Here is a 72,089-nt window from a genome sequence, read left to right as displayed (position 1 = left end):
ATCCCAATGCCATTCGAAACATGGTTGGGACTATATCCTTATGCTGTGAATATTGTCTTCCTTTGAACCTTGACATCTTTTCTGCTATCCTCTGTATAAAAAATGCCACTCCCAGGGCTCCACCGGAGAGGCGTCTCTACAACTTCTCTCCCCGCCATCGCTACAAGCTCTAATATGAGCTTCCGAATAAAATTCCTACCTGGAAGCGGGATTATTTTTTGGTCCGCAACCCTAAGGCGTGGCCCTTCCCTACTCTTGGAGGGGCGCCATCCAGGACTCCGGGGTCGAGCTAGATCCTGATACTCAAAAACGATGTTGTTCTGGGCATCAGTTGGCTTCCTCTGTTTGGATTACTTGACCGAGGAGAAGCTCGTGCAGGCCGGTTTGAGCCCGGGTAGGTTGCCTCTTTAGGTCGCGTAGTACCTTGTCACAATGTTGGGTATATACATATACTTTGTTCTTACCGAACTAATACCTTATGGTTTCTTTTTGGCAGCCATAATGTCTGGTGTTGATTCGTGCCGTCTTCTGTCAAACAAACAGAGGCGCAAAGTAAAGAGGTCAGGCCCCGACCAGACTCCCCCCTTTGGGGGTACTGAGTTTGGGTCTGCTGAGCCGGGCTTCACCTCTCCGCCGCCCGAAGTTCTGCTGCCCCCATCCGAAGGAGGTGCTGGCGGGTCCAACCTCGAGGAGGGCAAGCTCCCGCAGCAAGAGATAGTCCCCCCGCATCCTTCTCAGTTGTTTCCCTATTTGTGGCTTCCAGCGGGGAACTGGGAGGGCATAAACGACTTCATCGTGGCTCGTTGGAGGATCCGAAGAGTGATCCGCAACAAGGAGGTTGCTAAGTGGGGAGCGATGGAGCCTAGGAATCTTGCCGCGCTTGTCGCCTCTCACTGTATGGTTGTAAGTGGTCCTTCTATCCTCCTTAGTCCTTCCTTCCTTTCTTGTTGTCCTTTTGACTCTAGTATCTTGTTGGCAGGTAAACACCGCCATACATGCCATGGCCCTCCAGACGCATGTCCACTCCTGCAACGCTCATAACCAGAAGGTCAACATTCATAAGCTTTAGAGCGAGCTCGATCGGACTCGGGGCAAGCTCCTTCACACTCGCAAGGGGAATGAGTCCTAGGAGCTGCTCGTTCGAGACCAGGAGGCATAGATTTCCAGGCTTTCTGGAGAGAGAGCGCACTACAGGGAGGAGTCGTCAAGGGTGGCAGTGGAGAGGGAGCTCCTTCGCCAATAGGTTCGGGACTTGGAGTCCACTCTTCTAGACCAAACTCAAAACTTCGACAACATGGTGGAGGGCGAGCAAGAGAAGGTGGTTTGGGACTTCAAAGATTTCCAGGAATATCATGACCTCCAAGTAGAGTATGGCTCAAGTTTGTACCGCTCTGGGTTCAAGCTCTACCGGTGGTGGGTCCAAAAGAAATTCTCTGGGCTCAACCCTGATGGCATCATTATGAAGGGTCTGTCTCCCGAGATGGCGGACCAAGCGGAAGAAGAAGAGACTGACTCTCCGGAGGATGAGGACGAGGAGGCGGATTCCTGAGGCTTCGGCGGTGTTTGTTCATCTGCTTTTACTTCTGGTGGCTCCGGGGTGCCATAAACCCAATCTTGACAGGATCTTTTGCTGGGCAGTTGTGCCTTTTTACTCTCTACCAGACTTTTTGAGTTTTTTAGCTCGGTTGCTGCTTTGTTCTTTCTTTTTCTCTTTTTTTTTTACAGTAATGAAATTTCCCTTTGCTTCCAAGTAAGGTGTGCTCTTTTTATTTTGCTAAAGCGATCTCATCACTTCGAGCTGTTAGGGCTATATGCCTAAAATTAGACCTTACGGCAGTTATGCCTAAGGCATCTCTATAGTACACCGTGGGGAGATCTCATTGTTTGCCCAAACTACACGTTTGTTGTCTATACTTTGGTTTAACCAATGTTTGCCCATAACTTTCCAAAGGACCAGGTTGCCAGCACAAAGGTTCCGCTTTTTTACCCTGGCGTTGTAGTACCGGTTTACTCTTTGTTGGTAAGCTACAGTTCTGATATATGCGAGGTCCCTTACTTCGTCAAGTAGGTCGAGGTTGGTACGTAGCTCGTCTCCATTTTCCTTAACGTCGTAGGCTTCTAGTCGATGAGGGAATCTCAATTTCAACTGGGATGACTACTTTGATGCCATAGGTGAGGTTGAAGGGAGTTTCTCTTGTGGCAGTCTTCTCTGTGGTTTGGTAGGCCCATAAAATGCTGGGTAGCTCATCTGCCCATAGTCCTTTAGCTCAATCTAGGTGCGCTTTCAGTCCGCGGAGAATAGCTCTGTTCGTAACCTCTGCTTGACCATTTGCTTGAGAGTGTGCTACCGAAGTGAAGTTCTGTCATATCCCCGTCTCGGCACCAATTTTGGAATTTTATGTCCTCAAACTGCTTGCCGTTGTCAGAGATTAGTGCCCGAGGTAAACCAAAGCGGCACACTATGTTCTTCCAAAAGAAGTTCTGGACATTTCGAGTCGTGATTGTTACGAGAGGTTCAGCTTCTACCCACTTGGTGAAATAATCCACTGCTACCACTAGGAACTTCATTTGGCTTGTCGCTGGCAGCAAAGGCCCAAGTATATCGATACCCCATCATGCTAAAGGCCATGAACTGGTGAGGTATTTGAGGTCGGTAGCAGGCTGATGATGGATGTTGGCGTGCTTCTGGCACTTGTCGCATTTCTTGATGAGTTCGGTGGCATCTGCTTTCATTGTTGGCTAGTAGTACCCTTGTCGTAGTGCTTTTTGGGCGAGGGCCCTGCCCCCCAAGTGTCCTCCACACAGGCCTTCATGAGTATCACGGAGTACAAGCTTGGCTTTGGAAAGTCACAGGCAGCGCAGGTAGGGGAGCGTGTAGGATCTTCGATACAGCCATTCATCTATTATGACGTATTTGGCCGCCTGACGCTCTACCCTTCTGGCAGCATTGCAATCCGCAGGGAGGGTCCCATGTAGCAGGAAGCTCACGAGCAGATCGATCCAGCTCGGCTCTGCTTGAACAACGGGAGCAACCTCCTCTGCCCCCTGAGAATGCTAGGCCGAGGCAGGTCTTCTATCTACACGATCCTCATGGTGTTATCACTAGTGCTGGCCAATCGGGATACAATGTCGACCTCAGCGTTCTCCAGCCTTGAGATTTGCCTAATGAAGTATGACTAGAAGTTGAGCAGGGCCTCCTGTACTTTAGCTAAGTAAGCAATCATGGTCAGTTCGCGAGCTTCGTATTCCCCTATGACCTGATTGACCATGAGTTGGGAGTCGCTGCAAATGATAATATGCTTGGCTTTCAATTCTTTGGCTAGAGCTAGCCTGGCTATCAACACTTCGTACTCTACTTCATTGTTGGATGCCGCAAACTCGAAGCATAGTGTGTACTCCAAATTCGTGCCGCTTGGGCCATGCAGGACTATTCTAGCCCCACTACCCTACTGGTTCGAGGAGCCATCTACATAAAGGATCCAAGGCTCCTCATCCTAGTTCGTGCTCGGCCTAACTAGGAGAGGTGCCACATTAGCTGCAACCTCACGGTGCTCAGACTCGACCGGCCTAGGAACTCGGGACTCACCCGAGCTAGGGGCCTCGAGCTCAACCAGCCTGGGGACTTCGGAGCTGAAAGTGCATTCTACAACAAAATCCGCTAAGGCTTGGGCTTTGATAGCAGTTCGTGGCTTATATTGGAGATCATACTCGCTGAGCTCAATGGACCACTTTGTCAGTCGACCAGAGACCTCAGGCTTGAGTAAGACTTGCCTCAGAGGTTTGTTGGTGAGGACAACAACAATATAAGCTTGGAAGTACGGGCGTAACTTTCGAGCTGCAATAACCAGTGCGTAGGCCAATTTTTTCTATCTTTGGATATCTTGTCTTTGCCCCCTGCAACACTTTACTAACGTAGTAGATAGGCTGTTGGACCCGGTCTACTTCCTTTATTAGTACCGAATTGACCACTTCGTCACTGGCTGAGAGGTACAGCTCTAAAACATTGCCCTCTTTGGGCTGGGTTAAAACCAGAATACTGGCGATGTACCTTTTGAGCTCATCGAATGCGAGCTGACAATCTTGGTTCCATTCGAACCCTTTGCTTTTTATTACCTTAAAGAAAGGCAGACAGCGGTCTGTCGATTTGGACATGAAGTGGCTCAGAGCGGTTATCCTACCATTTAACATCTAAACCTCCTTCACTTTCCGAGGTGGTCTCATATCTAAGATGGCCTTTATCTTGTCTAGGTTGGTCTAGATGTCGTGCCGGTTCACAATATACCCTAGGAATTTACCTGAAGTGACTCTAAAGACACACTTGTTCGTGTTCAACTTCATATTGAATTTACGCAAAATTTCAAAAACTAAGTTAAAGTCTTGTACTAAATCACAAGAAAGTTGGGTTTTGATGACCATGTCGTCTACATAACATTCCACTTTTTGGCCAATTAATGGCTCGAACAGTTTATTTACAAGTCCTTTGAAGGTCGCCCCGGCATTTTTTAACCCGAAGGGCATGACCTTGTAACAGTACAGGCCAAACTCGGTTATGAAAGTAGTTTTCTCCTCATCTGATGGGTCCATCCTGATCTGATTGTAGCCCGAGTAGGCATCTAGAAAGCTCAGCAACTCATGCCTTGAGTGTTAGACAATTTTGTATGCCCTTAGCTTCAATCAAGATGATGTACTTTATAAGTTTATTGTAAATGAATAAAAGTGTATATTTGATCCATGTTCCCTTGGTATGTTTCTGTGTAATACCCTTAAACTGGACACTTAATGAGACTCGTGTTAGTTTAGAATGTTCACAGCCAGTGGGTCGGTCTAGGGAGCCCTATCCTGACAAGGCTGACACTGTGGTGCCACCAAGTCAGTTGGGGTGGCCTGTCTCAACTGTCAGGGTGAGACCCTAGGCACATACAGTGTAGGATTAATTGAATCTATGAACTAGACCAGATTTCCAGTATTGCCCTGGACCTTGGAGATTGATGGGCAAAACTGGAAAGTTACACCCATCCCCTAGACTCGATTATGATAATGCACTAGGTGTCAGATTGGGCTGTCTTTGATATACCAATCAGTGAGATCCTTAGTGGGGGTCAAAACCTGGGTATGTTGGGACAGTATGAGAATTCATCTGAGTGGGTGATCATAGTGACAGGATCAGCCCCTTTGTCGAACAAAGGTAATGATCGGGGATGCACTCTCACTAATGGAAACCAAGACTGTTGTCAGCCAATTTCAATCGTTGAGATTTGTTTTGCAAAATATATTTTATATGAGATATAAAAGTATATATATTATGGTTTCGAAATGATTTGCAAAAGGTTTTAATTCCCAGGATCCATATAAGCAGAGAGTGCAACAGTGTTCCTTGCAGTCGAGGGAGAGGTCCTCTCTTGTCGGGCAGTGTATGATCATTATGGGCTGAGAGGTTAAGTGTAAGACATTAAGGATAATACCTGATGGGATAATCTTGCATCTGCCCACAGTCCCTGGGTGTTACAAGGTGGCTTGGCCTAGGGACAACTTAGGGTAAGTGTTGGTCCCATAGAGCCCATGAGATGGGTTTTCAGGGGGTGCACTATCCATAATAGTGTATTCGGCCAGGCCTTGTAACAAAGGCTGGGCCGAACCCATGTGGTTGATGTAGATCAATGTTTGGGTCTCACGCCATACAAGGAAGCCCAACTGGGCAGCAGTTTGGAAGGCTAAGTGAATACATAATTTTAAATGGGCCTTAAGCCCATTTCGAACTGGGCTAATCTGATTAGTCACTTAAAAAGGCGAATTCTGAAATGGATCAGCTGATAGGATTGGGCCCAGACCCTATCCGCTTAGAGAGTCCAAGATCTAAATAAGATTTAGATCTAGAAACCTCCTAATTAGATTAGGAGATGGCTAATCTGATCTACAGATAAGATAAGGATTATCCCTTAGCATTTAAAGGGACTTCTAATCGAAATATGATTTGGAGCACCAACTCCTAATGGGATTAGGAGATGATCCCTTTAAGATTATAAAAGGAGGAGGGGGTGGCATCCTTTAGACATGCAATACACAACTTCTGTCTTCAGAGCTGAAATCACAAGAAGAGAGAATTCTGCTCCCTGCGAATACTCTCTTTCCGCCTCCTTCCTGCAGCCACCGCCTCCAGCAGTTCGATCTCCTCCTCTCTACAGGAGTAATCATGATTCGATCTTGATACCAATCTTTTGGAGAAAAGATTGGTTGGAGCTATATTCACAAGCCATCCAGTTGATTCATGCGAAGGGTCAAGTTCTTTTGGAAGAACACTATTGATTCTGCTCCACCCTACACTACGCCATTTTCAGTGGGAGCAGATTTTGGATCCTTCCTTGGGCGTGAACACCTCCATTGGGAGATATTGTTTCTTTGTATTAGGTATAATCCCTCCCTACTCCTTTTGGTTCAGATCTGGTTCAATTTATGGTTCAAGAATGATCCTTGAAAATATGATTTTCTAAATAGGGAATTCGATTCCTAGTTGAAGGGAGAGAAAAATTTTTGAAATTCGCCCCCTTATTCTGCAATCATTGGGCGTTTGGATATCCTATCCCTTCACCGAGGTCACATCCACTAGGTAGTCAATCCTGGGGAGTGGGAAGCGGTCCTTTGGGCAAGCTCGGTTCAGGTCGGTGTAGTCGATGCACATGCGCCATTTACCAATAGCCTTTTTCACCAGAACGGGGTTGGCCACCCAGCTCGAGTAATGGACTTCGCTGACAAAATCGGCTGCAAGGAGCTTCCCAACCTCCTCATCGACTACCCTCCACCACTCTGGGGCTAGGCATTTCTTTTGCTTAACGGGCCTAACTACAGGATCAGTATTGAGCTTATGAGTTATAATGTCGGGGTCTATACGGGGCATTTCTGCCACGAACCAAGCAAAAACATCCAAATTCTTACGTAAAAAATGCACCAGTTCGGATGGCAGGAGCTCCCCAACGGAAGCGCCGATCTGAAGCGTTCGGGTAGGGTCCTCTACCGAGGTCGAAATGGAGATAGTCTCCCATGTGGGCGCATCTCATTCCTCGCTTTGCTCCACAGGTCACTCCAGTTCAAGGCTATCGGCCACCTTAGCTTTTCCCTTGAGGGCGGAAACATAGCACTTACGGGACTCAAACTGGTCACCCCTTGCTACCCCGATACCGAAGTCCGTAGGGAACTTCATGGCCAAGTAGTAGGTGGACACCACAGCTCGTAAGGCATGGGTAATTGGCCGACCTACTATGGCATTACATGGGGAGGGGGTCACGACCACCAAGAAGTCGTGGTTGAGCCTTACAACACTAGGCCAGGTGCTAACTTCCACAGGTACTGTCACTCTTCCTAGGGGTCGAACTTCCTCTCCGCTGAAGCCAACCAGGGGAGTGTTTGTGGGTTTTAGGTCGCTCTCCTGAACTCGCTTGACTTCGAAGTCGTTGACCCTCATCTTTATGACAAGAGCATCGTCATGGGGGTAGTGGACCCCACGTGCATCGTCCTTTGTGAAGAAGATGGGTCTTCTGTCCTTGACCATTTTGGAGAGTTCTGCTCTTCCCTGTTGGATTCACGAGCTGACGCGGGAGCTGCTGCTGAAGTGCAACCTGTGACAATCAATCCTCCGACTATGACGTGGATGATCCCCCAAACTGGTCTCTCTTCGGGGGGCTGCTTCTGCGGTTGCTCCGCTTGTTGGCTGGATTCGGGGGCATCTCTATCTTGCTCCCCCTGTCGACCAGCTTTATTATTATTATTTTGTACAAAATTTCATAAATATCCGCGATGGATGAGCTCTTCTATCTCATCGCGGAGGTTTCTACAACTCTCGGTAATATGACCGTGATCATTGTGAAGACTACAATACAAATTTTTATTCCGAGTGCTAGGGTTGGCCTTCAGCCAAGGTGGCCACTTCACATACGGGGCATCCTTGATCACCATGAGGATCTCAGCCTGTTTGGTATTGAGGGGCTTGTAGTCCCTTTCTGCTACTGGGGCTCAGGAGGGCTTAACCGGCCTTGCCCCCCAAGCCATGTCCTTCTTCTTCCTGTTGTCACCCTAAGGCGGGGGCCCTGGTTCCCTCTTTCTTTTTTCTGGGGCCTATTCGCCCTTCTGGTTGATCTCCTCCTCAGTCCCAATAAACCTATCCGTGAGCTTAAGAAACTCGGTTACGGTTTTGGGTTGGTTGACAACTACGTGCCACTTGAACTCCTTATGGGTGATACCTCGCTTGGCTGTCGTGAGGCGAACTGCAGGGTCCAGGTCGGGTATCTGCAAACAAGCGTCATTGAACCACTTGATGTAGCTTCGGATGGACTCCCCTTCTTTCTGCACTATGCTGAGGAGGCTCTCTTGGGTTCACGGGCACCTCTTACTGGTGACGAAGTGAGAGACGAAGACCTACACGAACTGCGCCCAGCTTCTTATCGACCCTGACGAGAGGTTCCGGTACCAGGTGCGGGCCACTCCTTTGAAAGTAGTGCAAAGGCCATGCACATGCAAGACTCGCTAGCCCGTGCCAGGTGCATCTGGGACTGGAAGGCGTCCACATGGTCATTTAGATCAAAAGACCCATCATACTTGTCCAGAGGAGGGAATTTGAAATCCTTTGGCATGGGGACAGGAAGGAGTTCTGGAGATAATGGGGTAGGAACCAAGAGGATGGGGTAGTTTTCACTTCAGCCGAGAACACCTCCTCCTTATCTTTGAGCTCAGGAAAGGCTCTGGAAGCAGTTCGGCGAGCTCATCGGCGCCTTCGTTGTTGCTTTGCTAGTTCAGCATTGGTGCTCAATGCCTTGGTGTTGCCGAGATCTATAGGCTCGGACTATTGGTGACGGCTCTAGACTGAAGGGCCCTATCTGTAGCCCGCTGCTAGGACCTCGAATGGGTTGTCTGCTAATGGGAGCTCGAACCATGAAGGTTGTGGTGACACAGGCTTTGTTGGGTGAGAGGCCCCTGACCCGCCCACCGGCTGCAAGGCGGGTGCCGAGGTGGCGGCTGGCCTCTCTTTCTTGCCACGGGAAGAGGCACGGCTCTTGGCTGGATCTTGGACCTGGGAGGCTTCTTCACGACAACGCCACTCACTCTGACGAGTTGGTTTGGCCTGCTTCGTGGGTGGGTGCCAAGGTGGAAGTGACACCTGGGCCTAAGGAAAAGAGGGAAACTGTTGCTGGTACTGGTACTGGGAGACCTAGTGCAGCACTTGTTGTTGGTAGAGTTGAAACTATTGGAACTATTGCATTTGAGCCTGCATGGCCCACATGCATTGTACCAAGTCCTCCAGTTGGTTCGGGTTGGCCGCTGGGGGCACAACCGAGGGTTCAGTAGGGGTTTATCCTATAGTAAAAGGGAGCAGAGCATTGGCGGGTGCCACTGTAAGAGGCACATTCAGGCTAGGGACTCCGTCCACGATGAGTGACATGTCTTAAAAGGGCAGGGACGCTTCCGTCGGCTATGAGACGTGGGTGTAGATAGTCGAAAGGATAGGGACTGCGTCGTCAGTTAAGAGACGTGGCACAAACTTATCAGTACGGTTTGTTAGGCAGAAGCTTCCTGAGAAACGTCTACGCTGCTCACTCGCAGGCTACTTTGTGTTACCCTTACTAAGGTTGTTCTCTGGGGTGACTTATCCGCTCGGGGGCTGGAGCGAGCTGGTTTCCCTAGTATGCGAGCTAAAGCAGTCTTTGAGTATCCCCTTCTGGGTAGCTCGGGGAACCCAGAGCTCGTTTTGTAGCGAACTCCTCCTACAATGAACTATGATATAGCGAGCTGCTTTATGGGCCCGTTACTTAGCTGTGGTTAGGCTATGATGTTGAGTTGTTGCCCATGCTGAGTCAAGTTCACGTGTCATCATTTCATAGGTCGGGTCAAATCATCCTCCATCCAAGATCAAAGGCAATAACCAGAAATTCTAATGTTTTTATCATAAACTCTTGGTAGTCAGTCTCCGAAGGTCCGAAGATGATGACGGGAATGAAAGAGGAGGTGGAGAAAAAAAAAAGAAAAGAGGGGAGAGAGAGGATCCTCCTTAGAAACCTTAGGTCGGGCTTATATTGTGTTGTCTCCCTCTGGAAGAATTGCTCTCTCCCTTTAATAAGGAGGAAATTAAGGCTATTAAGGAAGAAGTTCTTTCTTCTTAGAAAATATGATTTTTTTGGTTAGGAAATGAAATCTTTTCTTTTGTTTGAATATTAAGAATGAGATAATCATATTCCTTCCAGGTTCTCTCTATATGTGGGCGTACTTTCATTAAACTCGCATTAAACGGGTGACATCATTGTTTGGCGGGCGTATTTTCATTAAACTCGCATATGTAACTTGAAGATGTACGTGTAACCAGTATTTATTCTCATTCTATCATGATTCTACGGTTCTGTAATGGTGCCGGATTCATCGCAATTTTACGTGTGTTTGGGTTCACCGCAAATCCATGTGTGTCCGAGGTTCATCGCAAACTCATGTGTGTCTTAACTTTATCGCAGATTCGCGCTAGCCGAAGTTCATTGCAACCTTTCTTGGGTATGAGTTCATCGCAATCACGGATCTATGATGAACTCATCACAATTGTGCGATGGGTTCTAGATTTATCGCAGGCATCCGTATAGTGTTGGTTTGACACCTTTGGTACTCTGATGGTCTTAATGACCACCATGCACCTACACTCACATTTTTGCATGATTTTGAAAATCAAACTGAATCAGAAGGTTGGATCAATTGATTCAGGAATCAATCTTGAGTCCGGGTCCGATTTTAAATCTAAAACCATTCGAACCAGATTTGAATCAGACGGTTGAACCATTTGATTCAGGAACTAATGGCCAAAGCGATTCTATTTCTGGTCCAATTTTCAAAGCCATGATTAATACAAATCTTTCAAGGTTCTATAAACTAGACGAAATCATATTTACTACTTAGCCACTAAAAGAAGATTAACCCCAAAAGCCTTGTCTTTGGCTTTTCAGAATTTTCACTAAACATATATAGCCTATTTGGGTAGGGCCCACTTTATAAAGCTAGATGGACTTAAAAATTGGCATCCGATTAAATTTGAACTATGGAGCATATTAAATTAAAATTTGTTATTAATGGCATCTATTCGATTGTATTGCTTTTTAGGCTGAATTTGGAAAGAGTATAAATACAAATATATACAATGCAAATATAAAGAAAATAATACAAAATACAAGGTTTTGTATTCCACAAATTTGTATGGGTAAAATACAAAAACCTCATTTGAAGTTTTTAACTATCATAAAAACCTTCCCTATAGTTTTACTTTAGCAAAAACCTCACCTATAATTTTAAAAAAATCAACAAATACCTCCCTTCCATCAATGATCAAGACGGAAAACGCTAAAGAGATTATCATTTTTCAAAATACCAATTTCACCCTCTTAGGAATTAATGTGCATATGTTTTTATTAAAATAGCCTTGTCTCAACAACTCTATAATCCACTCAAACATTGTTCATATTCTTCCTCAAGACGTACAGTGGTAGAATGGCGGTGCACTCCCCTTCCAAACACATCACATCTAGACCTGTTCATGGGCCGGGCTGGGCCAGGCTTTCACTCTGTATTAACAAATTTTTCTAAGGCCCAAGCCCAAGCCTGGCCCGACCATCAGGCCTACAACTTGGGCCTGAGCCTAGCCCTCATAAAAATCTCGAAGCCCGGGCCTAGGCCCGAGCCTGAAATTTATCCCATGTTGTTACTACTGCTGAAGCGGCTGAAGAGAGAGAGAGAGAGAGAGAGAGAGAGAGAGAGAGAATTATAAAGAAAAAAATAAAATATATATTAAATTATAAATATATATATTTCAATAAATATTATATTTTTTATATATTTTATATAATATATAAAATACATATTATGTATTTTATAAAATATATAATGCTGAGTCTGGCTGGATTGGGCTTGGGCCGGGATTTTTTGACAAATCCCGAGCCCAGCCCGTAGCACAGTCGGGCTTACTATGTTAGGCCCGTGGGCCTAACTACATGACCAAGCCCAACCGGGGTGCGGGCCGGGCCATCGGGCTACCCGGTCCATGAACAGATCTAATCACATCTTTCGATACCCAGACCATCGAATTCGCACCGAAGATCCTTAGTACACCATCTCGCTCTACAACACCAGATCGATGATGGGCACGGGCGGACCAGTTCGAGTGATATCCACACTTTCCGAGCTAAAGCAGGCATGATATCCACGCCTTTTCGAAGGAGATGCTGCACTGTTCAACATCGCTTTTGTTTCCTGTCCAGCATATACAACACACCAATTACCCATTTATTATTCTCTGGCACCCACGCAAAATGATGTTTGACTGGCTATGGGGAAACCTCTGTTCAATGAATTCCATGTTACCTGTAAACTCATAAATATTTCTATTTGGCTGTTCACATCTAATAAGCCCTGAAATCATCTTCCTTTCAAAAATCGTCGAAGTTGTTTTCTGCCGAACATATCGTGTCTTCAAGTTTGATTCACTATCCAGGTTCATTGTCTGGATGTAAGCTATTCCATTAGGATCACTTGTCCCCAACAAAACCATGTCACAAGGAATTGACCAAATTGACCAAATTGAAGCATAGGGCTTTTCGGTTGTTCTTCTTATCTGATCTGTGTCTTCGCCAATCTTCACAGCCATCTTTAATGGTTGTGACACAAAGCACAAAGAGGAAAGGAAAAAGAGAGACTGTTCTGCCAAAAACAGCAAGAGTCGGGAGTTGATTAAAAGCAGTGATAGCTAGGAAGTACAAGTAAGCAACTCGATGGAATTGAATGAATAAATTCTTGGGGAGGAATGTGATCATGGTGTACTTGTGGTTCTGATTTCATTCCCTATGACTTCATAATACCCCAGGATGCTCCAGAAGTTTCGAGCATTGTAGGATTATGCTGCAACTCCATAATACCCCAGGATACCAACTGTCCTCCTTGTGCAGTGCATTCCAACAAAAACAATTGAAAAAACTGAGACTCAGAAGACTGGAACCTTTCTATTGTAACAAAAGAATCAGAGTGGTCAAGAGACTTTTGGCAACAATCTCTACCTAAGAGAGACGGTATGGTTTCCCTTTAGAAATTAAGAGTGGCTTTGAGCTTCAAACAAAGAGAAACAAGCAGATCAAGGAGCCAATATTCAAAGGGGAAGGCAGCACCACATACAAAATTTCTGGAGCCCAAGAAAATGATGGAATGGCTGGCCGGAAGTCATAAATAATCTTCCAACAGATGCATTAGAGAGAAGGTTGAAAGGAAACTCTAAAACCTCTAAAGACCATAACCAGAAATTAGTGGTCCAGAGTGAATTTCTTCCCCTTTTGTCCTCGACCAAAACAAATCAGCCGAAAGAACATGAGCTCGAAAGGCATGGATATCACACAAACTAGTCCGTCCGTGCCCACCATCGATCTGGTGTTGCAGAACGAGATGGTGTACTAGAGGATCTCCGGTGCGAATTCGATGGTACGGGTATTGGAAGACGTGATGTGTCTAGAGAGGGGAGTGCAGTGCACCGCCATTCTTCCATTGTGCGTCGTGAGGAAGAAAATGAGTAGTGTTCGAGCGGATTATGGAATTGCTGAGTCAGGGCTATTTTAGTAAAAATAGATGCACATTAATTCATAAAAGGGTAAAATAGGTATTTTGAAAAAAAATGATCATCTCTTTAATGTTTTTCGTCTTGGTCATTAACGAAAGAGAGGTATTTGTTGATTTTTTTTAAATATTGGGGAGGTTTTTTCTAAAGTGAAACTATAGGAAAGGTTTTTATGATTGTTAGAAACTTCAAGGGAGGGTTTTGTATTTTACCCAATTTGTATTTGTACTTCTTCCAAACTAAGCCTTAAGGATCATGGGGAGTTGACTAAATCAATTAAAGAATTAAGAAGTGTTAGACAGGGTATGCCTTTAGCTCCAATCAAATTGATGTATTGATACATTTATTGTAAATGAGTAAAAGTATATAATTGCTTCATGTTATGATTGGTGTGTTTCTATGTAATTACCCATTAAAATAGACACTTATGAGACTCATGTCAGTTTAGAATGTTCTCAGCCACTAGATAGACTTAGGGAGTTTATCTTGCCAAGGCTAACACTAATGTGCTGCCAAAAAGGTTGAGGCAGTCTATCTCAGCTACCAGGGTTGGACCCGAAGCACATGTAGTGTGTGCTTATTTGAAACACTGAACCCAGACCAATTTTTAATTATGCCTTGGACCTTGGAGACTTATGGAAAAAACAAGAAAGTTATACCTAGCACCTAGACTCAATTATGGTACTACACTGAGTGTTGGATCGGGATATCTTTGATATGCCAATCAGTGAGATCCTTTGGGGGTAAAACCTAGGTATGTTATGGCAGTTTGAGAATTTACTCGAGTGGGTGATCATAATGATAAGATCAACCACTTTGTCGGACAAGGTGAATGATCAGGATTGCACTCTCTCTGATGGAACCAAAACTGCTGGTAGTCGATTTCAATCGTGTTTGAGATTTGTTTTGCAAAATATATTTATATGATAATATATATATATATATATATATATATATATATATATATATATATGTTTTAAGAAAAAGGTTTGCTAAAGTTGTTAGACAGTTTTGTATGCCCTTAGCTTCAATCTGATTTGATGTACTTTTGTTATTTAGTGGAAATAAATAAAGTGCATGTTTGATTCATATTGTTTGGTTTAATTCTGTGTAAAACCCTAAAACTGGACATTCATAGAGACTCGTGTTAGTTTTAAATGTTCACAGCCGTTGGATAAGTCTGGGGAGATTTATCCTGCCAAGGCTGATGCTGGTGTTCCACCAAGTGTTGGGATGGCCTGTCTCAGCCATCAGGGTAAGACCCGAGGCACATGCAGTATGGGATTACTTGAATCCTTGAACCGGACCAGATTTCCAGTATTGCCCTGGACCTTGGAGATAGATGGGCAAAACTGGAAAGTTACACCTGACCCCTAGACTCGATTATGACATTTCACTAGGTGTTGGATCAGGCTGCCTTTGATATGCCAATCAGTGAGATCCTTAGCGGGGATCAAAACCTGGGTATGTTGGGGCAGTTTGAGAATTCATCTGAGTGGGTGATCATAGTGACAGAATCAGCCACTTTGTCGGACAAAGGGTAATGATCGGAAATGCACTCTCTTTGATGGAAACCAAACTGCCGGCAGTTGATTTCAATCGTTGGAATTTTGTTTTGCAAAATTAATATATTTATATATATATATATATGTACGGTTTTGAATTGTTTGCAAATGGTTTTAATTCCCGGGATCCATGTGAGATGAGAGTGCGGCACTGTTCCTTGCAGCCGAGGGAGAGGTCCTCTCTTGTCGGGCAGTGCTTGATCATTAAGGGCTGAGAGGTTAAGTATAAGACCATTCAGGATAATACCTGAATGACTAATCTTGCACCTGCCCAGTCCCTGGGTTTTTATAAGATGGCTTGGCCTAGGGACCACTTAATGTAAGTGTCGGGCCCATAGGGTCCATATGATGAACTCAAGGGGTTCATTGAGTTTTTCAGTGAATTCGGCTGGGCCTTGTTTTAGAGGCTGGGCCGAACCCATGTGGCTGGTGTGTAGATCAATGCTTGAGTCCCACACCATACAAAGAAGCCCAACTGGGCAGCAGATTGGAAAGTAATTAGACACTGAACACTTAATGGGCCAAAAGCCCATTTCGAGGTGGGCTGATATGATCACCCATCCATGGGGCGAATTTGAGATTAAAGTTAGTAAAAGGATTGGGCCTTTAGCCTTATCCACTCTTAGAGACCAAATTCAAATTAGATTTGAATCTGGTAACCTCCTGATAAGATCAGGAGTAAGCTAACTCTATCTATAGAAAGGATTAAGATTATCCCCTATCCAAATACTGATTTGGATTGGGATAACTCCTAATAAGGAGGTTTCTTAATCAAGAAGAAATGAGGAGAAAAACAAAAACCAAGATAGAGAGAATTACAATAGATTTCAAACCAAGAAAAATCGCAAGAAAGGTTCCTGCGAATTGAGATCAGATCTCATACTCTCCAGAAAAAGAGAAAAAGCAGTTCAGCCTTTTTCGTTTTGGAGATCTCCTCCTGCCGCTGCCATCTGCCATTGCAAGATTAGATCTTTGCAGAAAAGAAAGTCAAGAAATCTGTTCTTGACATCAGTCTTGCAAGAAAGACTAAAAAAGATTCAGTGTTTAGTACTTCCAGAGGATTCTTGTGAAGGATCCAGTGTGTAGGACGCACCCTGCTGGTTCTGTTCCATTCACAGCTATGTCATGTTCAGCAGGAACGGATCTTGGAGCATTCTTTGGGCGTGAACACCAACTTTGGGAGATACTGCTTCTCCGGATCAGGTATATTTCTCCCATTTATCTTTTGGTACAGATCTGGTTTGATTATGGTTCAAGTAGGATCCTTGAATATTGTATTCTAAATTTGGGGAATATGATTCCCAGTTGGGAGAATGTAGGAAATTTTTTGAAATTCGCCCACCCATTCCACAACCTTTATGGCGTCCATTAGATGGATCCTACCATTCTTTCAAAAGGTTTTAATTCCCAAGACCCTTCCGAGCAGAGAGTGCAACACTGCACCTTGCAGCCAGGGGAGAGGTTCTTCTCTATCGGTCAATGTTTGATCATTATAGGCTGAGAGGTTAAATGTAAGAGACCATTAAGGGTTGTTTACCTGATGGGCTATATCTTACTTAAATCTATTATCTTTGTGCCTTCATATGATGATTGGATTCAAAGATCATTTAATGTAAATGTTGGGCCAATTAAGAGCCCATACTAATGGACTCATGGGTTCACTATACTTGACAGTAAATTTGTCTAGGCCTTTTCATAGAGGCTGGGCCGAACCCATGTAGCATGGGTGCACACTGAGATGTTCATTTTGATAATTTTCAAGACTTTGTTGGATTAAACTTGGGTACAAGTACATCATATATTCACATTCAATCTGTTTAGATCTCTCATTATTTTTAAAGCTCAGTTTGGAAGGAGTATAAATATAAATTTGTAGAGTGCAAAACCTTGTATTTTGTATGTATTTGCACTGTACATATTTGTATTTGCACTCCTTCCAAACTAAGCCTAAATTCCTTTATTTAATTGACAAGAAGAATTAGATAGTCCTTGTTGGGATCAATGATCTTATCCAAGAAGGGTGAACTGCGTAGAGATTTAAAAACTTTGATTATGCTAGATTCCAATCTGAATTGCTGCATTTGGCATTCCTTATTTTAAGGACTTATTTCCTTTTGCATTTAAAATGCCCTACGAACACTAAGTTTTTAATTGCAAAAAGGAGATAAGTCCTTAAAATAAGGAATGCCAAATGCAGCCTTAAACAATCAAGCTCAGGACCATTTAACTAAAATTGAATCTAAGCCTTTTAACAAATAAGTTGCAGGGGAATATTAAAGGCTTAGACAATTAGGTTCAGTAGTTGATCAAGACAAAACACTTAAAACAATCTAGCTACTAAATTAATAAATTTGCAACTTCAAAACAAAAAGCAAGTGTCATAGTAGAGTTGTAGGGTTTAGTAGTCAACAGTAAAGCACAATAATAATAATGACTGCTAGGATAGTGGCTGATAAATGAATTAAAGGAGAATATCTGGTTAGTTGTTCTATAGATAATGAATAATGAGAACAATAAGTACAAATAAATGTAGAAAGTAAAGGAGAAGTTAAGTGTAAATAAACATTATAGCAAATTGCAGCTACACCTAGTGGTGTATGCCTTTGTAGCTAGAAAGAGAGGACCAGCCACAAACATGTAGCAAAGATATGAACCTGCTACACAAGATAGTTGAAATATGGGCCAACTATCAAAATAAATTTAACTATAGAAAATAAATTAAGGTAAATTACAAAGACCCCCTTGTACTATGGGGTTGGTGACAAAGACCCCTATACATTTGTGATGAAAAAATCCCTGAACTTTTACATTGTGACAAATACCCCCTCGGTCGTTAAGTCAGATGATAAAAGTCATTAAATTACCAAAATACCACACTAAACCTTTTCTATTTTCTTTTTCTTGCCATTTTTTCTTAAAACCAAACTCACCCAAATGAAGATATGTTGCTTCAACAAAGCGATCAAGAAAACAACATACTCTAATTTTCTGGCTTCATGTTGTTGATCTCTTTCTATAAATGAATCTTCTCCATTGGAGAAGACAATCAACAGTACAAAGTGTAAAAAGCAAAGTAAGACAATCTCATAAATTAAAGAAAATGATAAAATAAATTAGAACAGGGTAGTTTTGGCATTTGGAAAACTTTAAATAGTCATATGAGAATCTTTTTCGAAGTTAACTGATGAAGCGGTAACATAGGGGGGGTCTTTGTCTAACTACTAAAGTTCAGGGGGGTCTTTGTTGCAAATTAAAGTACAAGGGGGTCTTTGTAATTTACCCAATAAATTATGCAAGAATGCAAATGAACAATAAAAGTAAACAACAAAATAATAAACAAAACAGTTAGCATTATTAGTAAAGTTAAAACTCAAACTGCAATGACCTTCCTTTTATCTTGTAGATAAAAAAGAAGACAAAAAAAAAAAAAAATGTAAATCTATAAGATCTCAAGGTTTCAAGTATTGCAATGTTTAGATAGTTAGTGCAAATAAAATAAACTATAATTTTAAAAGAAAAGAACCAAAAACAAGAGGCACATAATATTTTTATAAAGGTTCAGACAACCCTACCTACATCCTTTACCTTAGACCACCACTAAGGAGTTCTACTATTTGATTGGACTTCTTGAGCACCAGCTAAGCCTTTAACTAGTAGGACTTCAAAGGTGCTTGCAATGCCTTTTCTAGTTGGACTTACACAAGTGCCAACAAGACCCAAACCAAGAGAGCTTCAAAAATGTTTCACTAATAAACATAGGAGCATGTTTACAATGCAAGAGCATTCTCTTGATAGGTAATTAGGTAAATATAAACAATTATAATTCAAACTAAAAAATTGCTAGAGTATTCATAAATGCTCATAGAGAGAGGGAGAGAGATCAACAAATGGGTGAGGATGACTCAATGCCTTCAACAAAACTCACCTCTAAAACTGATGAAACTCAAGAATCTCCTTCAAAAAGACTCTAACTCTAGCTTGCTCTCTCTAAAAAACAACTATTTACAATATGTACAAGTAAAAGTACTAGTTGTTTTTTCACAAACTTTGATCTTTTTTTTACTTGTTTTAAATCAAGCTAAGAACCACTATTTATAAAGGATTAAGATCAAGTAACATTCTAACAATCTACTACAATACAAAGGAAAGAATCTTTTTTCTCCTTAGTCAAGTGTTTCTACTTATCAGTCAACTTGTAAGCCTATGAACTCATCCAATTTGAGTGAGTCAACACATGTTCACTACTAGTCAACACATCTTCTAAGAGTAGGAAATTTGCATGCCTCAATTGTCATAGTTAATCAACACATGAATATGGGAAATTGATTACGTCTCACAATTTTGGCTATGCATGCCTCGACCATCATAGTTAACCGATATATAAATCTAGAGTATTCAACTACTTCTCACAATTAGGTCCAATTTGATTGGCAAACAACCTAAACACTTTGAAACCTTGACACATTTTTCCAAGAGGTTTTAGAAACTTTTCCTTTGGCTTTCAAAGATGTTTTACTGTGTTTTGTAGCATGATTATGAAAGAATGGTAGGATCTATCTTATGGATGCCAAAAAGATTGCCGAATGGGTGGGTGAATTTCAAAAATTTTCCTACCTTCTCCCAACTGGGAATCGTATTCCCTAAATTTAGAATACAATATTCAATGATCCTATTTGAACCATAATCGAACCAGATCTAAACAAAAAAAAAGGGAAGATTATACTTGATCCAAAGAAACAGTATCTCCCAAAGTTGGTGTTCACGCCCAAAGAGGACACTAAGATCTGCTCCTGCTAAAGATGACACAGCTGTAGGTGGAACGGAACCAGCAGAGTGCGTCCTACACACTGGATCCTTCTCAAGAACCCTCTGGAAACTCTAAGCACCAAATCTTTTACAGTCTTTTCTACAAGACTGATGTCAATAATTGATTTCTTGATTTCTTTCTTCTGCAAATATCAAATCTTGCAAGAAGGAATGGCAGCGGCTGGAGGAGAACTTCTGGGATGAAAATGGTTGAATTGCTTCTCTTCTCTCTAGAGTGTGTATGAGATCTAATCTCAGTTCGCAGGATGCTTTCTTGCTTGAACCCTTGGTTTGAAAATCTCTTTTTTTTTCTCTTCTGGTTTCTCCTCTTTTCTTCTTGATTAAGAAACCTCCTAAATTAGGAGTTATCCCAATCCAAATCAGTATTTGGATAGGGGATTATCTTAATCCTATCTGCAGATTAAGTTAGCTTACTCCTGATCTTATCAGGAGGTTACCAGATTCAAATCTGATTTGAATTTGGTCTCCCAGAGTGGATAAGGTCAAAGGCCCAATCCTTTTGCTAACTCTAATCCCAGATTCGCCCCATAGATGGGTGATCACATCAGCCCAGCTCGAAATGGGCTTTTGGCCTATTAAGTGTTCAGTGCTTAACTAGTTTCCAATCTGCTACCCAGTTGGGCTTCTTTGTATGGCGTGGGACTCAAGCATTGATCCACACACCAGCCACATGGGTTCGGCCAAGCCGAATTCACTGAAAAGCTCAATGAACCCCTAAGCCCATCACATGGACCCTATGGGCCCAACACTTACATTAAGTGGTCCCTGGGTCAAGCCATCTTATAAAAACCCAGGGACTGTGGGCAGGTGCAAGATTAGCCCATCAGGTATTATCCTAAATGGTCTTACACTTGACCTCTCAGCCCTTAATGATCAAGCACTACCCAACAAGAGAGGACCTCTCCTTCGGTTGTAAGGAATAGTGTCGCACTCTCCACTCATACAAATATATATATATATATTTGAAATCGTACAAATATATATATATATATATATATATGTATATATATTAATTTTGCAAAACAAATTTCCAACGATTGAAATCAACTGCTGGCAGTTTGGTTTCCATCAGAGAGAGTGCATTCCTGATCATTACCTTTGTCCGACAAATGGGCTGATCCTGTCACTATGATCACCCACTCAGATGAATTCTCAGACTGTCCCAACATACCCAGGTTTTGATCCCCGCTAAAGATCTCACTGATTGGCATATCTAAGACAACCCGATCCGACACCTAGTGAAGTGTCATAATCGAGTCTAGGGGTCAGGTGTAACTTTCCAGTTTTGCCCATCTGTCTCCAAGGTCCAGAGCAATACTGAAAATCTTGTTCGGTTCAAGGATTCGAGTAATCCCATGCCTTGGGTCTTACCCCAGTGGCCGAGACAAGCCATCCCAACACTTGGTGGCACACCAGTATTAGCCTTGGCAGGATAAATCTCCCCAGACTTATCCAACGGCTATGAACATTTAAAACTAACACGAGACTCTATAAGTGTCCAATTTTAGGGTCTTACACAGAATTATACCAAACAACATGAATCAAATATGCACTTTATTTATTTACAATAAATAACAAAAATACATCAAATCGGATTGAAACTAAGGGCATACAAAACTGTCTAACAAATTAAGCTTAGGAAATCCAATGAACCAAACTCAAAGGATTATGATTTCTATGGATGACTGAGTTTAGTCTTTTTTAGCATCTATGAGATGCATCATACAACTAATTTACATCAAGGTTCTATAAAATATAAAACCAAATAAATACAACATGTTATATAAATTTTGACTCCTTGATGAATTATTGTAGCATATCAATCTTTAGCGGCTCTAAAACCTTTAAATTCTTAAACAACCTTGATGCTTGATTTCTTAGAGCTTCCTTAACTAGAGAGAGGTTGATGATGATGTAATGTTGAAGCACAGATAGATACTTAACAGAGCTTCCACTTGATCATTTGTAGCATTCTAGCTTTATATCCAATTTAAGCATAAAGAAGCTTGTTAAAGATGTTACACTTTGAGATACACCATTAATACTCTAAATATGTTTGTTATCATCAAAACACATAGGATTAACAGTCCCACTCATCCCCCAAACCCATACCCCATGTTGGGACCAATGTCCTTACCCAAGGGGTGGTGAATTAGGTATAATTTTAAAAAACTTAAACTCTAAAAGGTTAAACTTAAAATCTTTCCCCAAAAAATTGAATCTAAGCCTTCTTGTTAGTTTAAATCAAGATGTAGCGAAATAAAGCTTTTATCCAATGGACTTAAAAGTTAATCAAGAATATGTTCTCAATGATTAACCTTACTATTGAATATAGATCTACAACATCTCAAAGTATATAAGAGAAATAAATATGATGTTATGAGATTAATGGTAATGTAATTAAATAAAGGACAAATAATAAAGGGCAAATTTCTTAATATACCCCTATGGTTTAGGAAATTGCCCAACTCTACCATTACTGTTTACATATTGTCTAAAAGTATTCTTGACATTTTTGACAATTGTTTAAAACCTCCCTTGCCGTTAATTTTCTGTCACACTCCGTTCACATGTGATATCACGTGAATAATATATTTCTTAAAATTCCTAAAATACTCTTTTAAAAATTCAAAACAATCATTAATAGGTTGATCCCACTCTTTCTTCTTCTTTTTCAGTGCTGCAAGCAGAGGACAATTACGAAGACTGGAAGTAACTTACCATGTCCTTTATTAGAAACAGCTACTTTTCATGGTGGATTTGGCCATTGCTTTTCTAGGCTTGTCCATCTTTGGGTGAGAATAACTCTTTCTTAGTGGATTTGGCCAAACGATCAACAGCTTTCTTGGTGGACTTGGCTATAGCATCGCCTTTCTTTTCTTTCTTTGGGTGAGAATCACTTGGACTCTCATAAATCTAAGCAATTACTTTAGTGCAAGCTCTAGCCATTGATGTGACTGGATTTTCTTTGTTTCGGTGGGAAGCACTCATATTGTGATAGGCTTCCATGGTAACTCCGGCCATTTCTTTACCTTGCTTTTCTTTCCTTGGATGAGAACTACTGCTACTCCAATCTGAAGGTAGTGTTCCCTTTCACAAGAATTTGTCATATATCTTGACACTGAATTTGGACCGGTCTGGTTTGTTCTACTCCAAGCTAAACCCAACGAGCACAAGCATAGATTGTTCAACTAATTCTCTTTTTCTCACTTTTTCTTCAACCAATTTTCTTATTGTTCGGCCTAGCTCAAACTCTTTTGGAATGCCCATCTATCATCCTTTCCCTAAATATCATACATTATTTACCAATGAAGGAACCTTAGATAATTTAACCAAGGTTCAAAGTATCGAAAATGCAAAATGTATCGGAAAGACAATTTTTAAGAAACGTATCGAGATATGTTTTAGATACATAGATACGAATGAAAAATCAAAATACGCATAGGAAATTCAAATAAATCATAAAAATATATATATATATTAATAGCAATACTTACAAGTTTGATACGATTATAAATAAGTCATTTAAATGCAAAAAACCACAATTTAACATTTATATAAAATGTGACATCAAGATATAATTAATAACTGTTGAAAATGATGAAAAAATAAAAAGTAAAAAAAGCAAAAATGAACTAAAATATGAATGTATATACATTAATTTTCAAATAACCAATATAATTTATCTTAATATTTATTAATATATACATTTTAATAATTAATTTCAACATATATTAATAAGCACCACTAAGAAAAGATGAAATTTAATTATAACAAACAAATCAAAGTGGCTTAGTGGCGAAGTTATGGGTATTAAAATCTAGCGACCAAGGTTCAATTCTTGTTATTGCTAACATTTGTTGTTTTTATACTAAACGGAATTAATGAGAGACGATCATTAATTAATTGAATTAATGAGGGAATTGAAATTAAGCACTAAAATTCAAATTTGAATTTAAATTTGTTTTAAATATAAGACTAATTAACTAATTAATGAAGAAGTTAGACATAAATATAGGAGTAAGAAACTACATTATTGAGAGAGATTTGGTATTAAATATAAATTAAAATTAATGGAAGAAAGAGAACCGAATCAATTCGGTTAGTAGCAGCTTATTTCGGGCCCGTATCAATTGATACATATCCGAAACAGCCCGATACAGGCCCATATCGGCCAATACATATGAAAAGAAACGAAACAAATGATTTATACGTGTTCCGTGTATCAGGTTCTTATCAAAATGGTACGTATCAGCCGATACGGCCCGATACATTTCGACATTTTAAACCTTGGATGGTTTACCTAAATTACTCTTCATTTCACTTAATAGAAATTACATAAAATACTAGCATAACCAAAAGAAACACAATGAGTGACAACTACATCCTAAAGATTGCAACAAAGTGAAATCACAATTAATTAGAATCTGACTTCTGCTTCTTTGATCTATGATCATCTGCACTATTCCTCAACTTGGACTCACGGCGTTCCCTTTTTAGCCCCTTAACCTTATTTGATAGTGCCATACCACCGACCTAGATGTCGAGCAAAATAAATAAATAAAATGACAGTGAGAATCAAATTTATTACAAGCTACCATGGTTAATTCAATGAACATGCGAAGAGGAAGGAAAATATGAAGATACAGAAGACAACACTACCTTTTGATCTGGAATGTATATCTTCCCAATTTTTCCTTGTACTGCATCACGGCTAACATTTTTCTCCTGAAAAAGGTAAAACAAGTCGCATCACTTGAGCATCTCTGCTTCGCTGTACAACAGTAAAGATAGTTGCACATGCATGTGCACAAACCAACACAAAGCATGGAGGATTTCAGAGAGAAGACTTGGTGATTAACCTTTTTCTTAGGCTTTTCAGCAGAAGTTTTCATGGCTTCTTTCCTTAGGCTGTCGTTGGGAAGACGATGCCGCCGAATTACTAAATCCATGGATGGGCCCACTTCCACCAGCTCCATCCTTGGAACAATTGTGCCTGACCTTTTTAATCTTAGTGCACAGTGTGTGAAGAACACTCTATTCGAGGATACAGCTGTACAAACAAATACCCGGTCTACACCAGCAAGGTTTAAATTCTCTACAACCTGCATGAATCAGAAACATACTAATTCAGTTTTGTACTTTCTTGATCGTTAGGAAGAAGGAAATTTTGAAATATATTATGTACCTCTCCCCTGAATAAGTCGAGCAAAACTTCCTTCAAATGTTTCAGCTCTTCTATGCTTTCAAAACCTTCTCCAATAAAAGCAAAGAAAGGTTTTGACCCCACATGGGGAGCTATTTTCTTGTCATATGAAAAGGAGTCCATGGTTTTGAAATTCTCCACTCCAACCTCAACAATATCATAAATGTGATGATCATAAGTCCGCCCTATAACTATATTATTGGGGCGTTTCTTTGAGTGGGAACCAAACTGAATTGAAAGAAAAAAAAAAGGGAAAAAAAAGTCATAATAGTATCCATGAACATAAGTTGTATTAATAAACAGTAGAAGAATGAAAACCATATTTAACCTTTCTCTTGCTACACTGGGCACTGTAAAAACTCAACAAGTGAAATCTAACCATTTGGTACTTACATATAGACCTTGAGCATGATCTCCAAGTATAAGGATGGCACCCTATAAATATCAATTTTATCTAGTAACCCATTTAAGTGGTCTGATGCTAATTCTAGTGTTACACCTCTGTCATGATGATGACGATGATGATGAAGATGATGATGATGTAATTTGGGAACTAAAGGGCCATTGCTTGGTGCAATGGTAAAATCTCAGGCTAACAAGTTTGAAAATGCAAGTCCGAGTAAATGACCTCTTTGTGCAAAAGATACTGAAGTTAGGTCCAGTCCACCCCTTCCAGGAACCCAGATAGTTGGGACTAACATTGAATAATGACCCCTTTTTATTTGTAGCTCGGGCAATAAAGTATAAAGTCAGGCATAATTGATAATTCACCTTTTCCTGTACCTTATGGAAGGCTACAAATCCAGAATATTCAAACATGAAAAATGCTTTCTTTCATTGAGGAAAAATCCTGGAGAGTAGAAAGGAGACGAAGACTTAGTGTAGATAAGGTAAGACAGCTTTTCTCATGATCCAAGTACAGAGGTAAGCCAGCTTTTCTCATGGGTTTGGGTGTAAATAGAAGGACCTATAAGTTGTATTTTGAGGCATATACATCTTCCTGAATAATAGTAGAAGCAACTATGAGATAGAAGATTTGGAAGGAAGTGACGCTGAATCTGGATAAAGAAGTTACAGATCGACTCAGGCTGCTGAATCATAGTTTGGTCGGTTGTTTCGTAAATTCCAACCTAGATGTGGAGAAGATCGAAGAGTGGGCTGCTGCTGAATGGCGACCTGAGAAACCTTTAGACATGAGGAAGCTAAAATGCTGGTTTCTTCTTGTTCATCTTCAAGAGCGAGGAGGCAAGCAACATCCTTATGAGTGAACAGAATAAGTTTCAAGAACCTGATCTCAGAATCAGGAGATGGAATCTTTTAGTCAGAGCAATCGGGGATATGGATCCTCTGAATATGGTCTGGATTACTGTTTTCAGCATACTCTTGCACGCATGGAGCTTCCAAACTTTTAAGATAGTGGGAGACGCACGTGGATTCAGATTCATTGACCCTAGAACAATATCATGGAGAAACCTTTCTGCTGCTCGTATCTTAATTCAAGTTTGAAGAGATCCACCTTGTTCCTACTTTCCTATCCCTCCGTTTCATCGGTGAATCTTTCAACTCGAGATTGGTCGTAGAAGGATCTTACACAACGAGATGGATCAAAAATATGGAATTGTGAAGACACCCAAAAGATCAGGTTGAGTTCTGGTGATGGAGGGAAGACAAAAAGTCAGACTCAAGGTTCAAAGTATCAATATGTATCAGTCGATACGTATCATATTGGGGCCTTCCCGATATGCCCCTAATGGGGGTGTTTCGGGTCAGGCCATGGTTCAAAGGGTAGCCAGGCCTTAAACCGACCCCTCTGAACCGGTTTTGAAAAATAAATAAATAAACACAAAAAGGAGCACCAATACAGGCTGATACGCTGATACTTTGAACCTTGGTCAAACTGAAGGGGTAGGGCGCAAGGTTGAAGATGAGAGTATTTTAGGAAGCAAAAAAATTTATGGTTTGGTTGGGGTCTTTACCATGGGCCACATAATGGACAATGAAAGTAGAGTTCCAAAGAGAAATAAAAGTGGTGGGGCGAATCGGTGGAAAGGCAAATCGACTAGGATACATGAAAGTAGAAAGAAGGGAGAGAAATAGGGAGATGAAAGAAAAGGAAAAAGTTGGAATTTCAGAAGATGAAGAGACAGCATGGGCAGGAAAAGATGGTGAAGGTTTGATTGTGGACCAAGCTTCGAAGACAATGTTCATCAATAATGTTGGAGAGTTCTCTACAAAGCATAGTTTCAAAAGGGTTTCGAACAAGAGAAAGTTTAAGCGATATTCATCAAAAAACAAAAAAAAAAAAGAGAAAGTTCAAGCGATCTAGATGTTTTAGGCACACATTTGAACCTCTTAATCTAAGAGAACACTACGATGAAAGGAAAAGGGAGACGACAAGTCCTAATCAGCGAGTAGATAAGTTTCTCTTATGGTGACTTGTAGTCGAGCTCTCTTCCTTTTCGTCACAGACATGGAAAGTGGTTGTTTGTTCAGAAGGTTCAAAAGGCCAGAAGGAAGGGGGTGGTTTTTGGGGAAGTCGCGAAGGAGTTAGTGAGGTGGGAAGGGGAGGACAACGAAAGAATGTTAGGTAAGGCCGACTATGGAGGGGACGACGCTAAGAGTTCGACAAAACATACCCATCTTTAGACTACGAGGATTATCAAAAGTTTGAAATTTCAGCTGGTAGGATTGGAGTACATCTAGGGCAAAGGAAGGTGTCGTAGGACCTATAGAAGGAGTGAAAGAAGCTAGAGGGACAAGCATTGTAGCCTTGTCTACGTGTCTAAGGTTTTCTCAAGGCTAAAAGACGGTTTGATTGGGTCAAGTCCTTCTAACAAATATAAGAGAGTGTACAGAAGGAAGACATTAAAAGGCTTAGATGCAAGGAGAAGAGGTGATGAAAGGAGAGGGGAGGAGCATCAAGTTGTCATAGGAAAGATAAAACGTACTCTAACAAAAGATAAAACGTACTCTAAAAAGGAAAGAGTGGAGGTAGTTTGGAAGCCTCCTGATGCAGGCTTTGTGAAATTGAACTTTGATGGAAGTAGCCAAGGCAATTCTCGCACTTCTGGAATTGGAGGGGTGTTGAGAGATTGAGGGCAACTCCATCAAGGATGAGCTGCTTGTTGCATTACAACGATTGAGAGATTGAGGGCAACTCCATCAAGGATGAGCTGCTTGTTGCATTACAACGAGTAAAGATTGCACATTATTTGAACTTGGTACATGTGAAAATTGAAGAGGACTCAAAATTGGTGGTAGGACAATTAAAGGAGCCAGAATCAGTATTTGGTGTTTTGGGGAGGAGATGAAATTATACGGTTTACTAGAGGCATGAACCTAACTAGCTAAGGATAGTTTGAGTGAGAAGGTTGGCTAATGGGACAGCAGATGCTTTAGCTAAGAAAGGGGTGAACAGAAATCATTTGTTTTGGGCCCAGCTGTAACTTGATTTTTCTTTTTGTTATAGTGGGAGGTTACATCTCGTGCCTCCCCTTGAGAAGCTTGTACTGTTCTGTTTAATGCTCTAATCAAATTTCACTTATCAAAAAGGATCTAAATTATAAGGAAAGATTCAGATCTGAATAGAAAAGTGAAAGAAAAGAATAATGCTCTTTTTATACACCAAACATGAGATCTGAATCACTTAAGCTCATTTCTAGAGCACCACATCTCCTGACCCTCTAGTTCACCCAACTTATCACAGTTTTCGAGCCCCCTTCAATTACAAGTCTCTCCACCCCATCTCCTTTGCCTTTTAATTTCTTGGAAAATTTTAGAAAATTATTGCTGAACTCTATTCCTAAGAAACCAACAAACTATAGTACCAAATTTCAAATAGCCCAAAATTACTAGCATTCCATTGGTTCAAGAATATGGAGAACATTTCTTCTTCCAAGGGCTATATTTATTTATATTTTGATGAATAATAAAAAAGTTTATTAAAGAAACTCAAAGAAGTAAAACAAGATAAAATTCAATACAACACATCCCAAACCCCTTTACAATCTCTTAGTATTTCCCCGCGCAATATTTACCACATGACCCAAAACAAGTGCTTCCTATTTACTCCTTGCTTTGCAAGATAGTCAGCAAAACTATTTGTTGATCTTCAGACCCATCAACCATCGAACCTTCAATTCCATATCCTGCATGAAATGCTTGGACTTCTTGATCTCATTCCTGCATTCCACAAAATCTTTTCCATTTTCAACAACCAGGTAATTACAATTTTTGAATTCCCTTCAACTACAAGTTTCTCCACCCCCATCTCCCTAGCCTTCTACACACCCCAAAAACTACAGCCAATAATTCTGCCTTTTTCATTCCTTATCCCCCCCCCCAATTCTAGATGGGCCTAGATTTCCAAAGCTGCTACCATCAAGAATCCAGCTTCCAGAGGCAACCACTTCTTTTCCACCCCTTGCTTCCTTGCCAATGGTCCCACCTTTGTTCTCCAATTGTTAAACATAGCATCAACTAAGGAATCTTAAAAAACTCCAAAGTTTTTACCAAATGTGTCACCCTCATCATTATTATTTCTATGATACTCCTTTCGTCCTCAAAAATAATGAGTTTCTCTTCTCCCAAACATTCCAAATCAAAGCTCCATCAGTGCATCTCCACATGATTCTCCATCTTTTCGGTCAACTGAAAGTATTCAGATCAAACTTGTCTAGACTAACAGGATAAGTTCACTTACAACCAAAAAGAGAAGAACTATTCCCAAAGACAAGAGGTAAGTGAACAGGAGATTAGTAAGTGAAATGCAGTCTCACCATTCAACCCACACAAGTAGCACCAGTTAGAAGATAAACCAAAATTAGGTTTCCTTCTTTGCAACAAAACATTATTAGCATTCCCATGAAATACTTCTCAACATAAGGCACTAAACGTTGGGGGTAGGGGTGTCAATTGGACTGGATTTGGTTCAATCTGATCCAGTCCAATGTGAGTCCATTATAAATGGACCAGGTCCAATCCAATCCAACGAATGTTTTGGACCAATTTGGATTGGTCCAATTCAATGTTTGGGCCGTCCAAATCTGTTCAAAATCATTTTGATTTAGATTGGTTTCAACCCAAACCCAGTCCATTGACACACATTCTTATCGTATATCAATGGCCCAGATATTGGCTTAATCCAAGCCAATCCAATATAAATTTGTTATGGACGGATCAGATCCAATCCAATATGTCTTGTTGGTCCATCCAATCCATCCGAATTGATTTTAGACTGGACAGGGTCCAATCCTGTTAGACAGTATACCCTTAGCTCCAATCAAATTGATGTACATATCCATTTATTGTAAATGAATAAAGTACACAATTGATTCATGTTATAATTGGTGTGTTTCTGTGTAATTACCCTTAAACTAGACACTTATGAGACTCGGTAGTTTAGAATGTTCTCAGTCGTTGGATAGACTTGGGGAATTTTATCCTGCCAAGGTTGACACTAATGTGCTGCCAAGAAGGTTGAGGTAGCATGTTTCAACTGCCAGGGTTAGACCCAAAGCACATGCAGTGCGTGTTTGTTAGAAACACTGAACCCGAGCCAAATTCCAGTTATGTCCTGGACCTTGGAGACTGGTGGGAAAAACTGGAAAGTTACACAACCCCTAGTCTCAATTATGGTACTGCATTGGGTGTCGGATTGGGTTGTCTTTGATATGCCAATCAATGAGATCCTTTGCATGCCAATCAGTGAGGTCCTTTGTGGGTCAAAACCTATGTATATTGGGGCAATCTGAGAATTCACTTGAGTGGGTAATCATAGTGACAAGATCAGCCCCTTTGTTGGACAAAGTGAATGATCGGGACTACAGTCTCTCTGATGGAAACTAAACTGCCGGCAGTCGATTTCAAACTTGTTTGAGATTTGTTTTGCAAAATATATTTATATGATAATATATATATATAAGGTTTGCAAAAGGTTTTAATTCCCGGGACCCATCCGAGCAGAGAGTGCAACACTGCACCTTGCAGCCAGGGGAGAGGTCCTTCCCTGTCGGGCAGTGATTGATCATTAAGGGCTGAGAGGTTAAGTGTAAGAGACCATTTAGGGATGTTTTACCTAATGGGCTATATCTCACTTAAGTCCATTGTCCTTGGGCCTTCATAGGATGGTTGGACTCGATGATCATTTAGTGTAAATGTTGGGCCCATTAAGAGCCCCCATACTAATGGACTCAAGGGTTCACTGTACTTGAAAGTGAATTCGGCCAGGCTTTTTCACAGAAGTTGGGCTGAACCTATATGGGCTTATGTGAGGTCATTGTTGGGGTCCCATGCCATATAAAGAGAACCAAATAGGCCAGCAATTACCTAGGGTTGTGAGCCACTTACTGAATGAACCTAAAGCCCATGATTAATTAGATTAATCAAGTGGTCACATGACAGCTTAAGCAATCATGTCACATGGGCGAATATGGGTATGAATATGGGTTTGGATCAGCAATTAGGATAATAAGAAGATAAGTCTTATCCACTTAAAGAGTCCAAATACAAATAAAGATTTGGATGAGGATCCCCTTAATTCGATTAGGAGTGCTGATCCTTAAGGCTTATAAAAGGAGGAGGGAAAATTGCTCCAGTTATCAATCTGCTCTCAGTTCTCTCCTTCTACTCTTGCTGCCCAGAAACCCTAGTTCGACCTCCAGTTCTTGAATTGGTAAAGATCAGTTCTGATTTCTGTTTTTTCAAAAAAATTTCAAATACAATTCGTGCTCACCACCCTTGCTCGATCCAAGTTGTTGGATTACAGTTTTTGCCAAAAAACTGTGTTGCTGAACCAGCTTCAATTCAAGTTGTGCCATTTTTAGTGGAAGCTGGTTTTGGTACACTCTTTGGGCATGAACTACCATTTTGGGAGTTACTGTGGATTCCGTATCAGGTATACTTCTCCCTTCCTTTTGGTTTCAAATCTAGTCCGATTCGGTGCAAGAACGATCCTTGAAAAATGTAGTTTTTCTATAACTGGGAATACGATTTCCAGAAGGGTAAAAGAAAATTTTTGAAATTTCACCCGACCACTTAGCATGGTTCGGCAATCCATATGATGGATTTCCCCTTCCTTCAAACCGGTCCATTGACACCATTAATTGAGGGTATGGGAACAAAACTAACTTCCTTATGGGGGAATGGAACCAAAGCAAGAGGAGACAAGGTTAGGAATTTGAAGAAAGAAACACAAGGAAAAATCCTAAAATAACTTGGAGACCAAATACGGATGTCATCATTATTAGGTACAAAAAACACCCCATCAAGAATTTGCAAGAGGTTAGATAAAAGAACCAACTCAAAATCCCTCAAATTCCTTCTTCCAAGTTCCAAATAGGATCAAGGAGAGCAGCATTAGGATTAGAGGTAGAAAAAAAATCAGAGATTGATCTCCTCTTCAGACTTGAAAATGCAAAAATAGAGAAAACCTATCTTTTAGAAGTACATCCCTAATCAACAGGTTTCCCCCAAATTTAATCTTACTACCAAAGAAAAGAACATCTTGATATGATTTAAAAAATAAGGGACACCGCAAATAGTTTTCTAAGGATAGGCAAGTGAAGTTCTGCTAGATACTCTTGCACCCCCAATCATTTTCAATGAGCCCATGAACACAAACTACCACCTCATGCCAAAGCCCATCTATTTCCCTTGGTAATTTCCAAAGTAGTTTCCCATAAAGAGCCAAGTTCTTTTCCTTGAAGTTCCCTATACCCAAAGTCCTTCCTTTTGCATGATTAAGTTAACTTTCTTCCCTTCCCATAGTTCCCAAATCCCTCATCAGTTTCTCCACCCTCCAAAGACCAAACTACACTTTGGGACATCCTAAACACTAAAAGGTAGTAACCGCTGAAAAGTATCTCCATTTCAACACAAACAACCTCTTCTCGAATTTTTCCACCACTGGGTTCCAAAAAGAGGGGGCTCTAGAGTTAGCACCTAGAGGTAAACCTAAGTGTGTAATAGGCCAATCCCCATGGTACAACAAACTCCTGAGGGAGCAGAAAGCCCCCACTCAGAAGCAGACACCAGCTTCAAACTCTTACAACCCCCTAGAGCTAAGAAACAGAGAAGCATTGTGTCGCTTAAACTTTTTCATAAGAGACCCAAGACGGCACCCTATCAACATCCAAATAGATTCACTCATCTAAAATCTTCTTGTTACATAAATCGACTATTCCTCTCAGCCCAAATAGTCCTTAAAACAACTGTAGGAATAGATCGCCAAACACAAATTCCTTTTTTTTTTTTGCTCAAGCCTGGCAGATTACAACACCACAGAATCTCTTTAACTGAACATGGCATGACCCAGTAAATCCTAACAGGTCTGAAAAAATACCCCCAGATTTGACAAGAGACATTACAATGAACCTACAGGAACTATTTCCAGATTGTGCCCACACAAACCACAGTTCAAGTCATGAAGTTGCATGCCCCTCATAGACAGATTTTCCTTGGTCAGACACCCCTCATAGACAGATTTTCCTTGGTCAAACATCTATCTAGCACCAAAACCCATAATAAGAAGTTTAATTTTGAAGGACTGACAGGGTTCCATATTTCTTAAACCTTGATGATCCTCCCCATCACAAAACATTATGATATCATCTACGAACTACGAGTCACAATGATATTCTTCTTCTAAGGATTCTTTACCTTTTGTTTTTTTGCCTACACCAAACTTGTTGACATTTCTCCATCCAAGTATTGCAAATCTCTCATGGTGTACCTATACATTCAAGAACCTTGCCATTCTATATCCATCCCATTAACACCTTGGAGTCACCAGGCAAGATATATTAATTGAGGAAGACTGCTATTCCTAATCCTTGTTGCACCATAAAGTCCTTGTGGTATTAACCTAAGATTCTCTTTCCACTACAATACTAGTAATTAATAACTAAATCAAAATTAACTGTAGTGCATCAAGTTTTTATAATCAAACTAAGAAATTAGAGGAGCAGAGTAATTATGCTAACTGTAACTAAACCGGGACAAAAAAGGAGAAGAGTCAAGTGTGATTAAACGAAGCCAGAAAAAAGCAGAGTTAACCTTTCTCAGTTTTAGCCCTCCATTATATCTTTGATTTCTTTACCATTGTCATCATTATGTGTAAGAGTTTTGCAATTGCTTCTTCTGGGTAAACAATAAGAATATTTATTGGATCTTAAAGCACAACACTTCATAAACACACACACAACAACTACCTAGAGTTTCTAAAAGGGTGAGATTTAAGGAGTCTTAGGCTCTTAGTGACTTGCTTAACAAGCATCAAATAAGTTGATGATGGACTGCAAGGGTAATAAAAAACAACTAAAATAACATCAAAATGTAATAAAACAACCCATAATTGTGTCTTTTTGAGAAATTCCAATGACAAAATGATTTTTAACAACATCGGAGAGCAAATAGAAAAGGTATCCTCTAAAAATTATACTGGCATAACACTAGTACTCGATTTGAGAGGCTACACTTAAAAGGATGACCCCTAACACATGCATTCAGCCTAGTAAGCCTGCTTCTTGCTAATTCATCAGCTGTTAGAGTTAGCAGACATAGATGTCAACTGGAATAAGATGTTAATTCTAGAAGACAAAACACACACCTCTCAGATGGCATGAAAGGAAGTAGGAATCACCATGGACTGCCTCCAATACATCTTTTTAAACCAATTTTTTAAAATGTGGAGGCGTAATGCGAGGCGTTCCACTACCTAGAGGCGTAAGAAGTAGTTCAAAACGCAAGAGGTGTAAGCCTCCCGAACACAAGGAGGCATAAGCCTCCTTAAGAGGAGGGAATTAGGAGGAAAGATGAAGAGGGAGGGGGATCTCATTTTTTCTTTATTTATAATATAAACTTTTTTATATTAAGAAGAATAAAGATGCATAACATTAGTTGAAAGGGGGGGGGGTCTTGTCGAAGTGGGGGGGGGGTCTGGGGGCAAAGCCCCCAATCAAAAGGGGCGGGAGGCAAACCATTTTCTTTCCCCTTATCTTTTCTTCCCTTCCCTTTCCTTTTCTCTTTTTTTTTCTTCTCTTTCTTTTTTCTTTCCCTTCCCTTTCTTTTCCTTTCTTTTCCTTTCCTTTCCTTTCCTTTCCTTTCTTTCTTTTTTTTTTCTTTTTTCTTTTTTTATTCTTTTTATATCAGATGTGCATGAGGCACATGAGGTGTGCGCCTCTAGCAAGCCTCTTGCACCTGAGGCATACGCCTCAGAGGTGTCAGCGCCTCTGGCATACGCCTCAGGGTGTTTGGGGAGCACCACGCGCACCTCCATGTCACGGGGGTAGTTCTACAGCGGAAGAAACCCATGCGGCATCCAAGGTAGGCCAGGACAAGCCTTTATGTGCTTAGAGGCTAGGAGTTGCCCAATGGGATGGCTCCACCAAGGTCAGTAGCACTGGAACATGACCTCAAGTCCAATGGTCGAGGCACTCTGCTGGCTCCGGCCGGTCCATGGAAGGCACCACTTACGTGCTAAAGGGGGACAACCATAATGCAAGGCGACTGTGCGCCGAAGAGGTGACTTGGCATCGATGTGAAGGGTCTCCTGTATGCCGATGATGATGGGCACCTGTGTGCCATGTTGATAGGCAACCACTTGGGTCGGAACACACCCGTGCGCTAGGGGCAACGGGATAACTCAATCAGCTTGGGCAAGGGGCTAGCGAGGTGAAGGGTCATGCTTGAGATAGGCCCGCATGCCAAGCCTTCCTTGAGTGTCGGCAGCGCAGTGCCGGTCCAACATTGTCCCCACGAGCATGTGTGCGCCCATGAGGAACCCTGGTAGCCATGCTAGCCACTAACCAGGGCCGCCCCGCAAGGGATGAAGATCTAGGAGTGCCAAGGTTAGACACCCAAGGAGGTCGACCACCTCTCCTCCTCAAAGAGTACGTTAAGCTTTTGGTGGTCTGCCTGAACATAACATCAATTCTCCCAAAAATCTTACAGGCGAAAATGACAGTGATGTCCCTAACGTAAGCTTGCCAAGTGTAGGCAAGGCTAAGCCTATGTCAGACCGTAACATCCAGGCATACGCCTCCCACGCCTAAACATGGCTCAGTAAAGCCCATGAAGACTGATATGAAATCTTGAAATGGGAATATAATCTCCACCTTCAAAAACACACCCCAACGGAACCTGAAACACTCATGAGCATCTTCTGTTGTTGTTTCTAATAAATCCACCTTATTTGATGATAACTGAGAATGATAAGAGACTGAAAGTCCCTACGAAAACTATGCAAATGAATTTCTAGCAGCAAGTAATCAAATTAATAGAGATTCTCATAACTAAAATCCACCATGAAAACTCAATGTGAAACTTCAATGATAATCAATTCAATGACTTTATACATGGAATAAGGACAACCCTACAACATAACATGTGCAAACAGCATCCTTGAGTAAGTTTACAGTCATTCATCTAATCCACAACAGTGCTATTAAGATGAACACAGAAAAAAACATATTGTACGGGGACCTACCAAGTTATTAGCAAAGCATTAAATAAAAACAAAGCCCACTCAATAATTCAAGCAGAGGACTATACACCAATTGAACAAAAATAGAGCACAACAGAAACACTAATGCAAATGAGAAACAATCAGGTATTTGGAAAACAAAAACAATTTTACTAAGTTCCATATTTGATGGTAACTGAGCACAACCATTGAACAAAAGAAAACCTAACAATACAAATACATCAAAACCAAGTTTTAAATCAGTGTTGGTGAAAATATCAGTTATCAAAATATAGGAAATATGTCAGAAATGTCATATGGAAAAATTGTAAAAGTTTTAGACATGATGGAAACATTGTGAAATTTGCAGAAATATAGAATGATATTTTATGAAATAATAAAAGAAGCATCCCTTTAAAAGTATATGCTACATAGTTGCCTTGTAAACTTTAAGGGGAGCAAGTCAGGCAAGTTGTGCCGGGTTTAAGGTGAAACTAGGCCCAAACCTAAGAATTGAACTAAATCTTGAGCCCCGACCAAGCCGAAGGTCAAACCCAACCTATCCAACCCAGGCCCTGCCCAAAATGAACATTGGCACACTTGGCTTGGGTCCAAGCCCAGGCCAAGCTCAGGTTAGTCAATCACATATGTATAATCAACACATTCCCCAAGGGCTAGGACCGGGCCCAGCCCAAAAAATAGGGAAGCTCTGAGTTTTGGCCCCAAGCCTAGCCCAAGGACCAAAAATCCAAGCCCAAGTTGTGTAAAATTGTGGGCGGGGTTGGTCCAAGGTTAGCTTAGGCCTGTCCAAGTTGCACCCCTAACTTTAAGAGTCAAAACTACATGATAGAGTTAGCAAGAAAGTTTCAAACTCATGGAAAGAATTATTGCAGACAGAATTTAATTAATAAGCATCTTTACAGACAGTAGCATTCATTTTTGTTGAGGCACTTACTTTTATTTTAGTACTAGGATCAATTAAGAGATATGTAATTACAATTTAACTCAGTATCCAAAGCTGGTCTACCTACAGTTTTGAGATATTATTCCTTGTCCTGCACCACAATGCCATGTTTTCTATTTATCTCACTCAAACATACTACCCAGCAAACTTCATTCATATCATACAAGGCAAATTCATAACTACTTCCAGTTATTAACTTGTTCCATCATCATCCAAACATCAGCAACAAAATATAAAACTGGGTTAAATTAAAAAACAAAAAATAAATGTCCCTAGGTTTGCTCTGCTCACCACAAAGAGACTGCAATCGGTTTTAAGTGAAAAGAACTCCAAAGAAGTTTCTCCACCATTCTCAAAGAGCCTGATATTCTCATTCTTACGGGTGAACCTAACCGCACTGTCCCTCTTCAGATGATAAATTTCAGTCAAAACAGAATTTAATATATTGCTGGTCTTGGTTCCTTGTAGTATCAGTGTTTTCTTCCCATTCTCAACCTGCATGACAGAATTCATATATAAAATCAGTTCAAGTGTCCATATGATAGATAATGGAAAGTTCCTGATTGAGAAAAACTGAAAAATAAAGTAACCCATAGGAGCTTACAAGCTTGGGAGCACGCTTTTCAAGCACTCGTTTGGATTTTGCTGTTTTTGGAGTTGAAATCTTCAACATTATTAACTAGCACAAGAAGAAATCACATCATATTATATCATGACATCATATATCTTATACATATATAGTTATATACTTAATGCATGAGGTGTATGAGGCATACATCTCTAGCACGCCTCATATAAAGGCGTATGAGGCATACGGCTCTTGCACATGAGGCCTACGCCTCAGAGGTATCAACACCTCAGGACATTTTTGGGGCACCTCTCCTGGAGGCATACACCTCCCATGCCTTTCAAAACACTGGCCATGATTGTTTTGATCAAGAACACAACAAATATCATTCTCAAACCCTGAAGATACTCCTTTTCCTAAACCATGAGATCACAAAGATAAAAGGAAAGTATAGATATAGATAAGCCAAGGAGCATTGTGGTAGACATCTTTTAATTGCCATTATGTGCAGTAATTTCTAATACAATTTAGAAAACGCATTCTTTAATCACAACAGTTGATAACAACATCTGGATTCGGATTTCCAGAATGTCAGTGTCAAATGGGTAATGCAGAGATGAGTTAAGTATCTTACAGGGACAATTTTTTTATTTTAATTGCAATCTTACAGGCAGATATCCTGTAATTAGTGGACAAATCTGCAGAGATTAACTCCCATCCTCAAAAGTTATGCTACAAAAATTAACACACAAAGTCCATCCAAAAACTTAATACACAAAACAACTAATAACTGCTTAGAGATTGCCCACCCAACAACACATGCATTGACCCATCACAGCAGGCAGGCAGTGACAGATTAAGTTTCAGTGACTTTGTTAAATTTTCCTTTTAATAGCCCAACATAGATGGCATTTGATCCTACTATACATGCACCAAATAGAATACCATCAATCTTAGAGTTGACAAACTTACAAATAGAAATCACAGACGTAGTGATAGTACCACAGTAAATAGTAAGCAGAAGCCAAAAGGGGACAGGAAGAATGACATAGTGAGGAAATTTATAGAATCAGAACATGAGAACCTAAAGAGACAGAGCAAAGAATGTGCAATTCACCACTAAGAAAAACAAAACGAATAAAGAAGCAGAGAACAAATAAAACAGGAGCTCTCGGAGGTCAATGTAACAGAAGAAACAGTAATTTATTAACAAGACAGAATCCAAGAAAGAGAGGAAGGACATAAGGAACTAGAGATTACCATCAGCATGAGAAAGGAAGTTGATGTGGACAGAAGGAAGGGGTGTAAAGGAGAAGAGTATCTGCAAAGATTCTTTTTTTTTTTTTTTGAACAGGGAAGAGGCAAAAGCAACTAGGGAGACCAAAGAAAGGCTTCATTAGCTCCAACACCAATATTGACACAGCAGGATCAATATCTTCCACTAAAAGGATTATGTGGCAGAAAGCAAGGCCAAGGATCCATCACTGCTGCAATTTTTGTTTCTCTTGTCCCTCTAACAAAGCTTTCCTTGAATGTTGAAACCTTAACTTTGTTACATAATTGAATAAGCACAAGATTCCAGTTTGTTGAAGCAGAACAAGAGGAAAAACTCTTAGGGCTCCGTTTGGTAAGAGTGCAAATGCCAGTTCAGTGCATATATGCATGTTTCGAATGCTGCTACAGTAACCCGAACCAGGAAGAGAAGGAAGAAGAAGAGAAGAAGAAAGAAAATAAGGGTCTGTCGAAATCTAATGGACCACCCATACAGTCAACTCCCTTAATCTTTATTAGACTCTAATGACCTTTACAAAGACTAAACTACCCTTACTTAAGTGTGAGGCAGTCTCGTATAAAACTGCCACATAAGCAAACTACTTAACAAACATAAGATGACTAAACTACCCCTATTCGGCTCACTTTAACACTCAACCTCAAGCTGGAGAATATATGGCATATAATCCCAGCTTGTTATATAGATAGTTCACTTTCCCTGAGCTTAGAGCTTTTGTAAACAAATCTGCCCACTGATCATTCGAGCACACATGTTTTGTATTTATCTCTCCAGCAAGAACCTTCTCCCTCACAAAGTGGCAATCAACCTCTATGTGCTTTGTTCTCTCATGAAAGACAGGGTTGGAAGAGATATGGAGTGCAGCTTGATTGTCACAGTACAATCTCATAGGTTTATCCATGTGAAACCCAATTTCTTGTAGGAAATTCCTCAACCACACTAATTCACAGGTAGTGTGTGCCATGGCCCTATACTCGGCTTTAGTTACTCTTCCATGTCACAAGATTTCCTCCAAGAAATGTGCAATAGCCTGTAGTAGATCTTCTGTCATTCATTGAGCTTGCCCAGTCTGCATCTGTATACCCAACTACTTCAAGTTTTACTCCTGGTTTATACAATAGCCCACGGCCTGGAGCTCCTTTCAGATACCTTACAATTCTAAGAATTGCATCCCAGTGAGGTATACGAGGGTTTTGCATGAATTGGCTCACCACACTGACTGCAAAGGAGATATGGGTCTCGTGATAGTCAGATAGTTCAGCTTTCCCACTAGTCGTCTATACCTTCCAGGATCTTTAAATACTTCTCTTGTATCACTGCTCAACTTAACATTTGGTTCCATAGGGGTCTCAACCGGTTTTGCACCTAACTGTCATGTTTCTTCCAATAGATCAAGAACACATTTCCTTTGGCACAGATTTACACCTTGTTTTGACCTGGCGACTTTTATTCCCAAGAAATACTTTAATGTTCCAAGGTCTTTTGTTTGAAAATGATTTTGCAAAAATACCTTTAGTTTGCAAATCCCCAATTTATCACTGTCAGTAATGACAATATCATCCACATAGACCACTAATAAGATCTTCCCAACTTCTGAGTCATAACTGAACACTGAGTGATCAACCTAGCATTGCTTCATTCCAAAACTCTTCACCACTTCGCTGAACTTCCCGAACCAAGCATGTGGTGATTGCTTCAACCTATAAATTGCCTTCTTCAGTCTGCACACCTTACCATCCTCCCCCTGAGCAACAAACCCAGGTGGTTGCTCCATATATACCTCCTCCACCATATCACCATGGAGGAAGGCATTTTTTATATCAAGCTGAAACAGAGGCCAATCATACATAACTACCAGGGAAATTAGTACACGAACAGAACCAATCTTAACCACAGGAGAGAATGTCTCCATGTAGTCCACTCCATACAACTGTGAGTAACCTTTAGCAACAAGTCTGGCCTTCAGATGCTCCACACTACCATCTGGCAAGTATTTCACAGTATACACCCATTTACAGCCCACAGCATGCTTACCAAGTGGGATAGTAGTAATTTCCCACGTTTGAGTATGTTGAAGAGCATAAAGTTCCTCCTCCATTGCCCACTGCCATCCAGGTGAACTAAGAGCTTCTTCAACATTGTTAGGTATGGAAATAGATGACAAAAGTGAAACAAACTGGCGATGTGAGGTAGAAAGACGAGATAATGAAACAAAATTGGAAATGGGATGGAGGGTAGAGCTGCGTTTACCTTTCCGTAAGGCAATGGGTAGGTCAAGGTCTGAAGGTTCAGCAATAGGAGCCATGAGAGGATCCGCAGATGAGGTAGAAGCTGGAGGGGCCGGTGTCGTTCGACGTGTATACACTTGTCGGATCAGTGGTCGTTCGGTGGTGATCTGCACTGAATGGGGTGATGAGTCTACTCCAACAACAGCATCTGGAACTGGATCACTGACAGGAAGAGGAAAAGGAAGCAAGGGTGGAGACGAAGGTGCTTCAGGACTTGAGAAGAAGGGTACAGACTCAAAAAATGTGACATCAGGGCAGACATAGCACTTTCGGGTAATGGGATTATAACACTTGTACCCTTTTTGAGTCCAAGAGTAGCCAAGGAAGACACATTTAATTGAGCATGCATCTAACTTGTCTATTCCAGGAATCAGATTGTGGACAAAGCACACACAACCAAAGACACGAGGAGCTAATGGAAATGGAGATAAAGTGGGAAACAAGATAGAGAAGGGGGACTAACCAGGAAGAATGAAAGAGGGCATCCGATTAATGAGGAAACATGCAGTGAATACAGCATCACTCCAAAACCATTTAGGAGCATTCATGCGGTGAAGAATAGACCGAGCAGTTTCAAGAAGCTGACGGTTCTTCCGTTCAGCTACCCCATTTTGTTGAGGGGTGAATGCACATGAGGTTTGATGAATAATGTCATGTTGTTCTAAATACTATTGAAATGAAGTAAGAAAGTATTCACGACCATTATCTGAACGGAGAACTTTGATTGGAACACCAAATTGTGTGCGTATTTCAGCATGGAATTTTTTAAAAATGGAAAATAATTCACTTCTTTCTTTCATTAAGTAAATCCATGTCATTCTTGAACAATCATCAATAAAAGAGACAAAATACTTGTACCCATTATAAGACTCTATTTTGATTGGACCCCAAACATCTGAATGAACCAAAGAAAAAGGACTCAACATACGACTCTCAACTCTTGGACTGAAAGACACACGACGATGTTTCCCAAACTGACATGACTCACATTACAAAACTGACAAATGACTCAATGACGGAACCAATATCTTGAGAGCCTTGAGAGATGGATGTCCCAGTCGGCAATGCCATTGTAGAGGAGTAAGTGAGGTCTGAAGAGCAATTAAAGATCCACCACCGTAGATAATGCAATCCACCAGCTTCATGCCCCCCACCAATCTTCATCCCCGTCTTGAGATCCTAAAAAACACAAGTGGAAAGAAAGAAGGTAACAGAACAGTTAAGGGCTTTGGTTATTTTACTAACAGACATAAGATTGAATGAAAACTTAGGTACATACAAAACAGATGATAAGAGCACAGAAGCCATGTCAACATTACCAACACCACAGATGGGAGATGAGGACCCATTGGCAAGTGTAACAATTTGTGATGTGGAGGTTTCAGAAAGAGAAGAGAACACACCTAGAGTCCCGGTCATATGATCTGAGGCTCCAAAGTCAATAATCCAAGGAGAGGTTTTAGATGACATGCAAGCAATACCAGAGTGGGCAAATGTGGCAGTGGTATGCTGTGAAATAGTTTGAAGGAACCGTTCATACTCATCACGCGAAACACTCACCATCTCCCTCCCAGAAGTAGATGTAGATGTGAGAGGAGTTCGGTCTGCATGTTTATTGTCATTGATGTCAACCTCACCTGCTACAGCATGATTAGCCCATTTAGAGGGAGGGCCATGTAGGTCATAACAAAAATTCACTGTGTCCCCTTCCCTGCCACAATGAGTACACTTCCTTGCAAAGTTATTCTTCCCTCTACCACGACCTCCCCCTGAATCACGACCACCCCGACCAATCATGGAGCTGCCACGGCCTCCTCAGGAGGCATGTCCTCCCCCTCTTGTACTGTATCCACCTCTTCTAGCTGTCACAAGTGCTAATCTATCAGACTGTGTGGAATTCTTTGTCTGTCCCAAAGAAATTATGCGAAACTGTGAGAATACTTCCTCAAGTGTAAGAAGGGTGGAGCTCCCTAATATTTGGGCTCTAACTGGTTCATACTCCGATTTCAGCCCCACCAAGAATCTTGTAACATCTAGTTGTTCCCTTTGCTGTTGTTGAACCTTAATATCTAGAGTGAGGGGATGATAGACATTGAGTTCATTCCTTATATTCTTCATGCAGGCATAGTATTCTTTGTGTTTTGTCTCCTTGTTGCAAATCAAAGTACTAAGTTGATATACTCTTGTTGTATTATCTTGTCCAGAATACAACTTCTTAGCATGTAATCATATATCCTTAGTCGTATCAAGAAACATGAAGTTGGCACTAATTTTGGGTTCCATACTGTTCCATAGCCAAGTCATGATTTGAGCATCTTCTTATTCTCAATCACCAAACCCTGGGAAGTCAACCAGTGGTTTCTCATCTTTTATGTGCTTCACTTTCCTCTTTGCCTTGAGGAAAACTTCCACTGATTTAGCCCATGGAACACAGTTCTCCCCATTCAATTTAATTGAGGGCATTTGTACACCTAGGTAGTCAGGGGAAACCACCACATTAGGTTTCTGATCATTAAACCCATCTCCTATTGCTGCCATTGTACTCTTTCACAGTTGCCTCTAACCTGAATTCTCAGCAACAAGCTGACTGCTGTAATTCAAAAGTTGATGTTCTAGCACCTATAGCAACCCCTAAACACAACAGTGGGTACACACACCTTGTTCTTATTCACACTACTGCTGATTTCATAACACCACGAACCACATAAGTATCAATTTAACACTCACTAATCACATGTAAGCCCTCTTACAACCACTCAATAAGGATTGTGCAACACAAGCACCACAACATAGTCAAACCTATTACACCCAGTTCAGACTAGTTTAACATTTTTAAGAGGCCACTACACAACCACAAAAACTCAGCTATGTCACAGCATTACACCTTACACCACTCGGCCACTTATAGCAGCCCTAACACCACTCAACAACTTACAGCAGCCCCTACACCATTCGGCTACTGTACACACAGCCCGTTCTAGGGCAACAATGAACCTAGTTCTCTAGGTTCTGATCAGTACTAACAACTTCTTGAAGGGTTTCTACCCAGAAATACCAGCAACACAAGAAGAAGAGATAACCGACCTTCCTTTGAGAGTCTCAACCAACCATTCACAGCTGAAGTCACTTTTCTTGATGAAGAAGATTATGCGCAACTGAGAGAGACGAGCTGTGATGTTTCAGACCTAGGACGAACCAGTTCTCTCCATTGACTGATCAGAAACGAAGGAAGAAGAGTCACAAATACTGTTGAGGTGCTTTACCAACTAAAGTAGGTCAGGAACATGGCTCTGATACCATGTTTCGAATGCTGCTACAGTAACCCGAACCAGGAAGAGGAGGAAGAAGAAGAAGAAGAAGAAGAAAAGAAGAAGAAAGAAAATGAGGGTCTGTCGAAATCTGATGGACCACCCATACAGTCAACCCCCTTAATCTTTATTAGATTATAATGACCTTTACAAAGACTAAACTACCCTTACTTAAGTGTGGGGCAGAGTATCTCTAATAAAACTGCCACATAAGCAAACTACTTAACAAACATAAGATGACTAAACTACCCCTATTCGGCTCACTTTAACAATGCACTTTGGTTCAATTTTGTTGGTGTTTGATAAGAGTACATTTATGTACTATGACATGTTTCAAATCATGTTTCATCGAAAATGAGAGTAAAGTTTGCAACCAAAAAATGGATGCAAACTTTGCACTCAAAGTTGGTCAATGTAAAAAAAGGTAGATTCCAATCTAGGAGTTTGTGTCTGCACCCATTACAACTAAAAATCATTTGGCAAAAAAGTAAACTTATCAATGCAAAATTAAACCAACTTTGCATTTGCATGGACCAGAATGTACTCTACATATTTATATCTGCACTCTATTAGAGCCTAGGTGATTAACAAGGAGGAAACAATTTTCGCATATAACTTCAAATCCTATATATACAGCAACCTCACCAGACCAAGCAGTACCCCATGGAAAGAGAAGGAACACATACCAATCAACACTTATTACTAGAGAAAAGAGCTAACCCCCCATGACACTCAAAGCTTCCTTGTCTCCTTTGCAAATAGGCAGAGAGACAGAGGCAAAGACTGAGAGAGTTGCAGAGTAGCATTCAAAGCGTCAAACCCTAAACCATGACCCCTATACTAGTATACCTTCAACCCAACCCACCCTAACCTTCTTTATGTGACCCAATGGATTGCCAGATCTATATAAGACAGCCGTTTTAATTTGATTTGTACACCTTCAACCCAACCCACATTAACCGTTTTATTTTGGTACAATGGATAATTGGACCAATCATTATCAGCCCATATGGAAAATGAGTGGGTCACAACCCACTCTGACCTTGACCCATCCAATATTGACCCGCTAACCCAAGCGTAAAATGTTTTTAAATTCTCCTCGATCTCAAATGCCATAACCAAATGGGTCAACCCATATACCCAAAATTCTAAATTATATAAGAAAACAAGGTTACATCCCTTCTGTTCTTTTATCAATAACAGGAAATTTCATTAACAGAACAAATTCGGATTTTCGAATACCGTTTACAAGCCTAAGGACGTGTCAAAATTGGCAAAACCACCCACTGGATGCTCTGACAAGTGTGGACGTGTTTCGTGCCAACCAAACCCACACCCACCTATTGCCACTACTCACCCACCGAGCATCCCGACCCGTTATGCTCATCAATTGGCCCAACCACACGAATTAGCGATGGGAAATGGTGGTTTTGCAAAGCACCGCTTCCCACTGTCGGCCTTCTCCATGGCAAAACCACCCACTGGATGCTCCGGCGAGTGTGGAAATGTTTCGTGCCAACCAAACCCACACCCACCTATTGCCACTACTCACCCACTAAGCATCCCGACCCGTTATGCTCATCGATTGGCCCGGACCGACAGTGGGAAATGATGGTTTTGCAAAGCACCGTTTCCCGCTGTCGACCTTCTCTAGAAGCCCCGGGGCTTCTCTGCCTCCCACAGGGCCGTCGAAGTTACCTCACCCTACATCGTGGGGGTGGTACCGCCACCCATCTACCCCTGTGTCACCCATATAGGACAGCATGTCAAAATTGGCAAAACCACCCACTGGGCACTCTGGTGGTGCAGAGGTCTTCCATGTCGACCAAACCCACAGACTCTTATTGCCACTCACCCACCAAGTATCCCTCTTCCGTCTGTTCATCAACGCAATGGTCCGAACCCATGGGAAACGATGGTTCTACCAAAACATCGTTTCCCATTATCAGACTTCTCCGTGAGCCCAGGGCTTCTCCACCTCCTACAGGGGCCTCAGGGGCCTCAACCCACACAATGGGATGGTATCGCTGCCCAACTACCCCCATGCCAACCATCCGGGACAATATGTCAGAATTGGCAAAACCACCCAATGGGCGCTCCGGCGGGCGCGGATGTGTTCTGTGTTGACCAAACCCACACCCTATTGCCACTCACACACCGTTAGCTTCTCCATGAGCTCGGGGCTTCTTTGCCCCACACGGGGCCCTCGAGGGGACCTCCCGCGTTGTGGGGGTGGTACCTTCGCCCATCTACCCCCGCGCCACCCATTCAGAACGTGTCAGAATTGACAAAACCACCCATTGGGAGCTCCAGCAAGTGTGGATGTGTTCCGTTCTAACCAAACACACAACCTTGTACACCAAACATCCTACCCCCTTCTACCCATCCATCAGTCCAACAGCCTAGATCAATGGTGGGAAACGATTGTTTTGCCAAAGCACTGTTTTCTACCATTGCGCTTCCCTGTGAGCTCGGGCCACCTCCACCTCCTACAAGGCCCTCGGGGGGGCCTCACCCCACATCGTGAGAGTGGTACCACTGCCCATCTACCCCTGTGCCACCCGTCCAGGACAACGTGTTAGAATTGGCAAAACCACCCATTGTGAGCTTCGACGGGTGCGGAGGTGTTCAGTTTTGACCAAACCCACACCCTCCTAATTCCACTCACCCACCAAGCATCTCGTCCCCCCTCCGCCCATCCATTGGCAAACGGCCTGGATCGAAGGAGGGAAACGGTGGTTCTACCAAAGCCACTTGGAAGACTAAGTATGTATTTGGTTCCATGGGCAACGTTTATTTGTACTTTTTCACTTTAAATGTTTCCTATTTTTGTTGTTTGGTTAGGATTCACTTTAAACGATTTTACTCTCCACCTCAGATTAATACCCATTAAAGTGTGCCACATCAGCATTTGGTTTCAAAAATCGCTAGGGCATTAAGGGGAAACAAGAATTTGACTTTTCCCCAAATGCCCCATGCACAAAAACCAAAGCATTTCAGTTTTCTACCATTTATTTGATAAACCATGAAACCAAACAATCGTTTCATTTTGTTTCATATGCAATAAAAACCAACGCCTATGTGGCGTTGATGTGGCAGCATTTTTTCAATAAACGCCCACAGAACCAAACACAGCCTAAGTATTGCAAAACCGATATTTCTTGCTAGGGGCAGAACTCTTAGATGGATTTACAAATATTTCTAGGGATAGTTAAGTTATTTTAGTGAACGAAAAATAATCTTGTAAAATGTTAGATTAAAATGACTCAAGTCCACCATTAATATAAATTCCATTACAACAATATGCCAAAAAAGTTCGCCAGAAATAGGTAAACATAAGTTAATCCAACACAAAAATGAAGGGGGTGGGGAAAGTCTTCTAAGACAACCCTAAGACTACTGAACCAACGTAATGACCTACTATTAATATGAATTCTTAGATGGATTGATTTCATGAACTTGATCTATTGAACCAACAGCTAGCTAGTTGATGGGTTGTCATGAATTCGATCTAACCCCGAACTAACATCCACTACTTTCTCCAAATATTGAAGGCACTCCACAACATCTCCATGGCTATTTGCCAATGTAACATCATCTAACCACCTGCGAGGAATCGCCCATTCCAGAAATTTGCAACCACCACCCAACTCAAAGTGCGACAACACATGTCAACTACAATTTACATACCTTATAACAACTAGCAAATAATATCAACCCACTGAAATATTACCTCAGATTTTAATCGACAATTATAAAACATCTTCGGAGTATTGGGAGTTGTTGAAATTCGAAGGATATATTTCCGTTTACAATAGCAATACTTAGTATCACACTATAAGCTATTTAGGGACTGATTCCCACCACTCCTTTGTTTCATTCGCTCGAGGAGTTTATTTGGTTTTCGGGTGTTGTTTATTAGTCTATCAACCGAATAGCGAATATCTCAGTTCAGTGGGTCTATGCTGCTAGATCACTTGAAACCTTCACCCGAGAAGCTGGGAGCAGTGTTATAGTTCAACAAGTCTACCAACCGAGTATTTGTTGTTCTTCATGGGCTGAAGGAAGTCAAGGCTGTATTAGATGGGTTAAGTAAGAGGATCCAGAGCTACTGAGATTGCTTCTCTACATTAGGGTTAAGATTTTTAGTCTTGTTATATCCAACTTCATTGAGATGGGTTAATTGATAATTTAATGCTACAACTACTTCATTGGCAAAACATGAGCCGATAGAGAGTTGTGTAGTAGCATCTTCATGTCATTGTTAATATCTCTTTTGAGAGCAAGTTGTATTAAATCAAAGACTAGACTTTTGGTCTGGTTTTCTTTATTACCTTATGTTTTCTATTTTTTTTCATTCATCTCAATATTTGCATTCTTTTTCACTCATTTTTTGGATATATTGTTGGGACTACACTCATCTTCCAGCTTTAATTTTTATTAAAGCAGTTCCAAGGTAGATTTTCTTACATTATCTGAAAGTTTGTTTATCTGTGTTCAGTCAGTAGGCATTCTAGTCTGACTTTAATTTTTTTTTCTTTTTTAAGTTGTATTCAGAATATAATATTGTTTGATAACAATTTTGCTTCATCATAATTATAGTTAGCAACCTGACATATCGTAGGTCCTATGTGGTTGATAATTTTGCTTTTATGGATAAGTTCAATTTGCATCTCTAATATAAATCCACTACAAGATATATGAATAATAATTTCGGTTGGTAATTCTCCTTTGAAGGACCAATTTCTAACCCTTTTTTCTATTTGTACCCTTAAAAATGATTTGGTTTCCACTTTCCTTGTACCCTCTAACTTGAACTTTAGGTTTGGATGGAAATTGGGTTTGAGAAGAGCTATCATGGGCACAGAACTGGACAGTACTTTGACTATCTTGACCATCCTTGATGGGGTTTTCTTGGAACCCACAAAGATAAACAATAGAATTTGGACCCCCCCTCTCCTTTAGGCTCCTTTACTTGTGCTTCCTTCTTTAAAGCCCTAACTCAACCGATTATCCCCCTTGGTTTGTGATGCTTGTCATTCCCTATTAAAGAAGTTTGATGTCAGCCTATCCCACCAAAGGTTGGGAGTTTTTGTTGGGAAGCTTTTTTTTGGAAAGAGTCAACATAGGAGATTTGCTTCAAACAAAGAGACCCAGTAGATGTTTATCTCCTCACAAGTGTGTTATTTGTAAAGCTGATGGTGGACTCCCCCACCAAACATGCAAAGCTTGTTTGCTTCCTCTTCCTTAAAACGACCAACAAAAAGGGGGAAGGATTATGTGGAGTTGTGTTCAAGTTGTTGTTTGCTGAACTTTATGGGAAGAAAGAAATTCAAGGATTATTTTGGCTAAGGAGAGAAGTTTAGAAGTTGTGCAAGTGGTTCACATAAGGGTGATACATTGGCTGAAATCATTGGATTTGTTTACAGATTTTTTCAGTGGATGATTTGCTAAGAAAATGGAAAGAAATTGCTAGTTCAGTCCTAGTTATGAAGACCTCAAGTCCTTTTTGAAATCCTCTGCTTTAGGGCTTTATTAAGCTCAATTTTGATAGTAGTAGTATGAAAAATCCAGAGCCTTTTGGTATTGGAGTGTTCAGAGATGAGAATAGGAATCTATGTGACTTGTATTCAGGTCCTATTGATTAAGGTGACTCAATAAGAGCTGAATTCTTGGATGTTATTCTTGGGGTGCAAAAAGCTAAGGATATGGGAATTACTAGGCTGATTCTTGAAGGAGACTCCAAAATAGTTGTTAGCTAGTTGGAAAAAGGAGTTCTATGACAATTTAGAAATGATCTCAGAAGATTCAAGATTATATCAAGAGATATGCAAACCCATATAAGATGGGTTAGGAGGTCTGCAAATGGGTTGGCTAAGCAAGGAACTCATAGACAGCATTTGTTTTAGACTAAAAGGAAATAAATCCCTCAATAGCTTACAATGTGATATACTAAGTATTGCTATCGCAAATGAAAATGTATCCTTCAAATTTCAACAACTCCCAATAATTCGAAGATTTTTATAGTTGCCGATTAAAATCTGAGGTAATATTTCAGTGGGTTGATATTATTTGTTAGTATTGTTGTAAGGTATGTAGATTGGAGTTGACATGTGTTGTCGCACTTTCAGAGCAATTGTTTGAAAACCCAATAACTAAAAATGAGTTGGGTGGCAGTTGCAAATTTTTTGAATAGGCAATTCCTCACAGCTGGTTAGATGAGGTTACATTGGCAAATAGCCATGGAAATGTTGTGGAGTGCCTTCGATATTTAGAGAAAGTAGTGGATGTTTGTCGGGGGTAGATCGAATCCATGAAATCAGCCCATCAACTAGCTAGCTATTAAAGGGATGGCTATAATTAGGCGACTTGTTTTTGTTCTTTCTGTTATTGTTCTCCTCTCACTAGTCTTCTATAAATAATAGGTCATTACGTTGATTCAATAGTCTTAGGGTTGTCTTAGAACACTTCCCCCACCCCCCTTCATTTTTGTGTTGGATTAACTTATCTTTCCCTATTTCTAGCGAACTTTTTTGGCATGTTGTTGTAATGGAATTCATATTAATGATGGACTTGAGTCATTTTAATCTAACATTTTACAATATTATTTTTTGTTCACTAAAATAACTTAACTACCCCTAGAAATATTTGTAAATCCATCTAAGAGTTCTGCCCTTAAGAAGAAATATCGGTTTTGCGACACTTAGGTTGTGTTTGGTTCCGTGGACGTTTATTGAAAAAACGCTGCCACATCAACGCCACATAGGCATTGACATTTATTGCATATGAAGCAAAATGAAACAATTGTTTGGTTTCACTATTTATCAAATAAATGGTAGAAAACTGAAACACTTTTATTTTTGTGCATGGGGCATTTGGGGAAACGTCAAATTCTTGTTTCCCTCAATGCCCTAGCATTTCTTGAAACCAAATGCTGATGTGGAACACCTTAATGGGTATTAATCTAAGGTGGAGAGAAAAAATCATTTAAAGTGAAGCACAACCAAACAACAAAAACAAAAAACATTTGAAGTGAAAAACGTTTAAAGTGAAAAAGTACAAATAAACGTTGCCCATGGAACCAAACACATACTTAGCCTTCCAAGTGCCTTTGGCAAAACCACCGTTTCCCACCATTGGTCCGAGCCATTGGGCCAATGGACAGGTGGAAGGGGGACAAAATGCTTGGTGGGTGAGTGGAAATAGGAGGGTGTGGGTTGGTCAAAACAGAACACCTCCACACTGTCAAAGCGCATAATGGGTGGTTTTGCCAATTCTAACATGTTGTCCTGGACGGGTGGCACAAGGGTGGATGGGTGGTGGTACCACCCTCACGATGTGGGGTAAGGTCCTCCCGAGGGCCTCATAGGAGGTGGAGGCAAACTAAGCTCACAGGGAAGCGCAGTGGTGGAAAATGGTGCTTTGGCAAAACTGCTTCCTACCATCAATCTAGAGCATTGGGCCGATGGACAAGCAGAAGAGGGCAGGATGCTTGGTGTACGAGGTTGTGGATTTGGTCAGAACGGAACACATCCGCACTCGTCAAAGCTCCCAATGAGTGGTTTTTCCAATTCTGACACGTCCCTAACGGGTGGTGTGGGGGTAGATGAGCGATGGTACCACCCCCACAGTGTGGGGTGAGGTCACCCCCGAGGGCCCTGTGGGGGGCAAAGAAGCCCCAAGCTCACGGAGAAAGCCAACAATGGGTGAGTGGCAACAGAGTATGGGTTTGGTCGACACAGAACATATCCGCACCCGTCGGAGTGCCCAGTGAGTGGTATTGCCAATTTTGACACATTGTCCCGGATGGCTGGCACGGGGGATAGATGGGCAGTGATATCATCCCCATTGTGTGGGGCGAGGCCCCCCAAGGGACCCGTAGGAGGTGAAGAAGCCCTGGGCTCACTAAGAAGGCTGACGGTGGGAAACGATGCTTTGGTAGAACCATCGTTTCCCACCAGTAGTCCAAACCATTAGGCCGATGAACGGACAAAAAGGGGAGATGCTTGGTAGATGAGTGGCAATAGGAGTGTGTGGGTTTGGTCGACACGAAAAACTTTCGCACCACCGGAGCGCCCAATGGGCGGTTTTGCCAATTCTGACATGCTGTCCCAAACAGGTGGCACGGGGGTAGATGGGCAGTGATACCACCCCCACGACGTAGGGTGAGGTCACTTTGAGGGCCCCACAAGAGGTAGAGAATGGGAAACGGTGCTTTGGCAAAAACACAATTTCCCACCTCCGGTCCGAGCAATTGGGCCAATCGACGAGCAAAACAGGTCCGAATGCTCAGTGGGTGAATGGCAATGAAGGGTGTGGGTTTGGTCAGCAAAAAACACCTCCGCACCCGATAGAGCACCCAATGGGGTGGTTTTGCCAAAGTCTGGCACATTGTCTTTGACGGTAGGCATGTAAACACATCGAATTCGAACCGAATCAAGATAAATTCAAATTCAAAACCGATTGTGAATAATAATATTCAAATTTAATTCAATATCCAACGGATATCAAATATTTCAGTTCAAATTCAATTTTGATTATCAAATCAAATATTCATTCAATTCGAATTCAACTCATAACTTCACTTTTCGAATATGAATCGGATTTGATTCGAATCTGATTTGATTAACTATTTTACAACAGACAACTTTTGAAATTTAACCGGTTCTAAGCTTCTAAATTTTCTTCTAATACATGGTTTTAGTTTTCTTGTTTATTTATAATTAAACCCCACAAAATTCCTTAGAGCTTTCTTTCAATTTCCTACTTCTCTCTTATTTTCTATCAAAACAAATACAGCCATTATAATCCTTTCTTCTCTTGTTTTGAAAATATATACACTAAATCCTGTTGAAAGAGAAATGATATCAAAACAAACACAGCCATTCATGAAATGATATCAAAACAAACGTTGGCATTTAAATTCTCCTCTACCAATTTTCCTATACATCTCCATCAGATTTGGATCACGGAATAGAAGATATCCAGCCAATAGAACAAATAGGATCACCCCTCAAAACCAAATGTCAGCTTTGGACCCATCATATCCCTTTCTATTGAATACTTCAGAAGAAGGAGAAACATAAGTTGCTTGACTACTTTAGATTATAGTCCAAACCATATTCATCAAAGTAGCAAAACATAACCATCTCTACAGCTGAGCTGAAAAATCTAATGAGGTGCTTCTCATTTGTGACTGAGAATCAATAAACCAATAAACCATTTAGGAATGATATTATCTAACTCATAACCAGAAACCAATAAACCATTATCTAAATCAAATGATGTTAGCATTAGCATAAAAAAGCATGTAGCATACTAACATAACCATTAACCATAAAATCATTATTCTAAATTATCTGTAATCTATTCTATAAAAACGAACATTCTTCATCAGCATCGTTCAGAAATCAATTAATCAATTTACCTTGATAAAAGAGGCAGGGGATTGAGATGGAGATCGTAGACAGTAGACTCTGTAGGCGGTGGGCCAAGTGTGAGTGTGTGACGACGACAGTCGTGCGTTCCCGGCCGGTGATGCTGGACTGTTGGCACAATGGCACTCTCGCAATATTAGCTTGGGTTGAGGGCCTTGAGGCGTCGAGCAGCGTCAAAGGAGACGATAGTGGCCGGTGACCGGTGCTCGACCGCTGTCACTGACGTTTCCGTCGGTGATGGTGGTTTCTCGGGCGGCGGCAATGCTGAGTCGAGACTTGATAGAGGAGAAGATGAAAGACGAGAGAGAACCGAGGAAAGGCAGAGGAATAGGGGTGGTGGCCGGTGGACGGTACTCGACTTTAGACTGCCGAATCGCTGATGTGGCTGGTGACGGTGGTTGCTCGGGCGGCGACGAAGAAAGGAGGGTTAGGGTTTGAAAGGAGATGGAGACTGGAGGAGAGGTTCGAATGTTCATCAGTTCATGTTCGTTTGATTCAATGAGAATCGAGAATCGAGAATTCGGTTATGATATTTATCGGATCGAATCAATGCATATCCAAATTCGATCCGATTATTAAATTGTAGAAAATTGGTATTTGAAGTCGATGGAATATCCAATCCAAATTATCCAAATTTGATTCGATCATGCTGAATCTCAAATTTGAATATGGATTTTTGAATATCGTTTATAAGTCTATTTGACCGGGGACGTGAGGTCCCATGGGAGAGAGAAGCTTCGGGCTTACGAAGAAGACTAACATGGGAAATAGTGCTTTGGCAGAACCACTATTTCTCATCGTCGGCCTGAGTCGTTGGGTTGATGGACGAGGGGAAGGGGTGGGTTGTTCGGTGGGGGGGTGGCAATGGGAGGGTATGGGTTTGGTCAACGTGGAACACTTCCACACTCGCCAAAGCGCCCAGTAAGTGGGCAATATCACCCCCACAGCATGGGGTGAGGTCCCCCTAGGGGCCCTACAAAAGACAGAGAAGACTTGGGCTCACAGAGAAGGCCATTGATAGAAAATGGTGCTTTGGCAAAACCACTGTTTTCGACCGTCGGTCTAAAGTTGGGTTAATGGATGAATAGAATGGGTCGCGATGCTTGGTAGGTGAGTGGAACACCTCCACACCTGCTGGAGCACCTAGTGGGTGGTTTTGTCAATTCTGACACATTGTCCTGGACGGGTAGCATGTGGTAGATGGGTGGCGGTACCACCCCTACGGTGTGGGGTGAGATCACCCCCCGAGGGCCCTACGAAAGGTGGAGAAGCCTCGAGCTCATGGAGAAAGCCAACAATGAGAAATGGGGCTTTCAGAAAACCACCATTTCCCATCGTTTGTCTAGTTCATTGGCCGGATGGACGAGCGGAACAGGTCAAGATACTTGGTGGGTGAGTGATAATAGGAGGGTGTGGGTTTGGTCAGCATGGAATACCTTTGCACCCATCAGAGTGCCTAGTGGATGGTTTTGCCAATTCTAATATACTGTGCTAGATGGGTGGTGCAAGGGTAGATGGGTGTTGGTACCACTCCCATTGCGTGGGGTGAGGTTCCCCCGAGGACCCATAAGAGGTGGAGAAGCCCAAGGCTCACAGAGAATGCCAACATGGGAAATGGTGCTTTGGCAAAACCATCGTTTCCCACTGTCAATTCGGGTCATTGGGCCATTGGACAGGCATAATAGGTTAAGATACTCGATGCATGGGTGGCAATAAGAGGGTGTGGGTTTGATTGGCATGGAACACCTAGCACCCACCGGAGCACCTAATAGGTGGTTTTGCCAATTCTGACACATTGTCTCAGACAGTAGCCTAGGGGGTAGATGGGCAAGGTACCACCCCTATGGCGTGGGGTGAGGTCCCCGCGGGAGGCGAAGAAGCCCTAGCCTTATGGAGAAGTGCGATGATTGTTGTGTGTTTTTATTAATTTTGGTATTTCTACATTGTCCTTCAAAGTGATTTCACTCGTATACTTTGCGAGATCTTGACTCAACGTTGACATTATTGTTTGGTGACGTTCTATACAATAGTTTGGCACGTATACATATAGATAAATCCAATTGGCACATGACAGGTGCACCACATGTAAAAACAATACACATCCACTTCCATTTAAAATTTCCATACGTCCATTGCAACTGAAGATCTTTACATACATGTAGTAATATATTAAAGGAAAGGAGGGTTCCTAAAACCCCTAGTGGGGGTGTGGAAGGGACCATCCACCTATTGATTACAATATACGGCTAATAGCTATGACTAATCCATACGTGGTAGCACATACATCAAAGGCGACCACGAGGACCGTTCTCCACCTATTACAGGTGATTACTTGAAACACTACTTACACGCCCTCATTTGTGTGACTTCACGTCCAAGTTTGATAATCTACTACCTCAAAGCCAAATTCTCCTGCATCAAGGCATTGACATCTCTTTGTAGATTTCAACTTTGCCTATGAACGTGTTGGTATTCTGTGAATGTGATATCTACCACACAAACAGACATGGCGGGCTTCTCTGATGTGGTGAATTGCCAAAGCAATTGTGGTTTGTATGTTAACGTTGGGCGATGGATGGAGTTCCCCAATAAATGGTGCCTCATATCCACGTACAATGAAAGCCATTATTTCCTGGTAGAGGCCATTACCGGCACTCACAATCCACTCCGCATCTTGGGCATTCAATTGATGGAATATCAAGTTAAGCATATCCCTCTGTAAAAGAATGACAGTGGTAACAACATTATGCTCCATCGTCCACCTAGAAAACAATCGTTGTTTGTAGTTGTAAAGTATGTTAATATATGAATCGAATACGTGAATCACCCCATTTATAGATGTGTATGGCTCTTGGGTTGCACAAGGGTCATTATAGTGATATTGGAGTCATTTCCAATTAGCAGGAACGACCAACCAATGTAGGAGTGATACTTAGTAGACCTGTTCATGGGCTGGGCTCGAGCTGGGCTTTTACTCTTCATGAATAGAAATTTGTTAGGCCCGAGCCTGGCCCTGATAAAAAGCTTGAAGCCCAAGCCCGGTAATTTTATTCTATTTTTTCTTACAATCAAGTGAATCAACAACTTTCTTTAAGGTTGTTTAATATATTCCTTGTTGTTTGGTTGTTTCTATACAACCAAGGCAAACATGAAATAAAACATATGATAATCCATTTTAATTCTATGTTTTTCTTACAATCCATTTTAATTCCCTGTTGTTTGCTTGTTTCTATACAATTAAGGCCAAACCTAAAATAAAACATATGAGACGAGGAAAACCTGAAAATAAAACACATGAGACCAAATCATATAGGTTCATATTCCTACAAATAGCATGACACACTAAAACTAAATTCATATAACTTCAAGTTCATGTTCCTCTAAAATCATAAAAAAAAAAAAAAAAAAAAACTGAATAAGACAAACAAAATCCATAAAACATATTATCCATCCATTCTTGAATTCACCAACAAGATGGAATATTCCAACTCTCAAGTTTCAAGCCATTCTAAAAAATAAAATAAAAGACCACTTCATTGCCCATATCAAACAAAACATGTTTTAGCCATCTCTATTCATTTTTGAATTCACCAACAAGATTGAACATCGCAACTTCCAAGTTCCAAGCCATCCTACAAAAGAAAATAAGAGATAAATTCAGTACCCATGTCACATATGTAATTTGTTATCATGTCAAATGACAAATAAATAACGGAAATATATGTTATTATAATACCTAAAACATATCATCAAGTTCAGTATTTTCATTATCATCATCACTACTATTTGATCATTCATCATCTTCTAATAAGCTTGATCCTGAAGAAGCCCCTAACAAGCTTGATCCCCCTGCATACAATTGGAAAATATATTAAAAAAATTCAATGAATCATATATTTTAATAAATAATAAATAAATTACTTAATACAAAGCCTTGTGCACGGAGCCAATCTTCAAGACAAACCAAAGCTTGAATTATCTTGGATTTAAGTGAATTTCTTTAAGGATTGATCACCTTCTTTCCAATCCTAAATGCTGATTTGGATGCAACTATGTAAATAGGAATAGCCAAAATATCTCAAGCCATTGATGCCAATCCAGGATACCTAAGTGAACTCATACTCCAATACTCAAAAAATCAACATTTTCCTTGATATCAAGGTTTTGTTCTTCCAAGTAAAGGTCCAATTGAGTTTTTTCACTTTGAATCATTCTTTTTGAATTCAAAAATTGCTCATAATCCTCAAACTCATCACCATCATCATTTCTCTCACTCATGTCAAACTGATTAGAAGATCCAATAAAGGAGGTGGAGAAAAAATTTTATTTGTATTCATCGAACAAATCATGGAGAGTTTTAATTATAGCATTAACATGCTCATCGGCTTCATTCCCATAAAGTTTATCAAAACAATACTCCACTAACCTAATCTTGCAATGAGGATCCAACACAGCAGCACAAAACAAAACCATACTATATTCAACCCAATATTTATCAAATTTCTCCTTCATATTTCTAACCATATCAGTCATAAAATTCTGAGATTCCTTATTCACTAACATTAAATGTTTGTGAATCATCCACACTCCCTTAAAGTAAATGTTTAAAATATGGTACTTAGTGGCAAAAAACATGCAAGTAACATCATAAAAAACCTTTAAGAATTTGTGAAGTTTATCCACATTTTCCCATTCTTCTTCCGAAAGCATAAACATTTTGAAAATATTATCCCTTTGCCCCTAATGTTGAAGACTTGCTTATAATAAATGACATGTTCAAGTATCATATAAGTTGAATTCCATCTCACACACATATCTAACATCAATCTTCTAGTTGTGTTTAAGTGAAAACTTATTTCAACAAGTTCATAAAATTTATGCTTCCGAGTAGTTGATTTCTTTATATTTTTCACACAATCACGAATCTTGGAATCAACATCATCAACAATGTTCAAACTAGTTTGCATAATAAGATTCAAAATATGGCTACAACAATGAACTTTGAAAAAATCACCACCACACACCAAAGATTTATGTATTGAAGATCTCAATTTCATAGAGTTAGCCATCACATCATTGTAATTAGCATTATCTAATGTGATGCTAAAAATTTTTTGATCAATATTCCATTCGCTTAAGCACATAGTCACCTCATCTACTAAAGATAGTCCATAAAAAGGAGGTGCTAAAGCTTTAAAGCGAATAATTCTTTTTTGTAACTTCCAATTGTTGTCAATCCATTGAACAGTTATACACATGAATTCATCATCAGTGTGCTCAGATCTCCAATTATCAGAAGTTAAACAAACCCGACCAAGTGTATTAGACAAATCCGCTTTTCACACCCTTTCTCTCTTTCACATAACTAGACATGATATCTCTTTTAGCAGTATGCCTACTCACATTTTTAAATTCAGGTTTTATATATTGAATAAATAATCTAAAACCAGGTTCTTCAATAGTAGTAAAAGGGTGTTTTTCACATACAAGAAAAATTGATAATTCCCTACGAGACTCTTGTTGATCAAACTTGTAGTTTTTAAAAGAAGTATTCCCATCAGTGCTTGATTGAGTATTACTTTGTACTGTCTAATATCCTGAATTGTACGTCTAGGGCAACGCTCTAAATGATGCTTCAAGTGGTTAGTTCCCTTACTTGACTTACCTTGTAAGATTTTCTTGCAGTGCTTACATCGTGCCTTTTTCGAATTAAAAAAGAATATAAATTATGAATTTGCAAAAAAATAAAAAAATATATAGGAAAACCAATTGCAGATTATTCAATATAAATTATGAATTCAATAATCAATATAAATTATAATTTATTTACATTAAAAAATATATAAATTCAATATAAATTCTGAATTTGCAAAAAAAAAAAAAAGGAAAACCAATTGCAGATTATTCAATATAAATTCTGAATTCAATATAAATAAGAATTTTTTTACATTAAAAGAAGAATATAAATTCTGAATTTGCAAAAAATAAAATAAAAAGGAAAACCAATTGTAGATTATTCAATATAAATTCTGAATTCAATAATCAATATATCAAAATTTATTTACATTAAAAAAAGAATATAAATTCTGAATTTGCAAAAAAAAAAGGAAAACCAATTGCAGATTATTCAATATAAATTCTGAATTCAATAATCAATATAAATCAGAATTTATTTACATTAAAAAAACAATATAAATTCTATATAAATTCTGAATTTGCGAAAAAAAAAGGAAAACCAATTGCAAATTATTCAATATAAATTCTGAATTCAATATAAGCCATAATTTATTTACATTAAAAAAAGAATATAAACTCAATATAAATTCTGAATTTGCAAAAAAAAAGCAAAAAGCAAAAACCAATTGCAGATTTGCAACATTACCAAAGGAAAATACAATGTTTTTGCTTTAGGAATTAGGATAATCAAATCTAATAGTTTCAGCACTTTTGAAAGACAAACTAAGCCAATAAATATGTGTAGTGAATCCCTAATGCATCAGGTTGTTTTTATCATTCTCTAACAAATCTCTAATAGCATTCAGATAAACAATAGCATTCAGATTTTGGACAAACAATAGCATTCGACTATATAAACAGTAAACACTAAACACTAAATAATAATTTCATAATACAATAAAATGGCAAAGAGGATTCACCGTCAGTGACTATGTTTGCTGGAGCTGAGTTCGCGGTGAGCTGCGATTTTAACAATGAAAAGTGTGTCAGTTTGCGTTTGTAAGAGAGAGAGAGAGAGAGAGAGAAAGAGAGAGAGAGAGAGAGAAAGAGAGAGAGAGAAAGAGAGAGAGAGAGAGAGAGAAATGACTCATCGCTGCTGCCGATGCCTGTATTCATCGCCTCGTCGATGTCTGAGATCTGAAAGAGAAGAAGTGAGAAGAGGAACGAGAGAGAGAGAGAGAGAGAGAGAGAGAGAGAGAGAGAGAGGGGACTCACCGCTGGAGTTGTTGCGCCGATAAATGTTTGTCACCTCACTGGTTGTGTGGCTGCCTGAGAGTGTGAGGACTGAGGAGGATGTGAACAGAAGAGAGGTTCGATTAAGGGGAAAGAGAAGGGTTCTAAATTTTTAGGATATTAGGGTTTTTTAAGTTTAGTTTATAGGTTGGGCTGGGTCGGGCTATTTTGGCAAATCCCGAGCCCGACTTGAATTTATTGTGGGTTGGGATTTTTGGCCCGAGATTAAGCCCGTGGGCTCATTTGCATGTTCAAACCCATTCAAGGGCCGGGCCTGCCCGTCGAGCCACTCGGCCCATGAACAGGTCTAGTACTTAGTATTAGACTATAGCTCAATTCCAAACTCAAGTGGGCCGAATGGTCATTGTATTGACTAATTGAAATGCATCAATGTTCATATGTAGCTTTAGTCCATTGGATTACCCTGTGGTCATTTAACTGCTACATCACCATCTCAACTCTCAATTGGGCCTTGTACATGGGCGGCCAAACAAAATCTAGGAGTAGTACCTAGTTTTTGTTAGACAGTTTATGCCCTTACCTCCAATTGGAATGATGTACATTATGACATTTATTGTAAATGAATAAAGTACATATTTGATTCATGTTATTATGTCGTGTTTTTGTGTAATACCCTTAAACTGGACACATATGAAACTCGTGTTAGTTTAGAAAGTTCACAGCCGTTGGATAGATCTAAGGAGATTTATCCTACCAAGGTTGACACTAATGTGCCGCCAAGTTGGTTGGGGTGGCTTGTCTAAGTTTCCAGAGTGAGACCTGAGGTACATGTAGTGTGGGTTTTTCTTGAAACCCTGAACTAGACCAAAATTTCAATATTGCCCTGGACTTTGGAAATTGATAGGCAAAACTGGATTGTTACACCTGACTCCTACACTCGATTATGATACTGCACTAGTTGTCGGATTAGGCTGTTTTTGATATGCCAATCAGTGAGATCCTTAGAGGGGGTCAAAACCTAGGTATGTTGGGACAATCTGAGAATTCATCTGAGTGGGTGATCATAGTGAAAGGATCAACCCCTTTGTCGGACAAAGTGAATGATCGGGTAATGCACTCTCTCTAATGGAAACATAAACTACCGACAGTTGATTTCAACCGTTGAAATTTGTTTTGCAAAATATATTTATATAGAGGTATACTTAAATATATTATGGCTTTATAATGTTTGCAAAAGATTTTAATTCCTGAGATCCATGTGTATAGAGAGTGCAACACTGTTCCTTGCATCCGAGGGAGATGTCCTCTCTTGTCGGGCAGTGTTTGATCATTATGGGTTAAGAAGTTAAGTGTAAGACCATTGAGGGTAGTACCTGATGGGCTAATCTTGCATATGCTCACAGTCCCTGGGTTTTTATAAGGTGGCTTGTCCCAAGGACCACTTAGTGTAAATGTTGGGCCCATTAAGAGCCCATGGTGATGGGCTCAGGGGTTCACTGCCCATAACAGTGAATTCGGCCAGATCTTGTAACAGAGGCTAGGCTGAACACATATGGCTAATGTGTAGATCAATGTTTAGGTCGCACGCCATACAAGGAAACCCAACTGGGTAGTAGTTTGGAAGGTTAGTGAGTACATAGACTTAATGGGCCTACATCTCAATTCGAACTTGTCTAATTTGATTAGTTAAAGAAAGGGGCGGATCTGGGATTTGGATCAACAGATAAGATAGGGAGTTATGCCTATCCACTCAGAGAGTCTAGATCCAAATATAGATTTGGATTTGGAAACTCCTAATAAGATTAGGAGGGGCTGATCTAATCTATAGATAAGATAAAGGCTTATCCTTATCTCTTAAAGATAAATCCTGATCCAAATACAGATTTGGATCAAAAAACTCCTAATGAGATTAGGAGCTCTCTTTAAGGCAATAAAAGGAGGAGGAGGGCGAACCTCCATTCATATCATCACAACAGACCTCAGATCATAGAAAGAGAGAAGACAACTACAGTAAGACTACGCGATCTTCTGCTCTTGCACCCTCCTCCTACTTCCGCCATTGCCTGTACGATCTCCACTATAGGAGAGATCAAGAAAAGTTCTTGATATCAGTTTTTGGAGAAAAACTTATATGAAGTTGTGCTCACATACCCTCAATCAAATTCTTGCTGAAAGATTCGGTTTTTGTGAAGAACTTGCTGATTCAGCTCCACCCTACGCTGTGTCATCTTCAGTGGAGCAGTCTTTGGACTTTCCTTGGGCGTGAACTGTTAGACATTTTTGTATGCCCTTAGCTTCAATCAAATTGATGTACTTTATGAGTTTATTGTAAATGAATAAAAGTGCATATTTGATTCATGTTCCCTTGGTATGTTTCTGTGTAATACCCTTAAACTGGACACTTAATGAGACTCGTGTTAGTTTAGAATGTTCACAGGCAGTGGGTCAATCTGGGGAGACCTATCCTGACAAGGCTGACACTGTGGTGCCACCAAGTTGGTTGGGGTGGCTTGTTTCAGCTACCGGGGTGAGACTCTAGGCACATACAGTATGGGATTAATTGAATGTTTGAACCTGGCTCTGATACCATTGAAGGGATAGGAAACCATCATATGGACGCCCAAGATTGCGGAATAAAGGGGGGGCGAATTTCAAAATTTTTCTTTCCCTTCAACTGGAATCGAATTCCCAATTTAGAAAATCATATTTTCAAGGATCATTCTTGAACCATAAACTGAACCAGATCTGAACCAAAAGGAGAAGAGAGAGATAATACCTGATATAGAGAAATAATAACTCTCAACGGAGGTGTTCACGCCCAAGGTAGAAACCAAAATCTGCTCCCACTGAAGATGGCGCAGTGTAGGGTGGAGCAGAATCAACAGTGTCATTCCTAAGAACTTGATTCTTCCCAAGAATCACCTGGGCGGCTAGTGAATACAACTCCTACCAATCTTTTTTCTCCAAAAGATTGGAATCAAGATCTGGTCTTGATTTCTCCCGAGCAATGGAGATCGAACTGCTATAGGCGGTGACTACAGGAAGGAGGTGGCTAGAGAGAATTTGCAGGGTGCAGAATTCTCTCCTCTGTGATCTCAGCTCTAAAGACAAGACTGTTGTTGGTGATTGTGTGTCTAAAAGCTGTCGCCCCCTCTTCCTTTTATAGACTTAAAGGGATCAGCTCGTAATCCCATTAGGAGTTGCTAACCCAAATCATATCTGGATTAGAAGTCCCTTTAAGATAAGGGATAAACCTTATCTTATCTGCAGATTAGATCAGCCAGTTCCTAATCTAATTAGGAAATTTCCAAATCTAAATCTCATTTAGATATTGGACTCTCTAAGAGGTTAAGTGTAAGGTCATTGAGGATAATACCTGATGGGCTAATCTTGCATCTGCCCACAGTCCCTAGGTGTTACAAGGTGGCTTGGCCCAGGGACCACTTAGGGTAAGTGTTGGGCCCATAGAGCCCATCTGATGGATTTCAGGGGGTGCACTGTCCATAACAGTGTATTCGGCTAGGCCTTGTAACAAAGGCTGGGCTGAACCCATGTGGCTGATGTGTAGATCAATGTTTGGGTCCCAAGCCATACAAGAAGCTCAACTGGGCAGCAGTTTGGAAGGTTTAATGAATACATAACCCTAAATGGGCCTTAAGCCCATTTCGAACTGGGCTAATTTGATTAGTCTTTAAGGGGCGAATTCTGAGATAAGATCAGCTGATAGGATTGGGCCCACACCCTATCCACTCAGAGAGTCCAAGATCTAAATGAGATTTAGATTTGGAAACTTCCTAATTAGATTAGGAACTAGCTGATCTAATCTGCAAATAAGATAAGGTTTATCCCTTATCTTAAAGGGACTTCTAATCCAGATAAGATTTGGGTTAGCAACTCCTAATGGGATTACGAGTTGATCCCTTTAAGTCTATAAAAGAAAGAGGGGCGGCAGCCTTTAGACACACAATCACCAGCAACGGTCTTGTCTTTAGAGCTGAGATCATAGAGGAGAGAATTCGACACCCTGCAAATTCTCTCTAGCCGCCTCCTTCTTGCAGCCGCCGCCTATAGTAGTTCGATCTCCATTGCTTGGGAGAAATCAAGATCAGATCTTGATTCCAATCTTTTGGTGAAAAGATTGGTAGGAGTTGTATTCACTAGCCGCCCAGGTGATTCTTGGGAAGAATCAAGTTCTTAGGAATGACACTGCTGATTCTGCTCCACCCTGCACTGTGCCATGTTCAGTGGGTGCAGATTTTGGTTTTTACCTTGGGTGTGAACACCTCTGTTGAGAGATATTATTTCTCTGTATCAGGTATTATCTCTCTCTCCTCCTTTTGGTTCAGATCTGGTTTAGTTTATGGTTCAAGAATAATCCTTGAAAATATGATTTTCTAAACCAGCAATGGTCTTGTCTTTAGAGCTGAGATTACAGAGGAGAGAATTCGACACCCTGCAAATTCTCTCTAGCCGCCTCCTTCTTGCAGCCGCTGTCTATAGTAGTTCGATCTCCATTGCTTGGGAGAAATCAAGATCAGATCTTGATTCCAATCTTTTGGAGAAAAGATTGGTAGGAGTTGTATTCACTAGCCGCCCAGGTGATTCTTGGGAAGAATCAAGTTCTTAGGAATGACACTGCTGATTCTGCTCCACCCTGCACTGCGCCATCTTCAGTGGGAGCAGATTTTGGTTTTTACCTTGGGCGTGAATACCTCCGTTGAGAGATATTATTTCTCTGTATCAGGTATTATCTCTCTCTCCTCCTTTTGGTTCAGATCTGGTTTAGTTTATGGTTCAAGAATGATCCTTGAAAATATGATTTTCTAAATAGGGAATTCAATTCCAGTTGAAGGGAAAGAAAAACTTTTGAAATTCGCCCCCCTTTATTCCGCAATTTTGGGTGTCCATATGATGGTTTCCTATCCCTTCAATGGTATCAGAGCCAGGTTCAAATCTTGAACCATTCTGTTTCAGATCTGAACCTGCGCAATTAGGGAGAAGGTGTTCTACCCAATTTGCGTAGATATGGGTTTTGGGAAATTTGTTCCCAAAATAGATAGGCAAATAATCTGAAATTAATTTTAAATAAATTTGATTATTATTTAGAATAGTTCTTTATAATTTTCTGGATTTATGTGTTGTTCGTACAAGAGGAGATCGAAATCTTGATTTGCGTAGGGAGAATTGCAAGATTTGCAATTTTTGAATTGAATTTATTACATTTGGTCTGTAAATATATATTTTTTTTAATTTTTAGACTCAATGTATAGGCATTCAATATGATGTAATAATTAATAGAAATAGGATTTCTATTTATTTTTAATTTTGGATCCAAGATGGCGGCACAGAGAAGGAGATTTCGCAGATGGGAGATTCGCTATCTGCGATTTGAAGTTTGAGAAATTGCAATCTGTGATCTAACCTCTGTTTTGTAGGATGGAGTGTGCGAACAACCCTGATTAATTGTTTTTGTTTTTCTTTTATCAGTTATTTAATTTCAAATTATTTTCTCGAATTAAGGATTTAATTAAAAATCAAACCCTAGACCCATTCGAACCAAGATTGGTTCAAACTATTTGGACCAATTCTAGGGTTTAATCAAGGCTGAAAGTCAACCCTAATTTTCCCACTAATGGGCCTAAGGATTGATATTTAATTAAATGGTTAATTCGGCCCAGCTTGTAAAGGCCCAGTTTTAAATAGTTAAAACTGCAAAAGCCCATTTTAAAGGATAAAGCTATATGGGCGAAACTGGGTAACCCTAATTCAGCCCATATATCTAGATAATATTAATGGTTAATATTATGGAATTTTAACGGGCTTCCAACGGGCTTTACAGATAATTAATTGATTGGATCAATTTATCCCTACACGAGATGTATGGATGTGTGATGTGCTGCGTACATGGGCCATAAGTACTTGGCCCATGCTCATTCGATAGTGGTTCTTGCGCACACCATGGCTGAATGCACATCATTGCCATGGTGTCCCTTTTGGTCCTTGGATGACTTCCCTCAGTGGTGGGCCCCACACCTCATCAAGAGGTCACGTGCGGAACCCTAGCCGATTTAAGGCCCACCGAAATCTGGCTTTATGAAAGTCAGTGGGAGCCACTTTGGTTTGACCTAAATCAAATTAGGCGTAATTTTGTTCCCTCCAGCAAATATGAGTGCATGTGATAGGGAGATTCATATGATGAACTCTCTAAATGCCTTCCATCATTAGCATGAGGATGGGTCCTTTAGTAATGAGGAAACACACCAGAAAATGGGCTATCCATTTGCTGTTGGGCTTGTCTGAATGTTTCATAAGATGATAGGGGCGTCATAGACCGATGTGGGAGGGGCTTCACCAGAAAATGAGAACTCTCTCATGGTACCTTGGCGTTCACGAATATGATGGGTAAGCACTCACTGGATAGAAAGGTTTAACCTGAAAAACAACTCTGAACCTTGTCTGATAGAGGCCAAAGGGAAAACTCATATGATGAGTGGATATGATCTTTCACAGAAAGGTGGTGGGGTTATGCAGCTGAAACAGTTGGCTCCATGCACCCTATGTGATTTCCCACATTTCCAGAGACAACCCGTAGTCTCCATCACTGAGAAAGGAGGGAAATCTCAGAGATGAATAAATGGAAATGGATCGTAGATTAAAATCCATATCTATGAAATGAACATGGATCAAATTAGGTTGTGGACTGTTGTTTGCTCTTTTATCAGAAAATGGCAAATGGATCTTTTGCAAAGCTTCTTGATGACAACAAGCTTAAGGGCCCAAACTACGCCGATTGGTACAGGAACCTTATGCTGGTCCTAGCTTCAGAAAAGCTGGACAAAGTGGCAAAGAATCCTGCCTCGGAGCGTCCGGGAGATAGGGCTTCTGAGGCCCGAAGGAGAGACTATCAGGAATGGGAGGAGAAAAACTCCCTAGCCTGGTGTTACATCATCGCTTCCTTGGACAACCCAATACAGAGGCAGTTCGATCAGATCAAATTTGCCAATGACATAATGGATAGCCTAAGGACGATGTATGAAGAGCAGAATCGTTCTACTCGGCAAAAGGTCTTGAAGCAGTTCATGACCACTCAAATGTCCAAGGGCCAACAATTTCACGACCATTGTCTTTGGATGATGGGTTACATCAACGAACTGGAGGCTCTTGGATCCAAGCTAGACCTCGCAACCCAGATAGACGCTATCCTTAATTCTTTACCTCCTTCCTTTAATCCGTTCATCATGAACTATAACATGAACAAGTTGAATGTCAGCTTGCAAGAGCTCATCAATATGTTGCAAAGAGCTAAACAACTGATTAAAAAGGATGAGCCTGTAGCTATGCTTGTTGAAGCTAGCAAAACAGGCAAGAAAAAGAGGAAGGCAAAGAAGCTTTAGAAGAAAACCACCAAGGGCAAAAGGCAGAAGAAAGACAAAGCATCAGATGCATGCCATTTCTGCAAGAAGACCGACCACGGAAACGGAATTGTCCTGCCTACCTGGAATCCAAGAAAGGTAATTTCGAAACTTGTGTTATAGAAACCAATTTATTGGTAGCTTCTGCTTCCTGGGGTATTGATTCCGAGGCTTCAACTCATGCGTGTAACTCACTGTAGGGGTTCAAGGTAAGCAGAAGGCTGAGTGAAGGAAAAGTCACTCTCTACTTGGGGACTACTGCAACTATTGCAGCCACGGCAATAGAAACCGTGGAGTTAATTTTTAGAGAAGGAAAAATTGTACTCAAAGATTGTTTTTATGTACAAAACTTAAGAAGAAATTTGATTTCTATTTCAAAACTGTGTGCAGATGGTTATTTTGTCTTCTTTAGTAATACGATTACTATTAAAAGAAATAATAGATTCATCACATACGGGGAACTGGAGAACGGTCTCTATGTTCTACATCCTTCTCTAGAAACTAACATAACCGAAACTACGTCGACTGAAATCCCTAAGAAGAGAGCCTGTGATACAGTTAATCCCACGTGTCCGTGGCACTACCGACTTGGCCACATCGGTGTTGACTGAATCACAAGGATGGTAAAGGATGGTCCTTTGGATTTTCTAACTGTAGAAAGATCTTCCCACCTATGAGCCTTGCCTACAAGGCAAAATGACAAAACGGCCATTTGACGGTAAGCCTGAAAGATGTACAGGCACACTTGACCTAATACATACTGATGTATGTGGTCCCCTAAGTGTTCGGACACGGAATCAACACGTGTATTTCATCACCTTCACAGATGATTTCTCACGATATGGTTACGTGTACCTAATGAGACACAAGTCTGAATCCTTTGAAAAGTTCAAAGAGTTTAGACAAGAGGTCGAGAAACAGTTGGGGAGAGAAATTAAAGCCCTTCGATCTGATCGAGGTGGCGAGTATCTCTTTGACGAGTTCAAGTACTACTTAAAGGACAATGGGATAATATCACAATTAGCTCCTCCTGCTACACCACAACTTAACGGTGTTTCAGAGAGGAGGAATAGGACCTTATTGGATATGGTCCGGTCACTTCTCATACACTCAGAGTTACCCACATCCTTTTGGGGTTACGCATTAGAGACTGTGATCTACGTGCTGAATCGGGTTCCAACCAAATCGGTTCCGAACACTCCATATGAACTTTGGACCGAAAAGAAACCAAGTGCTAGACACTTGAAGATTTGGGGTTGTCCAGCACACGTTAAAAGAACGAGTGTGGACAAGTTGGAATCCAAGACCAGCCATTGCCTATTTGTAGGCTACCCAAAAGGCTCTGTAGGTTATCTTTTCTATGACCCAAGTGAGCAGAAAGTGTTCTGCAGTCGAAATGCCCAGTTCTTGGAGACCGATTATATCCTGTGCACCCATCATCAGGAAATTGTCCTTGATGAGGAGAGCTCAGGAGCAGTGGGAGATGTCCCACAAGTTTCAGGTAGTGACCAACCTAGAAGATCCACTCGGGTATCCAGGCCACCAGTCCATTATGGTTATGACCAGGATAGTTACCTGGTGGAAACCTTGACTAGTGAGGAGGATCCCGTGACTTATGCGGAAGCTATGTTAGACATAGATTCTCAGAAGTGGGTGGAGGCCATGAGAGCAGGGATGGACTCAATGGAGACCAATGGAGTCTGGACTCTAGTAGATCCGCCCTTTGGGGTAAAAGCAATTGGTTGCAAATGGATTTATAAGAGGAAGAAGGGCCCCGATGGTAGGGTTGAGACATTCAAAGCTCGTCTGGTGGTGAAAGGGTACACTCAGAAAGAGGGAATCAATTATGAGGAAACCTTTTCGCCTGTGGCCATGCTTAAATCCTTTAGGATCCCGCTAGCTGTAGTAGCATACCATGATTATGAGATTTGGCAAATGGATGTCAAAACTGCATTCCTGAATGGAGATCTTACTGAAGATATCTATATGCAGCAGCCGCAAGGCTTCATAACTGCGGGTCAAGAAAACATGGTATGTAAACTTAATAGATCCATTTATGGACTTAAGCAAGCTTTTAGAAGTTGGAACATCCGTTTTGACTCTGCTGTCAAATCGTTTGAATTCGAGCAGAATTCTGATGAACCCTGTGTTTACAAGAAGTATAGTGGAGATAAGGTTACCTTCTTGGTTCTGTATGTAGATGACATTCTACTCATTGGGAATGATGTAGGAATGTTCACTACGGTAAAAGTATGGCTTTCATAGCAATTGTCCATGAAAGATTTTGGAGAGGCCTCCTATATACTGGGTCTTCGACTCTATAGAGATAGATTGAAGCGGATAATAGGATTATCCGAATCTGCATACATTGACAAAATAATCAAAAGATACAGCATGGGAAACTCCAAGAAAGGAAATGTTCCTTTCAGGCACGGAGTCACTCTCTCCAAGAAAATATCTCCCAAGACTTCTAAGGAGATTGATGGCATTAAGGACGTTCCCTATGATTCTGCCGTAGGGAGCATCATGTATGCCATGCTGTGCACTCGCCCTGACATTGCTTAGGTAGTGAGTGTAGTAAGTAGATTTCAGGCCAACCCAGGGCAGGGGCATTGGACTGCTGTGAAAAACATACTTAAGTACCTTCGAATGACAAAAGAGTTTTGTCTAGTATTCGATGGTAGATCACTATAGATCCAAGGATATACAGATGCCGATTTCCAGTCGGATCCAGATGATAGAAAGTCTACATCTGTGTATATTTTCATGATAGGATCGTGTGCTGTTTGCTGGAAAAGCAGCAAACAGGGGTCCACTACAGACTCCACGACCGAGGCCGAGTACATTGCCGCAAGTGAGGCTGCCAAGGAAGCCGTGTGGATGAAGAAGTTTGTTCACGAGTTGGGAGTAGTTCCATCCAGCACATCACCCATCCCATTGTTGTGTGACAACAATGGAGCCGTTGTTCAGGCTAAGGAGCCACGAGCCCACTCGAAGTCGAAACACATCGAGAGGAAGTACCATGTACTGAGGGAGATTGTTGGTAGAGGGGACGTCCTGATTCAGAAGGTAGCGTCAACAGAAAATGTAGCAGACCCATTGACAAAGCCACTATCACAGAAAGCGTTTGAGAAACACGTGGAAAGCATGGGACTCCGGCTAGTACCTGATTGAACATAAGTGCAAGTGGGAGCTGTTAGACAGTTTTGTATGCCCTTAG

General features: G+C 40.8%; 1 protein-coding gene across 1 annotated transcript; it reads right to left on the bottom strand.

Moving 5' to 3' along the window:
- Positions 1-24,050: 24,050 nt before the first annotated feature.
- LOC148871605 (ribosome production factor 2 homolog) lies at positions 24,051-55,478 on the bottom strand. The gene is made up of 7 exons (XM_088971156.1): positions 54,518-55,478; positions 38,240-38,314; positions 37,927-38,130; positions 25,193-25,438; positions 24,867-25,109; positions 24,667-24,732; positions 24,051-24,540 (listed from the first exon to the last, which is right to left on the bottom strand). Exons 2-7 carry the CDS (start codon positions 38,306-38,308, stop codon positions 24,421-24,423), a joined length of 948 nt encoding a protein of 315 aa, XP_088827282.1. The 5' UTR covers positions 38,309-38,314; positions 54,518-55,478; the 3' UTR covers positions 24,051-24,420.
- Between the last annotated feature and the right edge of the window lie 16,611 nt (positions 55,479-72,089).

The sequence above is a fragment of the Nelumbo lutea genome, chromosome 2 (genome assembly GCF_056320005.1).
Source record: "Nelumbo lutea isolate HS-2025 chromosome 2, American lotus-T2T, whole genome shotgun sequence".
NCBI classification, from domain to species: domain Eukaryota; kingdom Viridiplantae; phylum Streptophyta; class Magnoliopsida; order Proteales; family Nelumbonaceae; genus Nelumbo; species Nelumbo lutea.
The sequence above is the reverse complement of the archived record's forward strand: the minus strand, read 5'-3'. Positions and strand labels throughout refer to the sequence as shown.

What these genes read in the sequence shown, in the direction of transcription:
- LOC148871605 (XM_088971156.1), bottom strand. Translation starts at nt 38,308, where the DNA reads ATGTTGAAGATTTCAACTCCAAAAACAGCAAAATCCAAACGAGTGCTT. An exon ending in AAAAGCGTGCTCCCAAGCTT is followed by an intron (nt 38,131 to 38,239) that starts GTAAGCTCCTAT and finishes TCTGTCATGCAG; the next exon opens with GTTGAGAATGGGAAGAAAAC. An exon ending in CCGATTGCAGTCTCTTTGTG is followed by an intron (nt 25,439 to 37,926) that starts GTGAGCAGAGCA and finishes CTTTCAATTCAG; the next exon opens with TTTGGTTCCCACTCAAAGAA.